Source organism: Mercurialis annua, linkage group LG1-X (assembly GCF_937616625.2).
Source record: "Mercurialis annua linkage group LG1-X, ddMerAnnu1.2, whole genome shotgun sequence".
Taxonomy (NCBI): domain Eukaryota; kingdom Viridiplantae; phylum Streptophyta; class Magnoliopsida; order Malpighiales; family Euphorbiaceae; genus Mercurialis; species Mercurialis annua.
Window position 1 is genome coordinate 6,240,379 of NC_065570.1, and position 72,089 is coordinate 6,312,467.

General features: G+C 30.7%; 5 protein-coding genes across 6 annotated transcripts; all 5 read right to left on the reverse strand.

The window, feature by feature from the left end:
• Positions 1–12,570: 12,570 nt before the first annotated feature.
• On the reverse strand, positions 12,571–14,946 carry LOC126664784 (uncharacterized). Of its 2 annotated transcripts, XM_050357335.2 has the most exons (4): positions 14,533–14,946; positions 14,056–14,384; positions 13,852–13,973; positions 12,571–13,731 (listed from the first exon to the last, which is right to left on the reverse strand). In XM_050357335.2, exons 1-3 carry the CDS (start codon positions 14,869–14,871, stop codon positions 13,970–13,972), a joined length of 672 nt encoding a protein of 223 aa, XP_050213292.1. In that variant the 5' UTR covers positions 14,872–14,946; the 3' UTR covers positions 12,571–13,731; positions 13,852–13,969. The 2 variants fall into 2 exon arrangements, with proteins under 2 accessions (XP_050213292.1, XP_050213291.1); XM_050357334.2 differs by having other exon boundaries at positions 13,852–14,384.
• A 13,478-nt stretch (positions 14,947–28,424) lies between these two features.
• Positions 28,425–29,423, reverse strand: LOC126664636 (RING-H2 finger protein ATL74). The gene has a single exon (XM_050357134.2). The coding sequence runs from the start codon at positions 29,086–29,088 to the stop codon at positions 28,528–28,530; it is 561 nt and encodes a 186-aa protein (XP_050213091.1). The 5' UTR covers positions 29,089–29,423; the 3' UTR covers positions 28,425–28,527.
• Positions 29,424–37,655: 8,232 nt separating this feature from the next.
• Positions 37,656–40,894, reverse strand: LOC126683499 (non-specific lipid-transfer protein 1-like). Its single transcript, XM_056104696.1, has 3 exons — positions 40,840–40,894; positions 39,279–39,531; positions 37,656–38,239 (listed from the first exon to the last, which is right to left on the reverse strand). The coding sequence occupies exons 1-3, from the start codon at positions 40,892–40,894 to the stop codon at positions 38,185–38,187; spliced, it is 363 nt and encodes a 120-aa protein (XP_055960671.1). The 3' UTR covers positions 37,656–38,184.
• An 8,896-nt stretch (positions 40,895–49,790) lies between these two features.
• Positions 49,791–50,641, reverse strand: LOC126665973 (non-specific lipid-transfer protein 1-like). Its single transcript, XM_050358921.2, has 2 exons — positions 50,234–50,641; positions 49,791–50,099 (listed from the first exon to the last, which is right to left on the reverse strand). The coding sequence occupies exons 1-2, from the start codon at positions 50,557–50,559 to the stop codon at positions 50,048–50,050; spliced, it is 378 nt and encodes a 125-aa protein (XP_050214878.1). The 5' UTR covers positions 50,560–50,641; the 3' UTR covers positions 49,791–50,047.
• Positions 50,642–54,376: 3,735 nt separating this feature from the next.
• On the reverse strand, positions 54,377–55,325 carry LOC126665364 (non-specific lipid-transfer protein 1-like). The gene is made up of 2 exons (XM_050358142.2): positions 54,903–55,325; positions 54,377–54,654 (listed from the first exon to the last, which is right to left on the reverse strand). Exons 1-2 carry the CDS (start codon positions 55,235–55,237, stop codon positions 54,645–54,647), a joined length of 345 nt encoding a protein of 114 aa, XP_050214099.1. The 5' UTR covers positions 55,238–55,325; the 3' UTR covers positions 54,377–54,644.
• Positions 55,326–72,089: the final 16,764 nt, after the last annotated feature.

A 72,089-nucleotide genomic window follows, 5' to 3' on the forward strand; every position in this document is an offset into this window, starting at 1 on the left:
TCGGCTCGAATATGACCAAAATCCCCACAAATTTCACTGTTATACTGAAAATTTTGGTACTGCATATAATTTTGATTCCATGCCATTACTCTTTCCAAAATAGGTACACCAAAAACAAATTGAGGAAAAACCAACAAATATCACATTTCCTGCACACCCAAAAACAAGAACACCCCACGTAAAATCCAATAAATACAAAAAAATAAAAATAAAAAACAGAAAATAAAAGCTAACACAATCAAGAATATAATACTCTTAATTTATTAAGTACGCAATTGTCCCCGGCAACGGCGCCAAAAACTTGTTGGCAAATAATCGCAAGTGTACGATATCGCGCAAGTAATATAACTTGGAAGACCAAGTATCGATCCCACAGAGACAATGGACTTAATCACTAATTTCAAATATTCTTTAATCGGCTAGCTAGAAAAATCAATAGGGTTTTGTAATTTAATTAAACTAATATAAACTGAAAACAAATAATAAAATAGGGTTTAAAACAATAAGATTAAAAAGTTCAAGGATTGATAATCCCAAATAAATAAGTAAAATTATGGAATAGGATTTTTTAGTGATTTTATCGCGAATCGAGCTATTCTAAAGCACCGAATCCCGCCCTCTCAAGCCTCAAAGATCCGAATAAAATCACAACCTAATTAACTAACCAATTATTAACTCGCTCTCACGATATTAAAACTGAATTAAATAATCAAATTATAATTATGAAGCAAACTCAACGACTACCTAAATTCCAACCCGCTATCACGGCGTTTTTCTCTAAGTTCTTAATTATCCATGTCTATTTAATTAACAATCTCTCAATTAGTTAACTAAACACAAACTCATGAACTAAGTAGCTAATTTAATCCAAGCAATAAGATTAATAATTAAGACACGAATTAACACTAATCCATCCAATCCAAATAATTAATAATTTATAAGTTCATATCAACCCTCGAACAAGGGTTTTAGTTACACATATTAAAACTGAAACAAAACAAGAAGGATGATGAAGAAGAAAGCATAATTAAACAATAAATACCGGAGTTTTCAATTTCGGAAAGAATCGTCTTGATTAAGCTTGAAATCTTCAACAATCGTCTTGCAGAAACTGATTATAAACTACTTATAAACTGCTGGAAAAAACTAAACTAAAAGCTATTTAATAAAAACTAAATTATAACTACTCTAATCTAAATTATTCTACATTATTCTACATGTTAAATTGAGGCTAATACAAGGTCTTTATATAGTAGGAGGAGTTCCGGAGTCTTCTAATTCGTATTGCAAATCAATTTGTAATAGGAGTTGTAATTGTGAGTTGAGGAAGAATTTCAGTCCAAATCAAATCCTGAAGCATGCGTGTTTTACTCTTGTCTCGTTCGAGAAGCCCTTGGTTCCGTTCGAGACACAGCCAATTTTCACATGGTCTCGAACGGGAAGCCCTTTGTTCCGTTCGAGACACAGCCAATTTTCACATGGTCTCGAACGGGAACGTAGGTTACGTTCGAAAAACTTGTAACCGAGAGCAAAGCTCTCGTTCGGGACACTCTTTCCCGTTCGAGACACAATTTCAGCTGCGAAACTACTAACTTCAAAACTTCATAACTCGATGTAGAAAACTCCAAATGAGTCGGTTCTTGAACCGCTGGAAAGCTTAGGATGTCTACTTTATTTCTTATGAAGAACATAAAGTCATTTGAAGTCATTATCTGCTCCAAAATTGCCAATGAATGCGCCGGGGTCAGATTTTCATGTGTGCAAATGTGCTTTCTTCATTCCCAAGCTTCACGACCTCGATCTAATCCACGATTTATACTCTTTATTGCTCAAAATGCTCCATAATCACTAAATAATCCTTGAAACACTAACACACACCATAAAGCATAAAAATACTAAATAATGTATGCATAATACGATAAAAGTGATTAAATACGCTTAGAAACGACTCGGAATATAGGAGTAATTTTACTCCTATCATAACTCAATCTATATTCTGCTTCTCCATTGACAATGGCAGCAGCTGAATCATCACACGGTTGCACATGGAGTCCTCAAGATTTAAAAGACAATCACAACAACTCTCTTAATTTGTACCAAATTGATGGCACATTCATCCTAACAGCTTTAGTAGTACCATTCATTACAGCTCCACTAACAGAATGAAGCTTTGGAAACCACATATGATGCACTCAATTCCCAAACTATTATTCAAATGGATTCTTTGCGATAACCATTGAGGAATTTTATCAAACATGTAGTGACCAGAACTTCTGGACTTTCTTCAACAAGTGTTCTGAATTTGATTGAAAAGAACCTGAGGTTGAGCCGATAGTAATGAGATGAATAAAACTTAATAAACCTTGAAAATCATGACATCTGCATAGGAGAATGTTGTTCATAATTCTTCTGAACTGGCATAGAAACTCAAATCACCGATATCGATTGAAAGGCACATGAACTGAAATCTGAAATTAAACCTTGAAATCATCGATAAGAAACGATGAAAATAAACTGAAATTATTGATGCAATGATTCAAAGGAGATACTGAAATTTAATCACAGATGAACTGAAACCGAAACTGAAATTGAAACTGAGTCACCGATAGCGATGCTCACAAACAGAAACCGAGTCATCGATAGCGATGCTCGTAAACTGAAATTAAACTCAATCCGGATCGCTGGGGCTGGACATCCAAATCGATACAATGGAGAAGAAACAAATCAATAAATCTGAAATCACGGAACTGCTGGGACTGGACATCCAGTACAGTTAACCGGAGAAGAAACACTCAATCTGAAACGCGGCGGCAACACCGGTGGCAACGCCATCTTCCGGGCTCGGACCCGCTCTGATACCATATCAGAAAACAAACTTAAAGAACGGAAACTAATTGAATTGGATTGTAAAATTACAAATCAAAGAGTAAATGTAAAGCTATTCCTCTATTTATACACACTGCTGAAAAACGATTTCTAGAGAATGTTAAACACACAATGAAGCATGTATGGGTTTGATGAGCTGGCTACGAGCTGTCTCTGAGCTGGATGGCTATGAGCTGTCTCTGAGCTGGATTTCCGGTGGTGGAAGTGTTGGAGCAGCGGTAGCACTGGTGTGATAATCAGCTGATGCAGGCAATAATGCATATCCTCTGTTAGATTTAGTTAAACTAATTAAGAATTTAAATTAGTTTTAAATTGATTATGATTTTTAGTTATTTTCTTTTTAAAATAAAGGATTTATTTGAATTTTTTTATATGAAAATAAATTTTATTTTATCTTTAGATTTGGTTAATTGAATGATTTCATCATTTAAGTAAACAAATTGACAAAAATTAAAAAATTTAGGGTACAATTGAAACAATAAAATGAGAAATAGGGTAAAATTAACCAGTTTTCAACGTCAGGGTAGAATTGAAAAGGGGCTAAAATATCACGATCCAAATTATTGAGCCGAGACTGGCGCTAGAGAATGGGAGTGATAGCTCCGAAACCCGTAACAAGCCTAAAACCACTAATAATTTTTCGCAAATAAAAACATAATATCGTATATAAAATATTTTCAAAAAACTCTTTAAATAATATAATTATAGATATTAAAATATCATATTAGAGTTTACATTCAAAACTAACTATTTGAAATCAATTCACTAATCGTATACTGACACCTACTGACTACTGCAGTTTTAGAAACTCATACTTGTGCAAGTCCGACGATTTCTAGCACAATGGAGATGGCTTGTCTGATCCGACTTCTAATACCTGCAAACATCAGAGTGAGGGGTCAATATTTGAGAAAATACTGAGTGAGTTTGCAAGTTACTTATAGTATTATCAAAATATGGCGTCACACGCTTAATACGTGTATAAATTTATGATACAAGCAATCATTTTTAATTTAAAAGTGTGAGTCCAACTCACTAGATACGGGGACTTCAGGCTACACCGTAGCCGAGTGCTCACTCGTATCGAAATCAAAGTGTGAGTCCAACTCACTGGTGGGTCCAACCCACTGGTGGGCCCAGCCCACTAGATACGGGGACTTCAGACTATACCGTAGCCGAGTGCTCACTCGTATCGAATTCATATCATATCATGCATAAATATATATTAAATTCTAATCACAAAGCCAGGCAGTCTAGACTGACTCACTAATGATCACGCAGCCTATTGACACTTAATAGGTAGTTGGTCTCTTTGGACCGCACACTAGACATTCATCTTCAAATCAACGAATACACAGCATCTATATAATCAAATTCATCAAACCTAACATCTCATATAAACAGTTCATAGAAAAACGATATAAGGATAATAATAATAATACTAATAAGGTATGAAAATAACTTTCATAATAATACACAAAAGTAAATTACCACTCACTGTGACCGCTATTCCTTATATCCGAACGTAAGCTCCAAGAGACTGGCCCGTCAATCTTTGCCGAGCTCCTTGATTCGTCATACTCGTAGCTTGATAGCCCGTCACATCTATCATAGGATTCTATCATTAAAACTTATACTTAAAGAATCTATTCTAACAATTATTCTAACCACCAAACATGAGCAAAAGCGCAAAACATAAGCCGTCGCGCTCTAAGCGTATCTTTCTTGATATCTATTACCAAATCTCATTCTTACGCTTGGTTAATACCATTAGTGGTGTTCAACTAATCAATTAAGCCTTACTTAATATGTTTATTCCAAAATCCTAGCTCAAAACATCAAGTTCCATGTCCATTTCATGCTTTTGGAAGCTATTTTTTGCTCCCGGAGGTCCCCCGGAGGTCACGATCGAAGTAGGGCACGTCGTGCTAGTTTGGCACGTTGTGCCCCTCATTTTTCATGAAGGGCACGTTGTGCCCTTCCTAGTGCACATCGTGCACCCCTAGTGGTGCACGTCGTGCCCACGACGTTTTTGACAAATCTGGACCGTTTTCGAGGCCCCAAATCACTCTAAACTCCTTATATCACATACCCAATCCATCTAGACTCAAAAATCATCAAGAATCCATACGAAAATGATGAAAAACGACATGTTTTCTGCGTTTCGATTCGAACGTAGCGTTTTTCATCGAAACAGCCCGTAACCTTTGATTTTAACACCCAAATCAGCAATATTACCTTGATATGATGTTTAGGATTGATAGAGCTTCTAATTTCGAAGAGATTGCCGCGAAAATCGTCCGAAACGGACGTCGAACGGCGAAACGGCGATCGAACGACGGTAACGATCGATGAATGAAACAAGAAAGAGATGAGAGCTTCTGGAGGATTCTTCCTTCATCCGATTCCTATCATTAACTTTATATATCATGGTTAAAGTCCCATTTTGGTAGTTGTTCTCTTCATTTGTTACAAATTAACCTTTAAACTTTTCTTTTGTTCGATTTAGTCCATAATTAAATCAATTAACTCTTTAATCATAACTATACGTATTATTTATATCCGATAAACAATACAAATCTCAATATTAATATTTTCCCGTCCATAATCTTTTAATTACTATTCTCGAGATTTAATTGACTAGTTTGCACTTTGGTCCTTGAACTTTTCAAAATTTGCAATTTAGCCCAAATGCATCCGCGTCCAAATTTTAAAAGGTCTCCGATTGACCCAAATTTTTTACCACTATTACTATAAAACATTTCGCGGACCTTGGCGAAATAATTTCCCTTTTCGGGACTTAACTGGTTAAATTACCACTTTAGTCCCTGAACTCTAGTTTGAGACTTTTTTTGACATTTTTCCTTTTAATTCCAATTCCAAATTTAGAATTGAAATACGGTATTAAATTCCACATAATTATTTTCCCGAAACCGACCTACTAAAATTTTACTTATCTAAATTTCACGAAAAATCTTTTCGTTATCGCCATTCCAGCGACTCAAAGCTGGACACGTGGCCCAATTAAATGATTTGATCTTTTGGGGTATTACATAAAAGGTCATAGTTTTTTAAGGCATTAGGCGTAAATTAAATAAAAGACATTTTGTGTTTTTTGTTGGATATTAAAAAGATCATCAAATTTTAAATTTTATTTTAAAGTACTAAACTATATAAATTTTGTCTCAAAATGAATACTAACTCTAATAACAAGAAAAACAAAATAATTACTTAGCATCAAATTTTGGTAAGTGACCTCCGGTAAAGTAAAATAATAATTTTAATAAAAATAAAATAAAATAGAAAATATAATAACTATTTTAAATTTTAATAAAAAATCAGTGACTTGCAAAATTTCATACCTTTTTTGCTGGCGTCGAACATAATGTTCTTGATAATCATTATTTAACAAATCAATTTGTTGGAAAAAATTACCACATAGCTCATTTGTTTGTAGACATTCAGTCGGTTAATATTTTTATAAATTAATATTATTTAAAGAACATTAAACTCATTTTTAGTTAAATCAAGATTCCCTAATATTTGTCTTAACAGTTAATTTTTGGAGTTGCTTTTTTTTTTTGATGAATAATTTTTGGAGTTGCTATTTAGGAAATATTCTTAAATAAGTAACACAACTAAATCGTGATCATTTTAAAGTGTTTTCTTTCAGTTTCTTAAACAAAATGTTAATGACTTTTCTTTGTTAAACATGTTTGACTTTGATTATATGGTCAACTGATGATGCAATTAGATGAAATGTGCAATTATGGAATAACTCAATTATTTGTTTAATTGTCTTCTAATTCATAATTTTACTATATGGTATTCATGCCATTCTTGTTATATCCTTATAAATATAGAAAAAAAATTGTGACACAATGACAATGGTCAGCCTAGGAAATGCGTAAATTGGTTGGAACTTGTTTTACACCTCTTGAAGATTATATAAGGTCACTATTATGAACCATGAGCGAGCGGAATCAAGAAAAGATTGTACCCAAGAACGAAGTCAGGAATTAATATTTTTTTAAATATTGTATGCTATAAATTCAAATATTGTTATGTATTTTTTTTGATGAAAATATTGTTATGTATAATTATAAAAAAAGGACAATAATAAAATATAAATAATTTAATATACATACTTTTATTATTAAAAAAAAAATTATTCTAAAACCCTCGCATATATCATAATTCACATTTTAATCTCTCTTGTTTTTTTAATATAAGAGAGACCTATTTTAATTTTTAGCAGAAATTAATTGTCAAAATATGTATTTTTAAACAGACAAACCGTGGCTTGAGAAAGTTGGGGTGGAACCCCAACCTCATGCATCAAGAAGGACTTGGCCACTACGCCAAATCTTAAAGTGAGTCCTTTTGTTTAGAAATCAAACAATATTGTCCTCCATTTTTATTATTATCAATAATTTAGTCCGTTTGGTTCATTTTTGGTGTTAGTCAACTGAGTTAAAAGACTAAATTAAATAAATTCAATTTAAACACTTACATTTTTAACATGTTTAAATAAAAGTTATATTATTATGAAATTTAGTGAATTTATGGATTTATTTTAATTTTTAATATTTATTAATATTCTAATTTTTGAAAAAATTTGTTATATTTTTTTTAGTTTTAAAAACTAAATGAAGCAAAAAAAATATTTTTTTCAAAAATTAAAATAAGAGAAGTAAAATGAGATAAATTCAATTCAATTCAATTTATTATTTTTATTTATATTTACGTCAAAAATAAATTTAAGAGCTAAATTGAAATTTAAAATTTTGGTGTGTAGTGAGTTTTATTACATACGCATTTTTGGCGTGTAATGATTTTTATTTTTAGTTATTAGATAAGATATATACCATTGAATTAATTTTAATATGATATAAATCATCCTTCAGTGAAATGGAGAAAAATTGAGGAATTGAAAATTTGACGGGAGCCACTCCCAAAAGAAAAAAAGCTAACAAAACAATCATCCTAGTTTTTCTAGGAAAAATTAAGAAACGAACAATTGCAATTTGAGTATCAAGGACAACCAACAATAATATCATATTTGAATTTATTTTTCAGAATTTGAAGGTTGTTTGAAAGGCTAAATACTCAGAGTTGTTAACCTTAAAATATGTCAAATTTGTACGTATATGCACCCTTACAAAGCCTTCAAGCCGTTGCATTTCTAGTCTAATTTACAAGCCTTCTAGTCTGTCCAGCCCTCACTGGTAAACTAAGTCTTTGCGCCTTGCAAAGTAGTCTTCTCAGGCAAATCTTCAACGGCTAATGAGAACATGCATGTATATATCCTCATAAGCTAATCAAAAGTCTGTTATAAAATAATCTTAAAGGCGTAAATGAGTTGATAAGACGCTCTTCTAGTTTAAGTGAGGTCGCGGGTTCGAACCATATTATGCAGCTGTATAAAATTTGGAGTCAAAGTTTACATCCTGCAAGGGATCTACACGGCTCTTGAGGATTAGTCTGAATGTGAAAGGTTTAAAAGTGTCGTCTCATAATTAAGATCCGTTCAGAAAATCTCATGAACCTTGTATAAAAAAATAATTCTTTTATAAAATGACCATAATATCAATCGTGTTCATAAAGTTTCAATTCGACCAAGCGAGATCATATGTTCGCCCTGCAAATTATGCTCCTTTGGCATAACAATCTAATTTTTATGAGCAAATTATGCTCCTTTGGCATAACAATCTAATTTTTATGAAATTTGTGCCCTTGAAAGGATTTGTTTGCCCTTGTGAAAATTCTACTACTCTTATTAAAAAATGACTTTTTGCTGGAAGCTTTTTTATGCATTAAGAGTTCTACTGTGGTCTATACAATCATAAAAAGAATTAGAATAATTTTTTGGTTAATTGTTAAAGTTAATATTTTTAAAAATATGAAATGACAAAAATCCAGTACGGCCAATGTTGTTTATTGTTTTCAGTTATATTTTGTTTTATTTTACCTTATTACTGATTGTATTTGTTTTCTTAATCATTTCTGTTTACTTTATCCATTCTAAATATGCACTATGATATTTCTATACTGATAAAATTATTAATTTGTCCTTTTTCAATATAATTTGAATTATCAAATTACTAAGTGTTATCTCTCTCTCTCTAAAAAAGCTCTACTTTCTCTCTAAAAACTCTCTCATTTTGTTCTTGTTTAAAGTGGGAGAAGGTGATTTCCGATCTTAACCGAAAAATCATTTTCTCTACATTCAAATTATTACTATCTCTACGACATTTTTTTTATACTTATATGTTTTTCGATCTATAAATCTTTATAGATCTAGAATTTTATTAAAACTTATTATAGTTTTCGTTGAATGATCTTGATAATAGAAGGTGTTGTGAGATATAAATTTACTTTCTTAGAACTTTTTTGAAGACGAAGATCGAAAAACATGAATTTTCAATAGATCTACCTATTGAAGATGTGATTTGAAAAGTTTAAAGTTTGAAGATTCAAACGGTTTCAAGATCGTAGTCTTAATATTTATATATTTGGGTAACCTTTTGATGGTTGAAAAAGCCCTATTCGATGACTGTATCAAACAGCTCTCATCATTATTCTAGATTAGTTCTTTCAATTTGTTGAGGAACTATTTTATTATGTAATTTTTATTTTATCAGTGGAAGTTTTAGTCTCTGAAAAAAAAAAATATTAATTTGTTCAGTTTTCATTATCTGTTTTACTAATTGTCATTCGAACCAATAATATTAATAAAGATTGAATTATTTTATTTGAATAAATGGATAAAATAAGTAAGGTTGTCTGATAGTCCTATCGAGTATCGACTGTGGTTGGGTTGCTAGGAACATGTCCTAACAGGCTGGAAGGGATTCTTGGAAAATGGAGTGGAGAAGAGGGAATCCATTTCTTTAATTAAAAATCAAACTTCACGTTTGTTAGTATAATTTAAAGTGTCAATAAAATTAAAATATTAAACGAATTTTTAAACAAGAGATAATAAATTATGAATTACGACAAATGTGAAAACTTGAAAGTAATTTGCTTATGCTTTTTATACTATAAAGAGGTAAGATTATTGAAGCAAAAAATACCGTAAACGGCTAACAAGTTTTGACCAATTCAAGGTTTGGTCTAGTCTAGTCGAAGTATTATCAAATTCGATTTCAATTCGACTATAACATTTAAATATTAAATTTCATTGAGTAATATTTTCAGAATTACAGCTTGAATTATACAAGATATATATACACTAGAAAACATCCTTTTAACAACGGAAACCCTGAAATCCGTAGCTACATTACTTTTTCGTCGGTAAAAGATTAAAATCTATCGCTAAATCATTTTTTTCTGTTGGTAATGTACTTTTATCTAATAGCAATGAGATATTCTCTATTCGACGAACCAGATTCTATTTTTTCTGAATTAATCTAAATTTAACCAGAAATAAACGGTAAAATAATTATTTCTATTTATAACTTTAAGCATTTTAAATTTTTTAGATAATTTAATCCGTTAATTTTATAAAATGGAAGAAATGTTTTCATAATGTGTATGAAATGACGTAAATTACTTATATAGATTTATTTAATTGGATCATTTAGAGAAGATATATTTTATAACTTTGATTGTATTATTAAGATATTCGAATTCGATTCATATAAATTTTAATTTATATATTTAGAATATAAGTGTAATATATATAGTAAGGGTCAACTAATAAATTATTTGAAACTCGATTAAACTCATAACATTCTTGAGTTTAGTATTTGAATATTCAAATTTGCCTTGAATTCTAATTTCATTAATTCGAATTCGAGTTTGACTAGATGAAATTAAATTAATTTTATATATATTTAGGTTAAAGTCAAGTAGCTTCTGAGTTATCTCAACTCAATTTCACCCTACTATACTACGGAGAAATGCTTAAGACTAATCAATTCAATTTTACTTGAACTTGATGAATGTTGATTATTATTAAGGACCAAATTAAGCCAATTTATAACAAATATGGATTTTCCCTTCTAGTTCTAGGATAGGGCTTGAGCCTGGAGGAAAATCTCAGAAATATTGACAGACAAGATATCTATTAGGTTTCAGTATAAGAGAGATAGGATAGGATGCAGTATTATGGCCATTAATAGAAGATTTTACTTTTTTTTTTAAATCAAACCAAACCAAAAATATAAAAATATTAATATTTTAAAGTTAATCCACCCAATTAGTTCAATTGATTTTTCAGTTTAATTTACACTAAAATTTAATTAATTTTTTTCTTATTATCAATATCGAACCAAACGACAAATTTTTTTTAATATATTAGATAGAAATTCCAAATTTCTAGGGTTGGTTTTGCTGTTGCACACCCCAAATCATAAGAGATGATTATACAATACAACTGTTGTGCCACATCATTCGTACAATAAATCAATGAGCAGTATTTTTAAAATCGACCGGTTGAGCCAGTTTGATAAGTTTTAAAATAATAAAAAACTAGAGTTAACGATGTATTTTTAGTATTTAACGACGGTTTAATTCTCGTTGTTCGATTCAACTTCCGGTTCACCGGTTCAACCCTCGGTTTTATACCAGTTCAATTCGGTCCAAATCGGTTCCACCGTAAATTTCGGTTTTTTTTATAGTTTTAGACCAGATCACTGAATGCTTCCCGGTCTAACTGGTTCGACCGGCCGGTCCGGTTATATTTTTAAAATACTGCCAATGAGGCGTTAGTCATGTGTTAATATTTAATGATAAAAACATAAGCAATAATTAAAGATTTCTCATCGCAAATGCTCATTGACTTGTTGTAAAAATGACGTGGCGCAACTATTGCTTGGGATAAATACTCAGTCATAAGGTCCCCGATAAAAATAACACACTGCAATTCCAACATGCCAATCTTTCACTGCCATTGGCTAATAGCCAATGAGAAAAAACCGAACCGGTTTAAAAATTAAATCGAACCAAATCAATAATAGTAGGTCGGATTTATTTATTGTAATTTTTTAAAATATTGATTTGGTTAGGTTTTGTACTTTTGAAAAAAGCAAAAACGAACTATATCTTTATAATTTAATATTTTTAAAAACTATATTATTGTCTCGAGAATAACATTATTTTTTATATATTTAAATGACTAATATGTACGATATTTTACAATATGGTTTAGATTTAATTTTTAAATTTAATATCTATTAATGTTTCATTTCATTTGATTTCATTTTTTTATTTTTTAAAGTTAAAATAATAATTATTATTCTTAAATTTTAGTTGAAACGAAAACCAAATCAAACCGCACTAAACTGAACTTCAGTCTTTAATTCGGTTTGGTCTTTTTTCTTTAAAAAGCCAAACAATTTTGATAATTTTACCACCGACACGTATCTAACATATCGATGCATAATCATGTTGGCTATAGCGTATTTTTTTTATGTCATATTTATAACAAGACAATGAGCATTTTCGATAGGAAATCTTTTAATTATCATTTAATTTTTTTAATATTAATTTTTCTACATTGCTAACGTATCAATGGTTTGTTGTACGAATGATATGGCGCAACGGTTGTGTGCAATAATTTGTCTGGCTATAAAATACCAACCATTAATGGCTTAAGTTGGATCAACATCTATAGAAGGAATACAGTATCTACAGTAATAGACTGCATTTTTGTTTAATTTGATGGTGCTATTTGTTCTTCTTCCCATACAGTTTATTTTTTCTAGCTGGACTAGTACAAGGTACTCTATCAAGACAAACACTTACTACAATGTCACAGACTCGCTCATGTGCATACAGTAAGATTGCTGACATGAAATGAGTTGTAGCACGGAACTAGAAATGCTAAAACGAAATTACGGAAACGAAAAATCGAATAAAACCACATTATAGAAAAGGTTGTAAATGTAAAATCTCCGAATTTAAAAGCATTACTAGAAATGAAAATGAAACAACGAAATATAGGAACTAGGGACGGAACTACCCTTAGGCTAGGATAGGCTCCAGCCTTCCGCCTTCAGAACTAGAAGGTTAAGCCCAAGCTGCCCGAAAATCAGAGGTAAATTAGAAGTTGAGTCCGGACTGATCTTTTTTTTTTCGAGCAATGTAGCAACCTACTACTTCTGCAGAAGAAGTAAATGACACACTGAACTCTTTTAACTTGTTATAGACCTTCACAGGAGGGGATGGCCCCTTAAAAATGGGACTGTTTCCTTAGAGTAGGATACTGTTTAAGTAAGTTTCTGCACAGTTCAATCAACTTTTTTAAGATCTAAACTTCAATGATCAATGTATTATTGCAGAGGAATAGGGTACTTCATCTGTTGATCTAAATAAGCTTCTACAGTTCATATCACTAACAGCTAGGCCACTGGTTCTGACATAGCTCCAATCCCATAACACTATAATTCTGAAATGATGTCTTCTGTTTACAAAGGCTGAAACGTTTCTGATGAATAGTGTCTGTTCTTAACTTATAGTATTTGATAATATTTAATGAAAAAGATATTCATAGTCTGTAGACAACAAACACAATTGTTCTTGCCATTTAGACATAAACTCTCAATAATTTAACATCATAAAAATCAAAACACTATGTTAAGTTAGATCAAATAGGACCGTGTGAGCTGTATAATAAAAATCGATCATTCTCTTACACAGGTAGCCGAAAGGGTAGGGCAGCTGAAGCGGCCACCCGGGGCAGGCCCCGCTGCTGCCTCTCCTCCAACGATACTTTCTGATAACGCCCCTTCTTGTCTTTCCCGCTACGCCACTATGCTCTTACATTCACTATAGAGTATAGACTAATAAACTTGCACCTAAATAAATAGAGTGCAGTCCGTTTAGACTCAAATTCGAGACCTGCATAATTTTTTTTAAAATAAGAATACCAATTAGACCGCTTCTTGATCAAATTTCATCATTTAGTTTTGTTTCTAACTTTCTATGATGAAGTAAACACAATGAATTTCCAATTCATACCTATATCTCAACTCCTCTACAACAAATCTCTACCATTCTCTGAAAGATTTAGATTTCGACAAACCAGATTAATTGGTCAAGAACTTAACACCAACGGAATGACAAAACCTTGACAAAATCACCTGAAAAAACTTAATAATCTAAATTAATGCCACCAAACATCTCAAGATCAATCAACCAAGATTATTTTTGTAAAAACAGTACCTGAAAAAACACGTACAGTGACCCAGAAGAGGCAAAATAATTCCATGCCTTCCAAATAAAATGGGAGACATAGTCATCTTCATAAGTCCCGTAAATGTATAATTACATTTGTGTAAATTGAACATAACTGCAAAAACAATCACTAGTGCAGTTGTCAAGAACACCATCAAAGTTTTGGCCTTCATCGTCACGTAATTCTTGAAAAATAAAGCCGTTAGTGACAAGATTGATAGACCATGAATTATCATCCCCTTTTTGTCATTCTCACGTATTGCTTTTGAAAATAACGTTAAGGTTCCGGTGAACAAAGATTCAATGCAAATTGGTCCCTGCAATATAACAAAATCAAAAAGATTAATTGAAATATATATAAATTACCAATGAGCTACAAAGCACTGCACATCAATCTGCTAGGTCGTGAGTTCAATTCCTCCCACAAACAAAAAAAAGTATTATATAAATTAATTAAAAAAATACCTCAGACATTTTTAGTGAATTTGAAGGAGTTTTATTTTCTGGGTTTTTGAGAAAAAGTTTTTTCTTTGCTGAAATTGGCTGTTTTCTTGATGGTATAATCTTAAATTTACGGAAAAATTTGAGGAATTTAGATTTGAGAGAGACATTTTGTTGGCTGCTAGGAATTGAAAGGCCGGAATCTGATTTCAATCGGAAAAGAAAACGGTGGAGCTTGAGAAAGAGTGAGAATTTGAGGGATTTACAAGTGGGATTTGTGTCTTTAGCTTTGAATTTGAAATGGGAATTTTTGAATTTGGCATTGACGTTGATTTTCCATGACTGTTGCTTCGCCGACGGCATTGTAAATTAGCAGAAGCATGAAATCCCACTAACCTACTAGCCGTTGGAAAGAAGCGGGTGGCTTAAATTTATGAATTTCTTTTTTTAAAAAGCAGAACTTTAATACTCTGTTTTTACATAGTTTAATGACAATAATATAATGTTGTTGTCTTCTTTTTCTTTTTCATAATGATGAAATCTCAATTAATAAAAATAATCAACAATAACAATAAAAGGGAAATTAAAATTAAATAAATAAAAATGAAAAGAAAAATAAATTTTAATCTAAAAAAAATTAATTAAAACAATAGTGTTAGTTTAAATTTTAAAAGAAAAACATTAATATAAATAAATGAAAAATGAAGAAAGAAAGAATGAATGAAATAAATAAGAAATCAAAATAAAATGAAAATAAATAAATTATAAGTATAGTAAAAAAGGAAAACTAAATAAGTTACTACTATTAAAAAACAAAAATAATATCCCCAGGCGCATGTTGAATTCATAACCTAATATAAATGAGAATGCAAATTCAAACCGTATTTATTCTGAACGCTTTTTTTTCCGAACAAATAGAAAAGCGATAAAGGAACGTCTAATCAAAATTTTCAGATCAGACATCCATTCGGACGACGAGTAACCCGTTTGACAGAATTTAAAAGAATTAGGTGGACGTACAACAACAAACTTGAAGGGCTGGAATATATTTATCAGATAATTCATAGAAATTCGAAGAATTGGTAATTAAAATTTAAAAAATTGAACTGATTCTAATGTTTTTATGGACCAATTTATGAATGTGGTTGGCCCATTTACTTAAAATCCTAATTTTAATGGGCCTAAAGATATTTTTTACACTTCTAAAAATTTAAAAAGGCAATTCACCACCTTCTTTTATTACATTTAACGTTTGATTTTGAACATACACAAATAAATTATAAAAAAATAATTTAATGATTAATGATTAATATTGTATATATCTAATGTAACATTAACCCATTTTACAAGGCTGAATATATAATTTGATCCATGAATTTGCATCTTTTTACCCATCCAACTCCTAAATTAAACATCTCGTTTATCAAACTTCTGAACTTGTTAAATAAATTGATTTAACCCCTAAATTTGATAAATATGTAAACATTTAACCCCTTTATATATAAATTCTTTTAAAATGTTTCAAGTATCAAGTGGACACGGAGAGGTTCAATATTTAAATATTTATCAACGATAAAAGTAGATCATATAGTGACCTTCAATGTCGGCTAGCCTACATCAAATCAATGAGTTTGATTAGAAATTAAAGGTTAATTAATCAATGAGTGTGCAAAACTAATAGTAATAAATAGGTGAGTGAGTGCATTAATATGGTGGGCTACTCTTGATACTACTTGCAGGCGTGCATATGGTTTCCTTCTTCACAAAAACTTCTAAGTTTCGATTAGTCATGGTCATGTTACTTGTGATATGTTCATAACAAAAATAAATTGCTTATCAATGCCTGAGATGGACGGCTGATGATGGTCCTATCTCATACTAAAATAATAAATATTTGCCCAATAATTAGTTCGATGAATTCATTTCCAATATTCTAACTTCATTCTAGCTAATTTATAAGATCATATTCCTCGATAGCATTAATTTGATATTAAACTCGTAGAGCGATATCGTTTTGATTGTTAAATTTATATGTTTGAATTAATTAGGTCAATTTATAGTAACAGTAAATAAATTTAAAAATTTATCTATCTATCTATAACTATCTTATATGTGGGAAGGGGGGGGGGGGGGGGACAGGCAAAATTACGATAATAGAGTTCATTAAGGGTATAATTATTAATAAGAAACTAATAAAATAACTAGAGTTTAATTTTAATAAAAAAATCCAATAAAAAAAGTTGCCGCATAATGGAATAATAGTTAAATTAGAATTACTGTTTTCTTATCCTAATGAAATCCTAATTGGTTTGGATTGCTTCTTTCCCCACGCACATGTTATTTAGATTATGATTCCGGCAAATTCCTCTTAAATTTCATATGGTATGCTTAAAAGGTAATTATTAATAATTAAAATTAATTACAACATTAATTTCTAATAATAAAAAAATATATATAATTAAATATAAATCTAATCTTCCTCAAAAAAAAAATATAAATCTAATCTAATAAAAAAACACTTTAATAAAAAATTATAAGTAAATAGGACTCTGTTTTTATTATAATAAGAATTATAGTTCCCTTAGTATGATGTTCACTTTAATAAAAAAAAATATAAATAAATAGGACTCTATTTTTATTATAATAAAAATTATAGTTCCTTTAGCATAATTAGATTAATTACTTCCACATATGCATTATACAATTTGCTAAGCTATGAATTGTCCTAATGGCCAGCTAATAAGGTAATTGTATCACTAATAATATAAAACATAAAATAACCGGGTGAAAAAACAACAGAATATAATAATTATAACTAAAATCTTATTATTTTTAAAAACAAATAGGGGATCATAATCAACTATATTTGTGCAGAAGGGATAATATTACATCATTGACTTTCAAAAAAAAAATCTAATATAAATAAAATTATTAGAATAACATAAATAAATGAAGATGAAGCATTGATAAAAAATAATTTGTGTGGTACAACTTCAGTTAATAAAATGAAACTATATTTTAATATATGTAATGAGTCAAATAAATAAGTGTCAAATATTACTCTTTATTGATATTTATAGACAATCTGTCATATAAATATCGCTCAACTTTTATATATATAGTCAAATTAAAAAATAATATTAAAAAGTTTAAATAAATAAATAAAAATTAAATAATTTATTATTATTATTATTATATATAACGGGTCATATAAAAATGTATAATATTACTCTTTATTTTTTAATAGGAGAATGCAATTATATATGAGTTTGCCCAATTTATCTTAAATTTTAATTTTATTATAAAATTAATTTAATGGGTCATATAAATAATTTATAATGTTTTTTAATAATCGAATTAATATATAATATATATAACGGGTCATATAAATGTCGCTCACGTGCGTAGCACGTGGCGAAACGCTAGTACTATATATAAAAGCACGGATGGAGGGGGGGACAGGCACTATTACCTAATAGTCCTTCCTAATTTATTATCAAGTCATCATTTAATTAGAGGTTTTATAGTAATTAGCAATTTTAACTTTTTATAATTAATTAACAGCCAATAATAGCATGCGTAAGTCTATTTTTACAATCCTAATACAATTATAATTGTGTGAAATTAAACATTATGAAATAGGTAACGTATTATAATTTTCAGTCCTAATACGCCACCAATTCCTTAACTTCTTCTTAATGTTGCAATATGGGAAATTTGAAGCTATTAAATAAAACAATCAACATGGTTGCTTCCACGGATTTGCCACGCTTGATTTTACCATTTCTTGCTTTGACAATGATAATGTCAAATGTTATGCAAATTCATTGGAAACTCATTGTTTGCCTTACGGGTCTCTCTATACATATATTTCTTGTGTTATTTATTGCACGCCCATTACATAACATTATTTTCTTATATATTCGTTATAACAAATGATAATTTTTTTTATCTAAATAAATAAATTTGATGGTGTAAACCTCCTGGCGAATTCAAGACTGGAGTATGTCATTAACTAATTAGTTATTTATTTAATCACTAAATATATATTATAATTAAAGTTCTAATTAGAATAAATAGCTAAATTATCTCCAATATAATTTTTGGCGGAACATTGCTAATTTAGTATGAAAAAAATAGCTAAATTGTCTCCAAATTAGTAGGAATATCTATATTTTAGTTTGATTGAATTATAAAATCAAAATATTGCAATTGGTCAATATATAATTATTTAAATTTCTATCCTATTATTCTTAAAGATATTATTAATAAAATTAAGTTAATTATTTAATTATAGTTATAAAACTAAAAGAAGAATAAATTCAGTATGGAAAAAAATGCCGCCGGTCGATGACGATGCGTATCCCACCGCTCACTGCTGCCAACGCCAACACTCAAAGTTTCTATATAAATATTTGCAATCCACATTGATATATTCTCATTATAATTTTAGTGTTCTTTATAATTAGGATTTCTACACTATTCTATCTTTAATCATTTTTTTAGTTTTGCTAATTTAAATATAACTTTAGAATTTTCCCTCTTATTTTTATGTGAATGAATTACTCCATAAAAAAGTCGTTTTATGGTTTTAAAATTAAGCCTAATGTCTTAAAAAAAAACCCGATCTTTTATCCCCTTCTCAATTCTATCCTAATGTTGAAAGTTAGTTAATTTTACTCTATTTTGCATTTTTTTTCATTCTAATTATACCCTGAAGTATAAGTTTGACCTTTATTTATTTGACAAAAGTTCAAAAAAGATCTGGATTTTTTAAGGCATTAAGTATTAAAATTATTATGATTTTAATTAACAACTTACTTAATATATAAATTGTTTTATGGTTTTAGATTATGGTTTTTAATCGACAATTTATTTAATATATAAATTGTTTTATGGTTTTAGATTATGGTTTTTAATCGACAATTTACTTAATATATAAATTGTTTTATGGTTTTAGATTATGGTTTTAAATTGTTAAGTGTAAATTATCTTGTAATTTATGTAAGCTTGAGTAATCAATTGCGATGGTGTGGAGGAATTTCTTTGGAGCATTTAGAAGGTGAGTTGGGATTTGAGTGTGTGATTTATGTTGGTTATTAAAGTTGATTAATTTAAAAATTTAATAACTGAATATATTATATTTATTTTTATAAAAATTCTAACTAATTTAATAATGATTATAAATAAAAAATTTAACATAATTATAATAAATTTAAGAGTTAATTTTCTAAAAAATCACGATTTTTACATGAAATTTCATTTTAATCACGATCTTTAAAAGTTGTCAAATAAAACCATGATCTTTAAAATTTATGTATTAATATGTACATTGACGAATTACATTACGAGTCACGTGCATAGCACGTAATGCGAAACTAGTAATATAAAGAATTTATATATCTAAATGACTATGGCTATTGGATTTATGACAATAATTTATAGGCTTAATTTCTTAAAAAACCCCCACCTTGCACTTTTTTTTCGTTTATACCCTGACCTTGTAAAAACACCATTTGTACCCAATTTTGGGTTTTTATGTTTCATCCCTACCCAAAAGCATTAAATTGTACTCTTTTCATTTAGAAAAGAGTTAAAACATACTTTTTTTCTATTTTTAAAAATACAAATAAATCCTTAAACTTAAAAAATGATCAAATATATCCAAATAATTAATTAATTTTTTTAATTATATAAAATAATAAAAAAATTAAAAAAATTATTATTATTTTTAATTTTTTTGTTAGAAATATTTTTTTAAAAAATTAAAAAAAATTAAAAAAATAAACAAAAAATTCGGAATTATTTTTAAAAAAAATTATTATTATTTTTAATTTTTTGAAGAAGATGGTATTTTTGTACTATTAATAACTTTAATATCTAATTAGTATATAAGTTAAAAATGAAGGATTGTTTTAAACTCTTTTTCAAATGAAAAGAGTACAATTTAATGCTTTTGGGTAGAGATGAAACATAAAAACTCAAAATTGGGTACAAATGGTGTTTTTACAAGGTCAGGGTATAAACGAAAAAAAAATGCAAGGTGGGGGTTTTTTAAGGAATTAAGCCTAATTTATAATATGAAAAAATATCATCAAATTAAAAACAAATCATATAAGCCATACAAATCCGATGACCTAAAGAGTATAACTAAATATGGTGCAGTACTGAACTGAAGTACTCTATTTATTAGTGATTTATTAGCCAAGAAAATATCCATAATATCTTATTTTTGACCAAACTTAGAATGAATGAAGCCAATCAAACCCTGCACCAACCATTTAAGTGCTCATGCATACTTTGGACTATTGTGAATTTCACCCTATATCTGCACAAAACAATCACAAGCTCGTCTGCTAATTCACATGCAAAAATACTCTTTGATTTGACACTAGAAGCTACATGCACTGTTTCTTGAGATATTTATAACTAAAAATAATATCATACATTTATTATTATTACCAACTTGGCAAAAATATTGTAATATAATTTTTAATAATCTGCTTTCTCAATTTTATAAATCATCACAATTATATATTTAGACACTAAATAAATAAAATTGAAAAATTTAACTGATAAAACTTAAATTTTTTTAGTCGCTTTAACTTATTTTTTTTATCTATAATTGAAGAAAATTGTATTTTTTTAAGATTATGTATTAAATTTTATGAAATTTTAAGTATTATTAATTAAATATTTTTATTATTATATACATTTGAAAAAAATTATATCTACGTATAATTATAGTCCGTTTTCCATATTTTTAAATTGATTTACCATCAAATTTTTAAAATTTTCATCTATGATCAGTTTAAACTAGACGTTATAATTCTATATATCTACATGTATAAATTCACAAAAAAGACTTATAATTAGCTACAGAAAAATCAATTCCTAAAAATCTCAATTTAGCAATTATTAGCTATTGAACAAATTTGATCGCAGGCAGTTGCAGTAGGCTTCAACATTATTAGGGGTCGGAAATTTCAATCCGTTGCAAAAGGTTATAAGAAAGAGTTTATGCATCGGTCTTTGCAAGATCCAATTGCTAATTAAATATTTTTTCAATTTCATAAAAATAGACCAAATTTTTATTTAGACGATTCAAAATATAGACTAAATTTTCATTTTAATTTGATTAATTAAATTAAAATATCAACTTTATCATTCATTAATCACATACAATCACTTATCATCAAAATAAATACACCCTCAGTTTTTTTAGTTGTCTATTTAGCCAATATTGCAAATATCAAAATAGTGCTATTTTTGTTTTAACTTATAAAAAGGATATTAATATAGTCCTGTTAAATACCTTTTAAACTTTTTTTTGATGAATGAAGATGTATTAGAAAAGCCACAAGATGTGGCAAACACCTAAAACAAGAGATTACGCACTAATAATGGCTAAATGCACATTAAAGGCTACGTCTCTGAATTAGGAGGAAACAAACAATTGTTCAGAACAATACAATCTGGATTTCTGAATAAATCCATGCTAGAATAAGGGAATCTAGCATCATTACATTTGAAAAAGAAGACCGCCCTAGTAAAGCTCCATTGAACGATTGAGAAAGCATCCGTGTTCTTAGACTGAAAAATTCTTTTGTTGCGAGCTTTCCAAAGTTCCCAAATAACCGATTCCCAAATCAAGCACCAAAGATTGAAGTACCTACCCCCTTGAATCAAGTGTCTCCATTGCACCATAAAATTTTCGAAAGTATTTGGCATAATCCAAAACAAACCAAATTTCGAGAAAACTAAGCTCCAAACCGAATACGCAAAGGTGCAGTGCAAAAGAATGTGATCTTGGTCTTCCGGTGCTCCACAAATTCCACAACTATTACTATCGCAAGAAATAATGTTCCGAGAAGCGAGAAAGGATAAAGACGTTACTCTACCGTGAAGGGCGGTCCAAAGGAAAAACTTCAGACGAGGCGGCGAATGTGACTTCCATATCAGAGAAAACTGTTTCGTAACAGTTGTTTGAACTTGACGAAGCCTAACGAATGAGCTCGGAGTGTAGTTTCTGTTCCCAGATTTCCAGAAAACCTCGTCAGTGCCAATAACAGTGCTGCTGTAAGAGATTCCGTCGATCCAAGTCTGCAGCTGCTGCAATTCTGCCTTTTCCGTCATCCTCAATCGTCTTCTCCAAGCCCAACCCTTACTGCGAACCGTTAGAATTGAATCTTCCTTCTGCCGAGATAGGTTGTATAATCTGCTGAAGGTTATAGCAGCTGGAGTGTCGGATTTCCAGCAATCATTCCAAAGAGAAACTAATCCGCCATCTACCATTTTAAACCCCGTATTGCATGTGAAAGTATCCCAAGCTGATTTATCAAGACAGCAGCATTTTCGAATACCACGCCAAATGAAGGAAAGCTTTCGAATATCGGCATTAATAATTGAATCCCATGAGTTCACTCCCGAGGTGGCAGCTACAGTAACATACCAAATGGAGTTTTGATTGGTAGAGCGCAATTTCCATATCCATTTGAAGAGGAGGCTTTGATTCCTAGTGCGTAAATCACAAATACCCAGTCCTCCAAATTTGTAATCTTTGCAAACAGAATCCCAAGCAATTTTACAAAGAACACGGTTTGAAGTAACTCCTTTCCAAAGAAAAGTTCGCATATAAGAGTTTAGGACAGTTTGGGTTTTCAAAGGCATGTGACATATGGACATTAAGTAGATTGGTATACTACAAAGGACTGATTTGATTAAGATCAGCCTACCAGACGGAGAAAGACAAGCACCCTTCCACATAGCTAAGCGAGCTTTGAATTTCTGAATTATAATGTCCCAAATACCGCTCGTGATGCTCCTATTTGCCAGAGGTAAACCAAGATATCTCGTTGGGAAAGAACCCACCTTACAACCGATAATTTCCGAAGCTGAAATAAGGTCAGGACTGCTTACATTAACACCCATAATCGAACTCTTATGGAAGTTGATTTTTAGACCGGAAATTAGCTCGAAACATCTCAAAATCCTTGTTAAATTTTTCAGCTTTTCGAAATCAAACGGGATAAATAACAGAGTGTCGTCGGCAAACTGAAGTTGGGAGATCGAATCCTTGTTCTCGCAAAAACAAAATCCATCTATTAACCCCAGCACTTTCCCTCTATTAATAATGCAGTTCAGCCCTTCCATAGCTAATAAGAACAAGAACGGAGAGATTGGGTCACCTTGCCGAACTCCGCGATTCAAATCAAAAGGCTTGGTTGGACTCCCGTTCACAAGGATTGAGCAAGAAGCTGATGATAAACAATTATACATCCAATCTAACCACTGACTAGGGAACTTCATCATTCTCATTACCGAAATAATGTATTGCCAATCTATACTATCAAATGCTTTGTGGAAGTCGAGCTTCAGGAGGAGAAGTTTGTCTCTACGTTGAGTCGCTAAGTGCAGAAATTCATTAGCGAGCATTGAGCAGTCAAGAATGCTTCTGCCCTTGATGAAAGCATTTTGATTATCAGAGACAATAGATGGCAGTAATGGAGCAAGTCTAGATGAGAGAACTTTGGATAGGAGTTTGTAAACACCGTTAATCAAACTTATTGGTCTGTAATTGTTCAAATCTGAAGAACCTGCAATTTTTGGGATTAAGACCATAAATGAAGTATTTAAATCTTTTGGCAATTTGCCCAATCTGTAAAAGGATTTAAAAAACTCCAAAAAATCGTTCTTTAAGTAACCCCAAGCTCGTCGGTAGAAGTAGAAATTGAACCCGTCCGGTCCGGGAGCTTTATGAGGACCACATGAAGATATTGCTGAATATATTTCCTCCTCATTGAAATCAGCAATAAGCAGCTGAGCCTGCGATTCCGAAATTGTTTTGAACTGCAGAAGAGATAAGTCATAATGCTGAGTTTGTTTTTTTGCAAAGAGATTACTGAAAAAATCATAGATGTGCTTCCTGATCATGTCTGGAGATGAAATGGTATTCTGATCAACAAGAATTTCAGAGATGAAATTATTACGGTAGTGAATTGATGCTGAGCTGTGGAAAAATTTCGTATTCCTATCACCAAGCTGATACCATTTGAGGCGGGATTTTTGAAGCCAAAGGGATTCTACCATTTTTTCTGCATTCCAAAGTTCAGACCGTAAGCTATGGAGTTCGTTATTATCCTCGTCCGAAAGCTGCTGTATGTCAGCCTTAGAGTCAAGAAGGTTTATCTTGTTGGAAAGAATATCGATCTTTAAATTCTGATTTCCATAAACTTCCTTATTCCAGGTTTTGATGGCTTGACGAAGTTCACGGAGTTTACTGCAGAAGGAGAGAGGTTGAGTAGTTTGAGTAGTAGTGTTCCAAGAAGAAGAAATGAAGCTTTCAAATTCTGCGTGGTCCCACCAAGCGTCGATGGATCTAAAAGGTTTAGGTCCCCAATCAATGTCTGAGGAAGATTGAAAGAGGATATGAGTGTGATCCGAGTGGTTCCTTGGTAAGCATTTCAGCGCTAAAAAAGGCCAGATGACTGAGGAGTTGCTAGAAATTAGAGCTCTATCAATGCGAGACCTTGAGAAGGAGTTATACCAAGTGAAAGCCCGTCCTTGTAGAGGAATATCAATTAATTCTGAATTGTTAATGAAATCGTTGAGGGCTATCATGGAAGGGGTATAGTTAGAACAGTTTAGGCGTTCGCTTGGTTTCGTAATATCATTGAAATCACCGCTGATAATGACAATCCCAGAGAAAAGAGTTAACTGACGAAGATTTTCCCATAACCTGATACGGTCTGCTGCTGTGTTACTCGCATACAAAATAATGTGTCTCGTTGGTAAACCCTCCCAAATAAAGTCGAGACAAATCCACCGAGTTCCTTGTTGAATGGAGACATTAACAATCAAAATCTTATTCCAGATTAAAATGATTCCTCCTGAAGCACCAACAGAAGGAATGTAAGAGTATTCGAAATCCATGTTGGGCCAGAGCTTTCGAATTAAGAAGCTGTCAATCTGCTCTTTTTTGGATTCCAATAAACCCAAAATTGTAACCTTGTTAATGGCTACCAACTTACGGATGTAACATTGCTTTCGAGGATAAGAGATACCTCCCCTGCAGTTCCAAGAGAGTATGTTTAAAGGCATCGACATAGTAAAAAATGAATGTCCTAGAGAGAAATAGTATCAAGCTCTGTTATTATCTCTATCGTTGGCAATGTTTTTCTCAAGTTGATCAATGATAATGCCTTTGTTGCTCTGAGCGAAAAGCCCAAGTTGGTTGCCCACATCCCAAGTTCGAGCTGCTTCTAAAAGTGGGAAATTCTGTTTCTGAATGTGATTTTCGTTGTGGATTCGGTTCATGTTGATAATATTAGAATCTGAAATTTCAGGTTCTAGTCCTTCTAAAGAAGTCGTTGGAGTGTGGAGGCTGCCAGTGTTTGAAATTTCCTTAAAATGCCTGGTTGTAATCTGCTGTGCTATCATCTTTGGAACAAAAGCTGGGGTTGGTGATTGGGTAGCAGATTTTGGAGTAATTTCAGCTTCCTTGTAATGAGGTTTAATGTTTTTCTTCCTTGTGGTTACATTTTGTAGCTGTAATTCGCTAAGCTCATGCTCTAAAAAATCCTCGTTTAGAATGGTTTCCTGAACCACAGTAGCTGATGAGTCAAACATATTGTTTTCAGCTGAATTAATAGGGCTTTGCTGCGATAAGGAGTTCAGGCTGAGCTTATGTTGAAGGTCTGTAAGATGGGTATCCCTTAAAGGGATTTCTTTGCTGTCAATTGGGGTATCCTTTCCTGATGAAAGGATCTTGTTGCTGTTTAGAATGGTATCCCTTCCAGTTGAAGGGATCTTGTTGCTGTCTATATGGGTATTCCTTCTGGGTGAAGGAATTTTCTTGCTGTTTAGAGAAGAGGTGGAGGTAGAAGAAGAAGATAGAGATGGAGAGAGGAGTATCAGAGGAGCAGTAGCAGTCTTTAGAGGGGTGTTCTTGCTGTTTGAGAAATCAGAGTTTTGTTCCTCATTATGCATATCATCCGAATCACTGAGCTCATCCTCCAAGTCTGTAGAGAATGATATTGCTCTATCGGTTTCAGCAGCATGAATCATACAAAGACTGTTGTTGTAGTTAATTTCCAGGTTTTTATTGACACGGGGACCTTTCAATGACACTAAAACCGCACCAACATCTAGACGATCTTTCAAAGCAATTTCCTCATGAACTGTAACCGATTCACCAATTAAATTTCCCACAAACAGGAAAAAATTATCTGACCACAAAGAAAGGGGTACACCAGAAATATTAATCCATGCCAAACGGTTTGAAGATTTTTGATAATCTGCAGGTTTGCAGAATGCTTGAAAGTATCCATCATAATCGCCTGGTCTATTTTTCATGAAGAGAGCAGCTTTCTCAGCTGATGAAAACGTAATCAAGATATCTGAACCGCCAAGGATCGAAATTTTCTCATAATCAACCTTTAAACCTTCTAGATGATCATTGACAGAGATGAGCGACGCGGGTGAATCCAGTGTTACAACAACTGAACAAGAAAGCCAGTCAGAGACGATGGATTTTTCTGAGTAGAAATATGAGGCTTTAGGTTTCGATGGTATCAGGATCGAAGGCTCCTTGTTTTTGCGCAGCACGTCAATATAGCTCCTATTATCACGTATCGCTGGATTAGTAGTAGGTTTGTATTCATTCAGAATAGGTTTCGATTGAATTGTTGGCTTGACTGAAGTTGTTGTAGGTTTTGGTGGCTCCGGAAATTTTGCTCTGAATGCACGCAGTCTGTACTTTCCAATCGAAATAATGTTAATCCTCGATAAAATCCAATCAATATTGATATTCGAATCAATTCTGAGGAACCCGAAGCACCGATTTGCAGAATTCAACCTTCTCGCAATAGAAATTCTGCCGTAGATGTTATACCTTTCAAAAGCGTTCTGTAGGTTAAGATAGTTCCAAGACCGTGGGAAGTTTTCGAAGTAAACAACATGATTCTCCTGGGAACGAAGTTGTGAACTGGGATTGAGGTTGGTGGTGATGGTCGTTTGGGCTAGGTTAGGGTTAGGGTTTTTTGGTGGGGAAGAGGACATCGCGAAATCTCTAGTTATGTCCCAATTAAATACCTTTTAAACTTAAACATAGAGTTATTTACTAGGGATGGATAAATTTAAAAGATAATAGCTAAAATCACATTAAAATCCTAAATAGACAAATAATTAGAGACAAATATATTTTGCTATATGGACAACTAAATAAACACGGAAGGAGTAATTATAATCACTTATATCATATCCTACTAATCATCATTATTTATCACTTAATCGAAAGCAAAAAATAAAAATAAATTTAGTTTTTTAATTTTTTAGTTATTTAAAATATATACTTAAAATATTTAAAATATTTAAATATTTAAATAATTTATATAATCAGAAGTCAATTAAAAATAACAAATTTAATTTTTTTTCTTAATTCTAGTGAAAATCAAATTTATTGTATTTTTATAAGACAGAGGAAGTAACAAATTATATTATTCCAAAAATACATTAAAGTAGTAAAAAAGTACTCCTTTCGTCCCATTTTAGAAATGGCATATTCTATTTTGAAATATCCATTTCTAAAATTTTATTTCCATTTTTAGAAATTTGTTTACATTAATTTTTTTTATCCTTATTTAAATTATCTTGAAAGAATTTATATGAATTATTTAATTGTTGTTAGATAAAAAAAAAGAAGCAATAAATGCTCTTTTAATTTTTATGTAAAATGAAATGACATTTTTAAAATGATATGGTAAAGTACTATTTATATCTAAAATTTAAAATTGAAAGTTTTTGTTAATTTAATATAAAAATACCTAAATTATTTAACCCCCAAAATTTAATTTATTCAAATCTCCAGCCTTTTGCATTTTTGGCCTGTGATTTTTTTTAATCACCATACAGTCAAATTAAACACAAGTAAAATAAATCTACTGAAGCAAAGGGATAAAATTTTAACTTCTACACAGCTCGCGTAAATAAATAAAAGATGCACTAATACATATTATCTCTTTAACTATCTCCTTCAACGACATTACCTTGCCGGCCAGGATTATTCTCCGGCAACCGTGGTCCAGCTCTCTCCTCAGCAGCCGCCGCCGCCATATTTTCAAGCAAAGAAATGCGGCAATTAGGGCAAGAAGAGTGTGACAAAAGCCACGTGTCAATACACCTCACATGAAAACCATGATTACATTTAGGAAGAACACGAACTTTCTCTCCGTCGATAAACTCTCCTAAACAAATTGGACATTCCGTCGCCGGAATATCAGCTCCGGCACCGTAAACCGCGACAGGAATCCGTCTCAAATCACGTTTCTTGAGCCCTTTAGCCGCATTTTCTTGAGCTGATTCTAAAGAAAACCGAGTGCTACAACGAAAAGCACAACGTACGATTGAATTCAACCCTAAAGCACCAATTAAAGCACACAGTAAAGCAGCCAATATTATAACCATGTTGGCGTCAAAATTATTACTAGCATCACTGCTGTTAGAATCTCGAAAATTTCTGGTTCCATTTGACTGCGTTGCTGAATTAACGGTTAGCTCAGTTACAAGAAGACGACGGTGCATGATATTAAAAACAGAGTTTTTTTAGAAGGGTTTTTGAATTTTCTAAGGTTTGGATTTGAAAGTGAAGAATATGTTGATGTTGTAAAGATTCCAACTAGAAAAAGACACGAAAAGAGAATCTTTTGATGTCTCAAAGATAAGGAAGATGAAGAACAAAAAAAGGAACTGTGGTGTGGGAATTAGGGACCGTTTCTCTGAAGGATTCGCATGCAGCTTGTTGATCAAAAATGTCCTCTCTGATCATATATTTATGAACTTATATATTAAGTAATAGAAGATGATATATACTACGATGTCATTATGCTTATTTATATAGGTACTACTAGTATCCAAACCTCACTTCCTTTCGGAATTAACCAGTTTTAAAACTCCCTTCGTCCCAAATTAATTGGCAGTTTAGGAGAAAAATAAATACTAATTTTTTTGATTTTTTTAGATAAAATAAATTAATATATAAAAAAAATACCATACTTGCCTTCATTTAATACAGTGACCATTTTTGTCTTTTAATAACTTTTATTGTCTTTTCAAGATATTTCCTATAATTAATGAAAGTATGTTTTACGATGATTTAATAAGATAAATATCTAGTACCTATAATTTGGGACAAATTTTTTAAAATAGTGTCTATCAATTTGAGACGGAGGAAGTACAAAATAAAACTATCATTCAATTTTAGAATACATTTCACTTTTTTTTTATCATAATATCATTAGTTCTTTTAAAATTAAACCATATTGAATTATTTTCAAATAATATATGATTAATTATATATGTTTATTGTCGACTTAAAGAGCAATATGCCCCCTCAACTTGTAAGCAATGGACAATTAATACATAATTAACTTTATAGGCAAATCAGTACATGAACTTGGTGATTATGGGTAATTTACCCTATTTTGACAATTTACATTTCAATTTGTAAGCTAATTGTCTCCTCAATTGATAATTTGTCCACTAAGTTGTAAGTTAATTTTTTAAAATGGAACAAATTGCCCTTAGTTGCTAAGTTTATGTATTGATGTGCCCACATAGTTAATTTATGTGTCAATTGCTCATTACTTACAAGTTGAGGGGTCAAATTGCTATTTAAGTCGTTTATTGTCAATGCTATTGTAGTATAGTGGTCCACATACATCTTTGTATGAAATCTGATGTTCGAGTCTCATTCCCCCTTTTATTAAAAAACCAAAATTATATATGTCTATTTTCCCACAAATTTTAATGTTATATCAAGGTTCAAACTTAAAATAATCATATGTAAACTGTTGTATTCTAAGGAAATAATTTTGACTAGAAAAAAACATTAGTTAATTGTTTGTATTAAAATAAATTATTCAAACGATCGGCGATTAGATTACTCATTTTTTAATTTATAATATATTTAAATTATAATCTACTCTCGTAAAAAAATATTATAAACTATACATATGTATATTTTAAAATAAAATAATATTAAATTAAAAAGTATTTTATTAATGTGCAAAGTGTGTGTTAGATTAGTAATGAAAATCTGATTCCACAGTTTGTACAATAAGGGCGAGTCCACTAGGATTTGCCTGCCGAAGCGAACTCCTATGACTCGCCAAAAACTAACAAGCTGAAGACAAGATCAATTTATGGATGAACCCTAATAACTCGTACTTATAAGGTCGAGTCCTATAAGAGTTGCCCATTTAGACTCGTGCATATATGGTTTCGCCAAAGAAGAGATGACCGAATCGCACATGATTCATTAAACAGAGATATTATGAGAAGTGTTAGGATCTGATAGGGATGTTATTCCAAGATCTGGAAACCTAATACGATTATAATACCAGTGATTTAGGACATTTTAAAAGATTATGATCATTTAGGAAATACTAAGGAATATATTTTTATTCAGAACTATATTGTTATTTGGAAGCATAATCCTATTTAAAAGTTATATTTCTATTCAAACTCATATCCTTAAATAGGAATTTTTCTCCTATTTGAATTCTATTAGGTATTCCCTCATTACTACTATATAAAGTATCTGAGGTATATGCCTAAACACACATTATTACATTTACTCTAAACTCTCTTAAACTTAATACTGAGTTAAGCTTCAAAGTGCTCATCGGACAACCACCGTCCAATCAACAGTTTAACCTATATTTTGCAGGTTAACTTGTTGATAGGACTCCATAAATTAGCGCCGTCTGTGGAAAAGCTTACAAAAACTTCATTTGAAGGAGCTCTCTACGAACTAAACAAATTATCATTGAAAGATGAATTCTGACTGGACCAACCCCTAAAAACAAACAAACGACAAGAGCAAATAACTTAGACACGATTCTGTAACCAGCAGAAAGAACAATCAATATGACATTGAGTAATTATCACCACAAGAAGAAACGAAGGAAGGAGGAACCTAATATAATAAAATCACCATTACCAGCAATAAATTTTAACACGGAAGACTTTGGACATATTAAAAGTCCACATAATGATGCCTTGGTGGTAGCCATGATCATCAAAAATTGGAACATGGAAACAATCTTGATAGATGAAGGAATCAAAATAAAAATTACCGATGTTGTTTAAAAAGAAACGAAATGTGGTACCTTGAATTGACAAGTTTTAAAAGTCGAGTTATTTTTGAAAATTCGTGTAAAGGTGGTGATTTTATATAAAAATAATAAATAATTGATCAAAATTAAAATACAAATTTAAGAGATAGATCTCATTTTTACATGTTCCATCTAAAAAAATATATCTTGATTTAAGTATCAATTTATATGAATTTTGTTTTTTTTATCTTTTTATCTTTTTCTCAAATTAATGATTATTATTTTATACAAAAATTATAAAACCATTATTAATAGGAACAAAATAAAAAACAATAATAATCGAAAGTTACCTGTCTCTTTTTAAATGGAACAAAAAAATTATCTATAAAGTTTAACTTTTTTACATTTTTTAATTAAAATTGTCATCTGTAAAAATTTGGATTTTCCTTTAAAATTGTTAAGCTTTTGTATATCTCCGGGGTCTCATCATAGTTTACTCTTAATAAATTGGTTGAATAGATTGATAATTCGGTCAAATTTTATTAAGAGAAAGGTATGTCTTTGAAATTAGACTCGGACTCGTCCTATATAAAAAATGACCAGGCAGCTCAGCTCCTATAAAACAAAAATAACAAAGCCAAATAATGCTGTTCAGTCGCTCTGATTGACACATCACTAATAAATATAGGCAAATTGCTACTAGTGAATGATCTTTCAATTTAATTACATGATCCCACTTCTATAAAAGTCGTCTTTCAGATTTTCAGACAGTTGAGGATTAATATTAGGGGTTGTTGATTATATTTATTATGGAAAGTCAACTCAAGGTTATACTAGTATAATGAAATAAATGGTCAATGCGTTTTCTGATTAATATTTGAAAATTAAATAAGTCTATTTTAATTTTTTTGGATTAAATAGATTTAAATCTTGTATTTTGAGAAAATGTCATAAAATTCCCAAAAAATTAAAAAATTAAATTTATATTAATGACTCAGAAAAAAAAATTAATCAGAAATTTTTCTTTTTCTAGACCTGTTCATGGGGTTGTATACCCGCCCAGACCTGTCCAAGCTCGGCGCTTAGGGCTGGATTTGGACAATGATTTTTCATATCAAGTCCGGTCCAAGTCCGTAAAAAATTCATTATTTTATATGCGGGCTCGGATTTTTATTTTTAAAAAATTTATATATAAGCTCGCCCAAATCCGATCCAAACCTGCAAAAATATAGTGTTAGGGTCGGGTTTGGATAGTAAATATAAGGCAAAAGGCTCATTTTAGCCCTTGAGGTCAGAGCGAAAGAATTAATAAGACCCTAAGGTCGGAGGTTGCTCACTTTGCCCCCTGACGTTGTCCAAACTGGCTCAGATCACACCAAAAACTTAACACCGTTTGTTTTTCAGTTAAATGATGACGTGGCATGTATGGAAAAAATTCAAAAACATTCTTAATGTTTAAAATATTTATCAAATTTTATATTTATAACTTTTTTTAACCATTAGCACCTTCTTTTTCATTAAATATCAATAATTAAATAACATTTTAAAATAAAATGTTTATTAAATAATCAAAACTCAATTAAACACGTCGAAATCTAATTAAACAAACCGATCGCCGGAAAATCCATTCAAAAATTAAATAAATAATAATTTATTCCTTACGAATATAAATTTATTTTAATCGGAAGCACGACCACCAATCCGTCGCCAAAAAACGTCTAAATATCAAAAACAATTATTTTTTTAAATTTCGGAAAACCACCACGCAGACCCACCACGGTGTGTCTGCTCAGATGAGCAGACCCACTTATTTGAGTGGGTCGGTTTTTTTAATTAAAAAAAATATAAAATATCATTTTTTTATTTGATTTTTGGTCGGTATATTTTTCGTCAAAAGTTACAAATGTGGTATTCGGTTGGTGGGTGAATTATAATTAGGTTTAAATTGAATTTTGATTGGTTTTATTGAATTTCGAAGCGTTTAATTATGTTTCGAAGCGTTTAATTTTTGATTATTTCAATAAATGGTTTAATTTTAAATATTATTTAATTATGTATATTTAAATGAAAAAGAGGGTGAAAATAGTTTAAAAAAATCATAAATGTAAAATACGTAAATATTTTAAACATTAAGGATGTTTTTGAAATTTTTCTCTAAAAGCCACGTCATCCGTTTGACGGAACAAACTAACGATGGTGCAATCTGAGCTAGTTTGGATAACGTTAGGGGGCAAAGTGAGCAACCTTCGACTTTAGGGTCTTATTAATTCTTTCGATCTCACCTTAGGGGTTAAAGTGAGCCTTTTGCCTAAATATAAAGTCCGAGAGAAGGCTCGGGTCGGCTTGCACTTGTAAAAGAATTAAAAAGCCCGTCGGACGCACCTAAATTCGGCACTTGTCCGGCCCATGAACAAGTATACTTTTTTTAAAACAAGTTTCTATACCTACCCTTTTTATTATTTCCCTTTATATTTTATATTTATGATGTATTTTACCTATTGTGTTTTTATTACACTCAATAATTTTTTTCTCCTATAATATATTTTATGTAAAAAAATTAAAATAACTTTTTATTAAAGTGATTATAAATTTAAATTAACTTATTAATCTTATTAAATTAATTAATTAAAAATTTATATTATTGAGAATCAATATATAAAGTGATATATAAACTATTAAGAAATTAAAAATAAAGGCTTAATTTAGCATGAAATTTTCAATTTTGCGATTATATATCACGTTTGTGTTTTTTTATTCAAAACTATGCCATTTTATATCCAAAACGGTGTCGTTTATGTCCAAAATAGCGTTGTTTTACACCCAAAACGGTGATGGTGTCATTATAGCAAAATTATCAGTATTTGTATGCCAAAATTAAAAGTTCATATTAACTACCCAAAAACACGTGAAAGTTGGTGATTTTTCGTGCATTTAAGCTAAAAATAAATTATCTAAATCTTTTTGTGGTGGTCTTTTTAAAATTAATATAGTAAAAACACATCAACTTAATGTTAACTCAAAGTAAAACTCAAAATAAACTAATAATAAGCTAATTATAGTTTTAAAATTAACTTACTCTAATTAAATTAATTTATTTATTTTATTAAAAATAATTTATAAATTGACAAATAAACTAATAGTAATTTGAATGTAAGCTATCTGAGATTTTGTTAAAATAAACCGAAAGTAAAAATTTGAAGTAGACTTATAGTGAAGTGAATATAAACTTAATGTAAATTTAATGTAAACTCAATGTCATGTAAATTTAAAGTAATCTAAAGTAACATAAATTGAATGTCAATTTAATATAAATTTAATGTTAACTGAATGCCAATTCAAAATATATATTTTGGTAAATTATTATAAAATTAAAATGATTTTTTTATTATTATAGTAAAATTATTATTTTTGTAATTTATAAAATTAATAATAAACTAATAGTAGATTGAAAGTAACTTATTTAAGATTTTTTTTCTAGTGATTTGCGTAAATTCAATATCCACTCAACGTCGCCTCAATGTCAACTCAACTTTGACTCAATGTCAACTCAATGTAAACTTAATGTCAACTCAATATAAACTTAATATAAAATAAATGTCAATATGAAATAAATTTTTTAAGAAATTATTATAATTTAAAAAATTAACTTATTTTTTATTATGTTAGTAAAATTATTTTAAAAAAAAATTAATACCATCAAAAATAAACTAATAGTAGATTGAAAATAAATTATCTAAGATTTTTCGCGGTGATTTATGTAAATTTATTGTCAACTCAACGTCGACTCAATGTCAACTCAACGTCGACTTAATGTCAACTCAATATAAATTTAATGTCTACTCAATGTAAACTGAATGTAAACTAAATGTCAATCTGAAGTAAATCTTTTAGTAAATTATTATTATTTTAACTTATTATTTAATATGTTAGTAAAATAATTTTTTAAAAATTTTATACCATAAAAAATAAACTAAAAGCATATTTAATATAAATTTTCAAAATTTTTCATGGTGGTTTGCGTAAATTTAATGTAAATTCAGTAGCAACCTAATGTCGACTAAATGTAAATGCAATTTAAACCTAATGTCAACTCAATGTAAACTTAATGTAAACTAAATGTCAATCCGAATTAGATTCTTTTTAATTTATTATAATTTTAAAAATTAATTTAATATTAACTCAACATAAATTTAATAACAACTCAATGTAAACTCATCTAAAATGAACTCTTAGTAAACTGATTATAGATTTAAAATTAACTTATTTTAATCATGTGATAAATTAATAAATATATATTTAACCCATGAAATTAATGGCATAATGATGATTAATAATCCCTGATCTTTCCCATTATTGTTTAAACTTCATTTTAATTACAATTTTAGTTTATTTTAATCATAATAGCTTTATTCAATCATTTAGCTTAATTACTTCAATCAAATATCCTTTTGACTGTTCAAATTGAGTATTTTAATTAGGTGTATTTAGTTAGTAACTTCTTATGTGGAAACGATTATAGACTTCATAGTCTATATTACAAGTTGGCATTCGATGCTTGCAGATTTTTACCAACAAAATCTCAAAGCCACTAAACAAGAATTAGAAGAAGAATTGGAAGAAATCATTCAAAAAGCTTCACAACTTCAATTATAGAATTTTAACTAACCCAACTTTAACATGTACAAACCAACCACAACTTGATCTTGTTGGGTTAAATAAAAGAGTTACCCAATCAAACCATATATTAGCTCAAATGTGGAAGAAAATGCTCGGAAAAAGAAGATGAAATGGCGAGTTGAGGGGATTGGGGTTTGAATTTAAGAAATGAAGAAAAGTGACGAAGAACGAGAAGAGGAGCCAACTTATAGCCTTGAGATCTTTTATGTTCCGTTCGAAACATGAATTATTTGAACAAAACATAAAAAATCTTCTTATGTTTCATTGAATACAAACTTGTTTCGAACGAAACAAGAAATCTGGCACGACCCAAAATCGAGGATCTCGACAGCGCTAGAGGATGGGAGCGGTAACAGCAAAATCCGCAGCAAGCCTAGAAAACACTATAAATTTTTCGCGATCTAATCGATCATAAAATGTTTTTAGAAAACTTCTTTAAATGATACAATTATAGTTTCCAAATATCAAACCACTTTCTAAAAACCGATACAAAACGATCTTTAAAAATCAGGATCTTACAAAGTGATATCTCATATCAAGCAATACCCTATTTCTCATATATATACAAACAGTTTAAAAGTGTAGTTTAAAACCTTTCATACATATCAGAGCCAAAGTAAAACATATACAACCGTTTGACAAACTATATATAAATCTTAGGACTTGACTACTGCAATGATACCGATCTATCCCTTTTTTCTATACTCACAGACTTCTGGAACAAGGATAGAACTCTATCACATCCAATACTATACCCCTGAAAGAAATCACAGTTGGGGGGTCAGACAAAACTGAGTGAGTTTGCATTTACTTAAGATATTATAAAGATAATATATACTCCATATGTCTCGTATTAAAAGAGACATATCTCAATTTTTATTGTCTCAAGGTCAAATTATAATTTTTGTGTCAATTTACAAGAAATTCTCTCTTATATCCTTTTTTTCCTTTTTAATAATTAATAGCTAATACTTTTTACACAAACTATAAAACTATTATTAATGGGGGATAAAACAAGAAAAAAAAAATTGTCTTTTTAATTTATGTGCAAAATAGATATGTTCCTTTTCAAATGCAATGGAGGGAATATTTTTTTTTATCTAGAAATAATTATAATTACAAGGTAGAATAATAGAAAAAGACTAATAAAAAAAGAAATAACAATCACCAAAGTAACAAAGAAATGGCCAGTGTGGGGCTAATATAGATGGTTAACGCGCCTCCAAGTACATCAAAAGGTCATGGGTTCGATCCTACTTCTGTAACTAACAAGAGTTGTACTCTATCTTTAGCAAAAAAGAAAAAACAAAGAAATGTAAAAACCAACCATAACACGAGTAATAAAAAAAGCAGAAATCACACAAATGACAACAATATAGAACAAGAAGAAAAAACCTCAACAAGAAAGAAAAAAACTCGCTACGAGGCAACCTTTTTCAACATTAATTATACATTTAATATCTTAAACGTACTAAATCTTTTTGATGTCGCCACTTTTAATTAAACATTTTAAAAATATTAATTTTAACCAATTTTTAATAAGTATATTTTAATTTTAATCAATTATTTATTTGTTTTTTTAAATACCAATTTTTTTATAATATTTTTAATTCTAACTAATTTTTTGTTTCATTTAAAAAAATACTTTCTAAAATTTTGAATATAGTTGATAAAATAATATTAATTGAAACAAATCAAAACCTTTTGATATTTTTTTTAAAGTGATTGACTAAAATAAAAATGCAATTATTAAAAGTTGGCTAAAAATTGTATTTTTGAAAAATTTAATTAAAATTGATCTCATCCAAAAGCATTTAATATTTTTGAGGCATCGAACCATAATTAAAAGATGTAGTAGTATATTATTAGCTGCAACCACTCACTTTTACTCTGCTCGCAGTGCCAATAAGTTGTCGTTATACATTTTCCTTTCACTTACGCTGCAATGCAAGATATAGCATAATATTAAACAACTCAATTACAAATTTTACACATTATTTAAGTTTTAACGTGTTGTATTAGTTTTACTGGTCAGTTTTATAGTAAAAAATAATTTCATATATTCATAATTTTCGCCATTTTGACAAAACTTAAATAATTTTTCTGTTAATTTTTTAAATTGAGATAAAAATATTCAAATTATATATGCTTTAGCATAGATTGTTTACATGAATTTATTTGAGTAGTCCAGTTAAAAAAGAGGATTTCCAAGTATTTAATTGAATTAGAATTTGAATATAACTGTCAAAATTTGTAAAATTGACAGATCAAGTTGCCCATTTTTTTAAATAAATTAATTAAAATAGTCATAAATACAAATATATGAAATTATTTTATCTTTAGGATATTTTTTAAGAATAATTACTAAAACCTCTCATATTGGAATATCGTTAATAATTCTTAAAACATCAAAACTCACTACTAACTTTTTTGTTATCTTATTGTTATAATAAAATTTAATTTAATAAATAATTTTAAACTATTGTATATAATTTTTAGAAATACTTTGATCTAGATCAAATTCTTGCAGATTCTTATCCATGATTTATACTTGTCAATTTCCATCATACCTATATCAATTAACTAGTCGTAATCTCGCGCATTTGTACGCCATAAATATTTATGAAAGGAAAATTTTAATACAAAAGAACGTCAATTTTTTTATAAAATATAAATTATTAAAACAAAATGAAATAAAATAAATAAAATAAAAATTTATTCTAATTAGAATTGTTCTAAAATGCTGTATATAAAAAGTTTAATGTGAAATTTTGCCAATTTTTTTTTTTTTTCTTTGCAAATAAGGATTTAAAATATTTCTCATTGCAATTTTTTATAATGAAATATGAAATAGATACTATGATTCTCAGTATCTTTAAGATATTCATCACATTCGTTTGTGTGATCTGTTTCTTTTACAATGAATAATACAATTGAAATTTTCATTATTAAAAAATATATGATGATAAGTAAATATACCTGTCGCATTTGGTGGCGGGGCTGATTTTGTAAGGAAGGTAAAAACCGCAAGACTCAGGTAGAGACTCAGCCCGGTCTACATTGAACAGAGGAACTAGAGTCATAAGCCTTTTAAAGCATGAGCATGCAGTTTGTTGGTCAGATGTGGTTTTAGAAGCACTGATGATGTTATACAACCATCGGCAGCAATCAAATGAGATGCGCTGGGATCCTTGCAACGCACGGATTAATAACGCGGAATAACCACTCGCAACTTATGGTTCCGGTAACCGTTGGTGCGATCACCAAAGAAAACATGAGAAGGCTAGCCAACTTAGCTCCTGCCATGGTTATGAAGGTTGAGTGGGTGTGGAGAGTTGCAGTGAAGGCTGGGTGTTTATGTAGAAAAATGAGTGGTGTGTGATCGTAAGGATGTTATGAGGGATGGCAAGTTGAGTGTTGGTCTGTTGGACTTGGACCACAAGTGTAAAAAAATAAATAGTTAGAGAATCATTTAAATGTAAAAAAATTGACAAGAATAAAGTGAAATAAAAAATAATAGTTCAGGGATTTTATGATGAGTTTAGCCCTTTATTTAATGCATTTGCCTACCTTTACATATTTTTCACATTTTGAAAAATGGCAAGTTGGCTTGTAAATTGACGCGGTCAATTTATATGCTCTCTCATTCTCTTTAAAAAGAGACAAATGCTTTCTGCTTATAAATTAAGAAATCAATAATTCTTTATGACTTGTTGTCAAATAGCATTTTTTATTACTATAGTAGCCAAATTTGCATTTATTTTTTTTACAAGTTTGACCACCAATTGTACTATTATTGTAATAAAAAAATGCAATTTAGCCACGATTACAAAAATTATAAAATTTGATTTAAATTGCAAGAAGTCGTTAAAGTTTAGTTTTTTTCACCAATTAACCTAATTATTATTGAATTTTTTTTATTTCACCCCTGTTAATGGTGATATTGTAATAGAGTAATTATTAATCTTAGAAAGATAAAAGGAGTTAATTAAGGATTTTTCATATGAAATAGCACAAATATAATTTTATACAATGATATGGCTTCTTATACGAGACATAAGAAAATGAGATATGTCACTTTTTAATGGATTGGAAGGATTTTTAATTAAATGTATTATAATTATATTAATATATTTTATTTATAATTAATATTAAATTAATTAGAGTTTTTGTTAGAAAAAAAAATATAATTGCTCCAATTATCAATTTTTATAGTTAATTGATGTTAATAATTTTTACTTATAATTTACACTATTAGAAAAGCTGATTTCGTCGACGGATTTTACCGACGGTTCAGCGACGAATTTTATAAATTTTGTCGCTAAATTTGGCGGGCAATTGGCGGAGAAGGAAGCGCCAACTTTATTTTGCCAAATTAACGATGAATTTGTAAATCCGTCGCTAACTGTTTAAATTTAGCGGCAGATTTTAGTAATTCGTTGCTAACTTACCGAGGTGCTAAACGCATTGTTTCACTAAGAAATTTGCAGACGGATTACTGAAGGATGCAATCTGTCGGTAAATTCCTAACCTAATAAACGAGCGATCTTCTTCCTTCTCTTCCCCATTTCCGTTTCACTTTTATTTTCCGCCATTTTTTCATCTTTCACTTTTATTTTCCGCCATTTTCCCATCTTTTTGACAAATTAGCTATTGTTTTTTTTAAATAATTGGAGAGGAGGTAGCACTTGTGGGAGATTGAACCCACAATCTAATAGTTTGTTATCCAACATTTATATTAGTTGAGGTACACCTCATTGGTAAACTAACTATTGTTTTTTAATGTTTTTATTTGAATTGATTATTTTGATTTGAAAAGGTAAGTGATAAGTTAGTTTTAAAATTTTTATATTTATTAAAATCTTCTTATTTTCTTTTTTAATTTATGGTATATGAAAAGACATTATTTGTGTAATTATTCTTTTATCGATTCTTTCCTAGTTTTTGATTTTTTGTGTTTAACGTAAATTAATTAAGATTCACTATAGGGGTTGTTTAGTAAGAGTGCCACAATCCCCTCTTTTCCTTTCCGTGATTTTATATGTACTAGTTTCGCATTACGTGTTATGCACGTGACTCGTAACGTAACTCGTCAATGTACATGTTAATAAATTTGTTATAATTAAATCAATTTTTTTATTTATAATTAATATTAAATTAGTTAAGAATTTTTATAAAAATAAATATAATATATTCGGTTATGAAATTTTTTTTCATACTGAATTTATTCTTCTTTTGGTTTTATAATAATCATAATTAAACAATTAACTTAATTTTATTAATAATATCTTTAAAAATGATAAGATAGAAATTTAAATAATAATATATTGACCAAATATAGTATTTTAATTTTGTAGTTAAATCAAACTAAAAAATAGGTATTCCTACTAATTTGGAGATAATTTAGTTATTTTTTACATACTAAAAATTAAATTGGAAATAATTTAGCTACCTATTATAATTATGACTTTAATTACAATAGTGATTAATTAAATAATTAATTAGTTAATGACTATAAAACCTTTATTTAGTAATAGACTGAAAATGATTATTCAGTAAATTTGTCTGTCCCCCCCATCCGTGCTTTTATGTATAGTACAGATGAAAATAATTATTCAGTAAATTTGCATACCCCCCCCATCCGTGCTTTTATATATAGTATAGATATAGATTATAGATAAAAGCAATAAGATTAAGACTTTCAGCTAAATTTCTAAAAATTCAACAGCATAAACGTTTAAAATTTTTGTATTTTATCTTTCATACTTATAAATATATTTATAAATTTGAATTCTATTACATCCTTAGCAAAATATATTTATAAATTTGAATTCTATTACATCCTTAGCAATTTTTTTATTATTGGAGTATTTATTGTAAAGTTAACCTCTCACATATCACTTATTTAAAGTCAGTAAGTGTCCACTCTCACGACTGGAGTGCACTTTGATAGGAGTATTTTTACTCCTATCTTTAGCGTCGTTTCCGCATGCTTTATTAACATTTTATCACGGTTTTATGGTATTTCGTATGCCTTATTATGTGTTTTAGTATTTCAGGTACTTAGCAGCATTGCGGAAGCATTTTGGTGTAAAAGTTGGAAAAGACGACAAAAGCGATGCGGAAGCTCATTTGCAAATCTGAAAAGCTGACCCCTGGGCACTAATTGACCAATTTGGACTAGCTAGAAGCCTCAAATAAACTCGTGATCTTCATGAAAGTTAAAGTATACGTCCTGAGCTTTCCAACGATTCAAGAATCGACTTAATCGGACATTTCTACACCGAGTTACGAAGGTTTGAAGATCGAGATTTGGAGCAGAAAATGGCAGCTCGAATCGGGCTTCTCATTTAACCCAAGGAGCTCTATTCGAGCTTGGGCTTGCTGTAATGGGGAAATCTTAGTTCAAGATGCATCAAGGCTTTATTAATTTGCTATTTTGGGCCCAACACATGTGTAAATGAATGTTTGTCTTTTTCCTTCTTTTGTAAGTACTTTATATGGGGCCTTATCTTTATTTTAGGGATAGAAGATTTTTCTAGACTTTATTCTATTTTGTACTTTTGAATCTTCTCCTAATTTTAGAAATCCCCAAATTTTAGTCCTTATCTTTTTCAATAGAATTTTCAGATTTTTATATTTTCCTCCATTGTTGAATACTTAAAGCTTTTTCTATTGAAGATTTATTCTCATTTTATTATTGAAGTATTATCTTATTGAATGTTATTGGTTTGGGTTTCTACAAAGGTAATTAGATCTATCTCTCAATGATTTATTATTCTATTTGCTTGATGTTTGTTGTTTTAGCCATGGTTGGCTAAACCCCTTTGTTTGGGGGTTGAAATGAAGTTTAGAAATGTATGATTTGGGTTAGGGTTTGGGCTTATTGTTGTTGTTCTAATTGATTTCCCTAATGCTTGTTTTAGTTTAGCTACCTAAAACATGATTCTAGGTTGGTTAACACTTTGAGAGAAGGTTAATTAATTGGATAGATCAATTAGGATCCTAATTAATGACAGCATGAGAGTGGGTTAGAAATTAGGAAACCTTAGAGTGGATTGTTAATCGCCAATTGGTTTGTTAATCGTGTTTAGTGCCACGAGAGTGGATTAGGCTTGGTTAGTTGGCTTGTTTGTGATTTTATAACTCCTTGAGGCTCGAGAGAGCGGGAGTTATGCTTTAGGAACGCTCGGTTCACTTGTTAAAGCCCTAGACCCGAACCATTGATTGCATGACCTAAGCGTAGTTTCGACCTCCAAACCCCTTTATTAATTGAGTTATCCGTAATTGTTGAAGCGCTTTAGTCTTCTACAATTGTTGATTAATTGTTAATTGAAAGTTTTATTTTAGTTAATTGCTATTGTTAAATTGATACTTGAATTCAAATTCCAATTGTCTATTATGCTAAACGAATTGAATCGCAACTAAAGTTCATTCTCATCGATAATCACTCTTGAATTCACTCCTTGTGGGATCGATAACTCGGACTTAGGTCCACTCTATTACAAGTTGGGTTTATTCTCAACAAGTTTTTGGCGCCAATTCGTTTAGCATAATAGACAATTGGGTTTATTCTCAACTTGTAATAGAGTGGACCTAAGTCCGAGTTATCGATCCCACAAGGAGTGAATTCAAGAGTGATTATCGATGAGAATGAACTTTAGTTGCGATTCAATTCGTTTAGCATAATAGACAATTGGAATTTGAATTCAAGTATCAATTTAACAATAGCAATTAACTAAAATAAAACTTTCAATTAACAATTAATCAACAATTCTAGAAGACTAAAGCGCTTAAACAATTACGGATAACTCAATTAATAAAGGGGTTTGGAGGTCGAAACTACGCTTAGGTCATGCAATCAATGGTTCGGGTCTAGGGCTTCAACAAGTGAACCGAGCGTTCCTAAAGCATAACTCCCGCTCTCTCAAGCCTCAAGGAGTTATAAAATCACAAACAAGCCAACTAACCAAGCCTAATCCACTCTCGTGGCACTAAACACGATTAACAAACCAATTGGCGATTAACAATTCACTCTAAGGTTTCCTAATTTCTAACCCACTCTCATGCTGTCATTAATTAGGATCCTAATTGATCTATCCAATTAATTAACCTTCTCTCAAAGTGTTAACCAACCTAGAATCATGTTTTAGGTAGCTAAACTAAAACAAGCATTAGGGAAATCAATTAGAACAACAACAATAAGCCCAAACCCTAACCCAAATCATACATTTCTAAACTTCATTTCAACCCCCAAACAAATGGGTTTAGCCAACCATGGCTAAAACAACAAACATCAAGCAAATAGAATAATAAATCATTGAGAGATAGATCTAATTACCTTTGTAGAAACCCAAGCCAGTAACATTCAATAAGATAATACTTCAATAATAAAATGAGAATAAATCTTCAATAGAAAAAGCTTTAAGTATTCAACAATGGAGGAAAATATGAAAATCTGGAAATTCTATTGAAGAAGGTAAGGACTAAAACTTGGGGATTTCTAAAATTAGGAGAAGATTCAAAAGTACAAAATAGAATAAAGACTAGCAAAATCTTCTATCCCTAAAATAAAGATAAGGCCCCATATATAGTACTTACAAAAAAAGGAAAAAGACAAACATTCATTTACACATGTGTTGGGCCCAAAATAGCAAATTAATAAAGCCTTGATGCATCTTGAACTAAGATTTCCCCATTCCAGCAAGCCCAAGCTCGAATAGAGCTCCTTGGGTTAAATGAGAAGCCCGATTCGAGCTGCCATTTTCTGCTCCAAATCTCGATCTTCAAACCTTCGTAACTCGGTGTAGAAATGTCCGATTAAGTCGATTCTTGAACCGTTGGAAAGCTCAGGACGTCTACTTTAACTTTCATGAAGATCACGAGTTCGTTTGAGGCTTTTAGCTAGTCCAAATTGGTCAATTAGTGCCCAGGGGTCAGCTTTTCAGATTTGCAAATGAGCTTCCGCACCGCTTTTGTCGTCTTTTCCAACTTTTGCACCAAAATGCTTCCGCAATGCTGCTAAGTACCTGAAATACTAAAACACGTAATAAGGCATACGAAATACCATAAAACCGTGATAAAATGTTAATAAAGCATGCGGAAACGACGCTAAAGATAGGAGTAAAAATACTCCTATCAAACCTCCTCACACTAAAACTTTGCTTGTCCCCAAGCAAGAAATGAACTTAGGCAAATCAAACGGAAACTAACCATGGCGATCTTGAACAAGCATCAACAAATGAACTCCTATTCAACAATGGCTCAAATGATCTCGCCTAAAGTCAACAACCGCTAATGATGCACACAAGAGATGAATGCACTTTTAATGACAAAATGAGATGACAATTATACTACACTTGCATTGGCTTAAGGTTTTTGTTGAACAATTCAAGACATTAGGGTCATCTAAGGGACATGCATTACTTGGTCAAGTGATAAGAGGGCAATCAAGTCATAGCAAACATACGCATCAATTTAAAAGCATATTAATTCTCACAAGATTCACTCTAACACACAAGTGTTTGGGGTGCACACAATTAAGCTCAAGAAAAATTGCTAATTCACCATAGGCTTGCTTTTAGTCCGATTCTCCCCTACTTAGTTCGGTAATCAATTGCTATCATATGGTCTTTGAATGGGTTGTAACTTGGCTAGGGGTTAGGGGGTAGGTAGAGAAGGATAATTTGGCTACAAAAATTTGACTTGATAACTAGATATTTATTCACATTTATTTGTCTAACTTGGAATTTTCTTGCACATTTGAACTTCAATTTGATTTTCATGCCTTTTATTCAACTTTTTTCTTTTTACTCTTTTTTTTTATTATTATTTTTTTTTCTTTTTTTTTCTTGATCTTTCTTTATTCTTTTTTTCTTTTGCTTTTCTTTCTTTTCTTTAGGCACATAATTACTTCTTTGCTCATGCCTTTCCTATTCTTCAAGTTAGACAAACTTCTTAATAGCTAAAAGTCATTCAAGTCAATTTTTGGGGTATTTTCAAAGGGTAATTTGTTGAAGGGATGGTGTGTTAACATGTGTTGCAATTTGAAAGAAATGGCTTAAGGCTCAAAGGGGTGACCTAGTGGTAAGGGTAGGCTTTTTAAGTGATTTTAAACAAAATGGTGATCCTAATGCCATAATCATTTAGCAATTGACACTCAACTATATAGTCTTAAATGGACACTAAGCAAGTTCTAGGAATATAGCTACACAACACACAAGAATTATAATCAAGGCTCAACATTTTAGAAAAGAATGTGGTGTTATGCACTAATTTAATTTCTATGTTCTCATGCCAATCATGCCCAATTTTATTCACAAATGACCCAAAATTTTTAAAAATTTGCACATCATGCATCCATATCCCAAAACAACTATCATGCTCACAATTGTTTTCACCAAAGAACATTTTCACCCAATTTCCATCAAAATTTTGTCACATAAAAGCATTTTCATCAATCAATCATCCTTGGAAGTTGCTCAAATTAGACAAAAACACATTCATGCCATTAAAGATCGGGAGATGTCATAAGTTGATAAATTTCCAAATTCCGCCACAATCACAAACATACAAAACATTCAATATCATGCTTAGAGCAAAGCTTTAGTGGAGGTGACTCAATAACTAGACTACTAACACAAACTAAAACAACAAAGTAAAATAAAACACACTAAAGCATAAAACAAGATAAATTTCAACTAACGACATACAATTGACTAACCCTCCTCACACTATTTCGAACTTAGTCCCTAAGTAAGAAATATAAAACAAAATTTTATGAGTTGAGTTAGAGAAATGCAAATCTTGTTTTAGTCGAATTCCGGTGGTTCGGGCGATGGAGTTGGAGATGGATAGGCCGGCCCTCCTTGGGCATTGAAATAGTCACGTAATTTCTCTTCGTGACGCCTTTGTCGATCATGAAGCCTCTTTTGGCGATATTCCATACGTGCCCACATCTTGCGTTGATCTTCCATGAATCGGATTTGGGTGGCTTCAAAAGCATTCCTTGCCGCTTCTCCTTCGGCGCTTGTTCCGGCCGTATGTTTGTCTTTCCTTCGCATCGGGTCTACTTCTTGTCTTGGCGAGGCGCACAATCTAGGCGGAATTGGCTCTCCGGGATGTGTATCCACCCAATTATCATACCTATATTTGCCCGCAACCCTTCCTTTGCGCACATATGCTCCAATATTCAAGTGATCCTCATTGATCATGCGTGGAGGTAGGATCTCGTACATGTCTTCATTGAAGTCCGGGTCTTGTCTTGCTAAGAACAATACCAACCATCCATACCCCACCTTCTTTTGAGTCCTAGGATGGTCTTGTAATAACTTCATCAAAAGATACCCCAAATGTATTTGCATTGCCTCCTCCGTTGGGTGTGACAAAGCTCTTAAAAGAAACAAATCCGTCCTCGTCACCTTATTATATTCATGGCGTCCATAGAAGGTGTGGCCGTACCACTTAAGCACGATGATCGTGGAAATATCCCTTACTTCTTTCAACTTGGCATAGTGTGAGTTATAAGACGGCTTGCCCGATGCTTCATTCCATACTAAATGCTCATCCAATTCGTCATCCGGAAACTCTCGCACTCCTAGATCCCTCAATTGCAAGTCTTCAATCAAATTCGTCACCGAGTACTCCCGCTCTTTGCCATCCAACCGAAATGTAATCGCATATTCGTTGTTTGGCGATTTAGCGATAGTGGTGAAGAATTCATAAGTGAGCGCCTCGCAATGCTCGTGTGACACCCTTGTCAAAGTGTCAAGTGCCAATTGGTGAAGATTTTCTTCCAACATCTCAATGACACCCAACTCTTGCATAGCCTCCCAACAAATTGCATAAGGAACGGAAAGACCACGTTTCTTAAGCTTCTAATAGCACTCACCCTCACTAACCGAGCGGATTTCAAAGGGTGCCTTGTATTTCCGTGAGAGAGGCCCGAAGGTGGTTGTCTTCTTTGAAGAACGGATAGGTTGTGGTGGTAGCTACTCTTGAAATTCTTGCTCACTAGGAGGTATGGATTTTTTCTTGGAGGCTCGGCTTGCTCTTGTATTTCGAGACATTGAAGAATAGGGAAAAGGGTATGTGAAAGTGTGTTTAGTTTTGAATTTGGCTCTAGTATGGTGGAGATAGAGCTTGGAGAATATTTGCTAAAGGAAAGAGTATGAAGGTCTTGGCTATGGAGTTTTTGATAAATGTGGAAAAGAATGTGGAGAAGAAGAAGTGTTGGAGTTCTATTAATGGCTAAATTTCAAATAGATGAGAGGAAGGGTGGAGATCTTGCCATGGCATTAATCTTGTTGAAGTGTGTTTCTCTTTGAAAGGCCAAGATGCCTCCACCTCATCAATCCAAGAGCTTGAAACCACAACCAAAAGATAATTTTTTTTTAAAAAAAAAATTTTCCCCCCCTTTTTTTACATGGGTTCGATTCGAGACACCCTAGCCAAATGGGTGTCTCGAATCGAACCAGCTAAATCTGGGTAACCAGATTTTCTGTCTCGAACCGAGACATAGCTGTCTCGGTTCGAGACAGCAAATCTGGTCCATTTTCTGCTACAAATCTCGATCTTCAAACCTTCGTAACTCGGTGTAGAAATGTCCGATTAAGTCGATTCTTGAACCGTTGGAAAGCTCAGGACGTCTACGTTAACTTTCATGAAGATCACGAGTTCATTTGAGGCTTCTAGCTAGTTCAAATTGGTCAATTAGTGCACAGGGGTCAGCTTTTCAGATTTGCAAATGAGCTTCCGCATCGCTTTTGTCGTCTTTTCCAACTTTTGCACCAAAATGCTTCCGCAATGCTCCTAAGTACCTGAAATACTAAAACACGTAATAAGGCATACGAAATACCATAAAACCGTGATAAAATGTTAATAAAGCATGCGGAAACGACGCTAAAAATAGGAGTAAAAATACTCCTATCACACTTCATGGCACACCCACATTCAATCATCTATTGTTTTATTTTTTATTAAAATGAATGTCATAACTTGACTAAATTATTTTAATATCTAAAATCCAACTGATTTGAAAATTAAATTTTTATAATATCAAACTGACTGATTTCGATTGAAAAATTTGAAATTTTGTGATTTAGATTTAAAATTTATTTGGTAAATTTATTAAAATACTTTTTATTTTATTTTTGGTCAATTTTTCTAATTTTTTTTAATAGATAATAGTTATATTAATTTTTATCAGTTCAAATATTGTACAGACAGATAAAATTAATATTATCAAAATTTTAATTTTTGTTTGAATTGGATTATATGTCAACTTTCGATCGAACTAGTTACATCGGAAAATTTTCAAACAATATTTATAATAAACTAGAAATAGTAATGCTTAGATTTTAAAAATTCATCTAAATTTTAATTTTGAATGTGTAAAAATTAGTCTGAATTTTAACTCAAATCCAAATCCAATAAATTGTATGTTCCAAACAAAAAAACTAACTCATGTCCAGATTCAAATCCATCATAATCTAAAAGCAACTAAACACAAATTGTTTCTATTCCCTTTGTAGCAGGATGATATGAATCCAACAATAAAAAGCAGAAACGACAATCACCAAAGCAACAAAAAAAACATTAAAAACGACAATCAAGTAACAAAAAGCGAAATCGACATCAAAAGCAGCAGCAACAAGAGGAAGAAGAGTCGTTATTGGTTTATTGAACGAATAACGTGGCGCAACATAGGAGATCTTTTCAGCATTCATTAAAAGATGAAGAACTCCCTTTTACTCTTCTCGCAGCGCCAATAAACTGTTAAACATTTTCTCTTCACTGAGGCTGCAATGCAACACAGCACACCAATATAACATTAAATAACACCATTTAACCATTATTAAGTATAAATTATATTTTAAAGAATTTTCATCAACATGTTATTATTAAGAAAAACAGAGATAGATAAGTAAACGTACATGTCGCAACTGGCGGAGGGGCTGATTTTGTAAGGGAGGTTAACTCCGCATAATCGAGGGAGCGACTCAGCCAGGTTGAAGTCGATTCCACGAAATGAAACGATAAAGCCTTTTAAGCAGTTGCATGCAGCTTTGTGATTACAGTTGCTGATGGATCTCATTGCTAAGCAACAGTCGAATGAGGGGTAGGGGAATCCTTGTCTCGTTATGTAGCTAAAGCAACTACCAAAAGAATTGATTATCTGATTGCACGTTTGGGCTTCGGTAACCATTGGGGCGATGACCATGCAAAACATAAAAACGCAAACCAACTTAGCATTTGCCATGGTTATGATAAAGGTTGAGTGATTGTGAAGAATTGCAGATTTGGTGTTTAAGTAGAAGATCTGATGCTATGAGCCAAAGAGGATAAGGGATGGCAAGTTGGGTGTTGGACCCCTCTTTATTTAAAGCTTTCGCCTACCGTTTACTGTTGGAAAATGTTAAACGTGGGTGCTAAAATGGCATGCTTATAATTGCAGATTTGTATTCTCTACTGTGAGTAGATAAAAATCGTATATTTATATGCTCACAAGCCAAAATAGTTAAAATGGTGAATGAAAATTGATTTTAAAAGTCACACCTTAAAAAATGAATTTGAAAAGATAATTATTTACTCTCACATTGGTTGGAAAATTTCACTTAACGCCGTTGATAATAATTTATTCAGAATAATTGTCTTAGTTACAACTTACAAACTAGTGTGCTTAAGGGCTCACAAAACAATCAATCAAATTCAAGAGTATGTACTCTTAATTTGTCCATGCAAATGCAGAGACAAAACTAGTCCCGTGCAAATCTTATTTTGCGTTTTTAATTTTCTTATAATAAAAAAATACATCCAAAAGTTTAAAATTGTTTTCCTCTCTAAAATTGTATTCTTAGTGATAGAGTTCAAACAATAATTCTGTTGATTCGTTGAAAACAACGCTTGCTGTAGTTGTGTTTTTTATTATCCTGAGAAATAGTTGTAATTCACATACGGTGAGTGAAAATCTGAAAGAAAGCGTGTAATACAAGTGACTCGATTCGATTTAGTTATATTTTCTATTTTAAATTGAATTCGCTGTTTTTATTTATTGTTTATATATTAATAAATAATTATTTCTAGATGCGTATTATTTTGCCTAATTTTCACAATATTTATTTATCCCTCTTTTTACAATTTAAATTTAAATTGTTATTTCAATTTATTATTGCTGGGCATTAAACGTTGCAGTAGGTCACTAAATTTCGTTGGGCATTGAACGTTTTATTTTAAGACCATATGAACCTCATGAGGAGGGAGAATCCTGATGATATGAATTGCTTATACACTTTTTTTTTTTTTCACAATTAAAATCCATTAAAAAAAGATCAAAGTACAATCAAAAAAGTCATATGACAAACTTTAACAATATGATCTTTCCACTCTATTTTTATCAAAGATTTAATAAACAAAAAAGGAATCAAGCAAAATTAATCGAAAATGAGAAGACTCAAGCCGTGGATCTCGCTAAGGTTGCCAACTTCGGCCACAAACGATGAACAAAGTCCCGTTGTGTGCGAGGGTCTTGATTATGAAACACTTCCGATTACACCTTCAAACCGCTAGATCCGTTGAAGTTTAGTATTTCCGATCATCTTGTCAATGAAATTCTACGAAGTTAGATAGATAACCTTTCAAGATCTTAGATCTACAAGAAATTGACTTTAAAGCCCGAACAATCGCTATATATTCTTGATAGATCTAAGAAGACAACCATAAAAAAAACACAAAAACATAAAATTTCAATCAAAGAACGATAAGATCCATCTCGAAAAAACTACCTAGCGAAGAACTTTTATTGAAATAAAAAGTAGATCTAGAAATTATTTAGTATTTATGGGCGGAGAGGAGGTGAGTTTCGATCGAAACCGAATAATCACCTCCTCCCACCCTCTAAAGGATGAAGATGAGAAGAAGGTTTTTTCAGAGAAAAGGAAGAGCAAGAGTTTTAGAGAGAGAGTGTCTGCATCTACACTTTTTCATAATATGATCTTTGAAAATTTGAAGGACGTAAAAGGTCGTTGTCGAGGGAGCATAATTCATCTAATAAAAGAAAAAAGAAAAATAATTAGGGTAGTAACTGCACATCAATGAGAAGCTACCACATGAGAGACGATCGTTAGAATCTTTTTAATCTCCAACTTTACAGACGCATATTTTTCTTAAAAATAAAAGAAAAGGGCCAATGTTATATTAAATTTTTATGCATAATTTTGAAAAACATGTATTGTGACCAAATTGGTATGCACAATTGAAGTCTTTAATAATAAATTTTATCCAATAAACAACAACATAGAAGAACACATATAGAACGCAAGAGATTTACGTTTTTGACAATTAAATTTACATCTTCGAGCGAAAAAGATTGAGTCATCCACTAATCATCAGAAGAAGTCATTTCTCGCGTTCTCATGACTTTCTTGATATAGGGAAGATGCCAGAAAACACCAATCACACATACATTACCTCGATCTCGAAAATCAAGTCTATGAAGGACTTGAGACTAGGCTTATGTAATGTGATTTATAAGCTAATGGCAAAGGTTATTGCGAATCGATTTAAACTCGTCTTGTCCGCCGTTATTGGTGATTCTCAGAGCGCCTTTGTTCTAGACAAAGTATTACGATAATGCTCTAGTGGCTTTCGTGATGTTTTATCCGATGCATCACAGATTTTCACAGTAGAGTGGTTTTGTAGCCATGAAATTAGACATGAGTAAAGTGTATGACCGTGTCGAATGGAGTTTTTTTATTTTTTGAGAAAATTATGATTCCCATGGATTTCCCTAGATATTTTATTGATCTTATTATAACTTGTATTTCATCAATCTCTCTCTTTTCTAGTAAACGGATTTCCGACAGGCTTCCTTAGACCAGATTGGGGTTTGAGACAGAGAATCTACTCTTGGCTTATTTATATTTAATCTAGACAAAAGAGTTTTATCCTATACTCAAAGACACTAAGCAGAAAATTTATATTTCAGGCAGCAAGCTAGTAGAGTAGGACTAGTAGTTACTCACCTTTGCTTTGCCAATAACAGTGTGTTATTTTCTAAAACCAAGTACCAACCTAACTGATTGTCTTCCATTAAACATAGTATTACTCTCTATGAGAAAGCCTCAGGCCAGCAGGTAAACGATGACAAATCAGATATTATGTTCAGCCCCGGAATTATAACTTATAGGGCATCGTCCTGATGAAATTCAGTCCATTCTGGGTTTTAGAGAAGTGGAGGTTTTCGAAAAATACTTGGGTATGCCAACTTGTATAGGCATGTCTTAGAAGCAATTTTTTTGTTTTCTAGAAGACATGCTAGAAAAGAGAGTAATGATCCGAAGGAAAAAATTCATTCGAAAGTCGGAAAAGAGGTCCTCATTAAAGCAATTGCTCAATCAATTCCAACATACATCATGAGCTGTTTTGCCCTTCCATTGATCTTTTATTTAGAGCTTGAGCGTATGATTGCCCGCTTTTGGTGGAATGGTGGAGACGACCCGAGTAAAATCTTTTAGATCAGCTAGTTCAAGATTCGTAAATTAAACAGAGAGGGTGGACTCGAATTCTGGAATCTTTACGCTTTTAACATGTCGCTTCTCGCTGAACAAGGTTGAAGATTGATGCAAATCCCAAATTCTCTAATTTCTAGAGTTCTCTGAGCCAAGTATTATCTTGTAGAAGATTTTTGACAGGCGAGATTAAGGAGAAACGCAAGTTATGTTTGGCAAAGTTTGATTAAGGGTAAAACTATTTTGTACTGGAACCTAATTTGTAGAGTTGGCAAAATTTGATGAAGGGTAAAACTATTTTAAACTAATAAAATTAAAATGTAAACTTAGTTTATATTTTAGAACATCAGAAATAAAAATTAAACCTGTTTTTATGAAACGAAGGGAATATAACATAGATATAAATATACAAGTATTTATTATCTATTATTTATTATTAATTTTATAAATATTCTTTCATATTTCATTTGAAAAGCCTCATTTGAATATTCCAAATTTGAACATAAGTGGAGTGAGATTTATTTTACTCTATTGGTAGTCATAAATGCAGTAATTGGAGAGTAGGAGAAGTAGCAATAAACTACTAGTAATAATCATAATAAAGATAGATCCATAACATCTGAGGTACAAAGGGGATGCAACGACATCAAAGTTAAAAACGACAATAACCAAAACAAGAAAAAAAACAGTAGAAACGACACTAATAGACTCGCTACAGTGGAGACTTCTTCAACATGAAAATATGAAGTAGTCCCTTTTTATTCTTCTCATAACGCTAATTAAGTAACCACTCCGTCTTTTTCTTACGCCGCTGCTGCTGCTGATATATATTTCCCCTTCACTTAACACTGCAAATACAATTCAACAAAAATATTCAATCAACACGGATACGGAAAAACGAACACCAAAACATAAAAACAGTGAAACGCTGTCATTTTAAGACTTTTTATGTAAAACTGAAGTTTTGCATCCAAAACGCCAAGTTTCGAATATGTTTTTAAAATGGAAAACGGTGATCGAATGAAGTGTTTTATGTTTCAGCTTTTCTGTTTACAAACTGACAGAAATCTAAGAAGAAAAGAAGATGAAAATTTACCTAGCGCAGTTGGTGGACATGCTGATCTTGTAGGGAATGTTAACACCGCATTTTCCAGGGAGACCGCCGGCCAAATTCTGGTTGATCCCGGGAATGCCACCGGCGGCTTTTTTCAAGCAGTTGCATGCAGCTTGACGGTCAGGTGTGGTTTTAGCAGCGCTGTTGATGGATCTAACCCCATTGCAGCATGCTGGTGGGACAGGTCCCCCTGACCTAAGGTAGTTCACACATGGAGCCAACGAGCTGCTAATCTGACCGCAAGTTATGGCTTCCGTAACCATTGGGGCGATCACCATGCAAACCACAAAAAGGCTAACAATCTTAACACCGGCCATGGCTCAAAAGCTGAAAGAAATCAAAGAAAGGGTTTAGTTTTTTGTTATTTTGGTAGTGAGAAATGAGGTTGAGTGGTTGAGAAGAGCTGCAGAACTGGTGTTTATATAGAAGAATTTAATGGAGTGATAAGTGTGTGAACATAGTGGCGCTATGAGCCAAAGAGGGTGATGGATGGCAGTATTGGTAGGTGGGTGTTGGACCCTCTTTATTTAATGCATTTGCCTGCATTTCTATGCTAAACCTTCTACTAATTTCGATTTTTGAGATCGGACATTAATTTATCACCGAAATATTTAGTTGTTTTATGATATTAATTCACTTCCGATAAGTTGTTTCCATCAACTACAAAAATGTAGTTTCCAGAAGACCTTTTCTATTTTTTTAGTAAAGTTTTGTTGGCAAATCGACTTCTTCTTCGATACTTAATTTAATAGCTTTAGAGGCTAATTGATAATTATAAAAGCGGTAGCCAAACGAAAGGGGGATAATTTTGGAGATTTCCGGTCTGAATTGTTGCCCTAGCAAAGCCTTGATTTACTATCATATAATCTATAATTAATAAAGTGTGCCTTATTTTGGATGAAACAAATCTATTAATTCTTTGATTCTCGTTAGTAAGGAAAATTTTGGACAAAGAAATAGATTCTAAAATCTAAGCTTGCCCCTAGAACATTTGAAAGGAATGTCAAATTCGTTGCAACGGAACTTTCTCAACTTGCCAATTCAACTTATCTTTTTATAGTTTTGTGTTCAAATTTGATTTATATGTGGGTTCAATCAATATTAAAATTTCTTTAAATTTTTAAATTTTAATCCATGTTTATTTTTTTATTAGGATAATTATTAGAATTATCAACTCTCCCTAACTTTCAAAAAAAATCATTTGATCAAAATTCACTATTATGATCTCTTCATTTGAATAAAAGAGTCTCAATGTTAAAAACAAAACTAATGTAAAGCTTTATGTTATAGCATAGATGCTTTTTTAATGTCATTTCATCAGATTTTTTTCTATCTCTTATATATGTAATTGCTATTGTTCTTGAGCTTATACAAGAATTATCATTTTGCTTAAAAAATACATACTCATAGTTGCCAATTTAGCCCATGAATCGATCAAATACTTAACAATTAGGTATGGAGCCAAGAGGGAAGTAGCACTGTCCCAACTCCCAGGCATGGAGCATCATATTTAAGAGGATGGGTCACATGCATTAAACTAATAATGAAATTCTGGGAACGTAACTGAGTTTTGAATTAACATTTTATTAGGCTAAGACAAATGTAAGAGATCATTTTTGTAGTAATAAAATTAAATTAGAGTAATGGTAAGTGATTAATAACTTAAATAATTTTTCTAATAGTTTTAAATATACTTTAGATATAAATCTATTTCAAATGTAATGTACAATTTAATACAATAGTTTTTTTATGAACATGTACTAATAATTAATTACTCATTTATTATACAAACTTGACAAAATCCGAACCGATTTATTTCTGGCAAAATAAATTTATCTATCCACAATTTTAACACTTTTGCCCAATATACCACAATTTTTAAATTTTGTTAGTTTTTTTTTTCAAATATACTCATAACTCATTTTAAGCTGATGTGGCACAAAATTTTATATGCCACGTAGGATAAATTTGTACATTTAGACAAAAAACATTGTACCATATCAACTCAAAATGAGTTATGAATATACTTGGTAAAGATTGAAAAGACGATGATCTAAACTAGCACGATTTAAGATCGTGTTATATTTGGCAAAAATACTAAAAATTAATTATGGGAAGATAAGTTTGTTTTGTCTTTAATTTTTAATTTTTCATCTAGTTTTTTTAACAGTCTGATTCAAGATTATTTATGAATGAACTTAAATTTTAAAGAGGTTTTTAGTTTCAGTTAGTAAATTAATATGTAGTCTCAATTGCGCATAAAAAGAGTTAAAAATATTACACGATACTAAAAATATTACCACCATAAATAGTGAATCATATATACAAATTTCCATCACAAAATTACTGTTTTTTAGTAATGCTAATTAACTGAGCATTTCCTATTTATATAATATTTTTATTTTAAATTATTTATCTTTTTAAATTAATATCTTTTGTTAAGAGAAAAATAAGACAAGATGTGTTTAATGTAACTTAAAAATATTAATTCATCAAAAAAAACTTAAAAATATTAATTTTTTTAAATAAAATGTATAAAATAATTAATTATAACAAAAGAAAAGCAGTAATTTTTTTATTAATAATCATTCCCAAAAACGATCAAATAATCTCATATACTTTGAACTTTTTTAATTTGCACCAGCTATATGTCCTATGGACTACTATATAGTAGCGGCAGCGAAGTCAACCCGTATATAAAGGCGAGAAGCTTTGCTCATCTAGCATGTGTAGTATGAATTTTGGTGAGAGGCAAAGGCCGTGAGAGCGGTAATTAATCGAGACAAACTCTGAATACTAATATGGTTTAACCTGCAACTAAACTTTATCTTAATGAACACGGGATAATAAGATCTATGACATATGAAATGCAAAGGGTTAATGCATTTTTTGAGCCCTCAACTTATACCAGTTAACTTATATATCCTCTTATCTTTCAATTTAATCTATTTGACATTCTAACTCGTAAATTTTATCTACTTAACATGTAAAATTATCAATTTTATAATTTTTGACTCCTCGTCCACTTGGATCAAGTGTTTGGTTACAAATTAAAAACAACGCGTGAACATATGTCTTTAGCTGACATGTCATATAATTAAGGCATATTTTGACCCGTGAACTTGTATTCGAAAACTCACACGATCCCTTATTAGAAGTAATGTGGTTATATCTCTTCTTTGATGATTATGAGAGATATCTTCTATCTCAAGCAACAGGAGCTGCTGGTATTGGATGCAGCAGATTGAAGCTTCTTCTGTTATTGATTAGCTGGCATGAGCTGTCAACATGAGGAAAGCATGTTCACTGAGTTCACTAGCTGAGTTCATTAGCTGGCAGCATGAGGAGTGTGTTGCTGATAACAGAATAGCAGTTATAGCTTTAGAGGTTGATAGTTAGTTCTTTATTTTTGCAGAATACATTCACTATAAATATAAAGTGAATGCTTGTAACCTCATTCATTCAAATTAATAAAGATTTGTTTCGTTTCTCATCATGGTATCAGAGCAGTTATTTTTGCTCTGTTTTCTCTTGAAATTTTCTCATTCTTTCTTAGTAGCCAAACACTATTTTGTCTGTTAATCAGATGTTATTTTCCTTCGAAAGCTTCAGTTACAAGATCTCTGTATCTTCTCTTTCAATTGTTGCTGTTTAAGTTTGTTGATTGATTCAAGAAGATAATCATGGCTCATAGACATGAAGAAACACTCTCCAGTCCTTATTTCTTGCATCCAGGTGAGAATCCTTCACTGGTGTTAGTTTCTGTTTTGTTGAATGGTGGAAATTACCATAAATGGTGTAGATCAATGAGAATGTCCTTGTTATCAAAGAATAAGTTCAAATTTGTTGATGGATCTATTCAGATTCCATCTTCTGATGATGATTCATATGAAATGTGGGAGAGATGTAATACAATGGTGATGTCTTGGTTATACCGTGCTGTTACACCTACTATAGCAGAGAGTATTTCTTGTTTGGATACTGCTTTAGAGATCTGGAATGATCTGAGAGATAGATTCTCTCAAGGTGACAGTTACAGGATTGGAGATTTGCAGGAAGAAATTTTTTCTTTTCAACAGAATTCACTTTCAGTTACTGAGTATTATACTCATTTGAAAACTTTGTGGGATGAGTTGATGAGCCTTAGGTCATTGCCTTCATGTTCTTGTATTCCAAGATGTTCTTGTGGTGTGATGAATGCTGTGAAAGCCAATTGGTCAAATGATCAGGTTATAAGATTCTTAAAGGGACTTAATGAAACTTTTGCTCATGTGAGATCTCAAATATTGATGAATGAACCTTTGCCTCCAATCAATAAGGTGTTTTCTTTGATCATTCAACATGAAAGGCAGATAATGACTACAAAACAATCTACTGAGGTTAATACCTTTGCTGCAAGAGGTAATTTTGGAAATCAGTATGAAACTGGTTCCAATTCTTTTGATAATGATCAATTTGGTAGCTATGAGTCAAATGTGAACTATGTAAGAGGGAGAGGAACACCTTTCTACAGGGGTGGTTTCAGAAGGCCTAATACTGGTAACTTTGGGAATTATCAGTTCAATAAGCTGAAATAATGCTCTTACTGTGGAAATAGTGGACACACTGTTGATTCATGTTACAAAAAACATGGATATCCTCCAGGATTTCCATCAAAATATAAGGGAGAAAGTTCTCAGCCTCATCAGGCCAACTATGCAGAAGGAAACATGCAGGATCCTGTTGAAGAGACAATGAATACTGGATATAATGGTTGCAGAAACTATAGTATGCATGGAATTCCAATGAGCAATGATAATGTGAATGTAGGGAATGCAGCACCTACATGCACAATTTTCCCTTATATGAATGCAGGAAACACAGGCAACACAGCAGCTGCAGGCACAATTTTTCCTTTCACTCCAGATCAGTACCAGAAACTCATGGCATTGATTCAACCTCAGAATACAGGAAATCATACAATGGACAGCAACTTGAACTCTCATGTTAATTCCTTGGTGTCTAACTTCAAACCTCAGTTGGATAATCAAGGTATTATTTGCTCTTGCCAACACTCTTCAAAAACTTACAAAAACATATGGATACTAGACACTGGTGCCACAGACCACATCCTCTGCAATTTCAATTACTTCACTGAATCAAGACCAGTGAGTAATGTGAATGTGAGATTACCAAATGGAGAACTCATTCATGTAACACATATGGGATCTGTACAGCTATCTCCTGATTTGGTTTTGAGCAATGTGTTATATGTACCTGCCTTTAATTTTAATCTTATCTCAGCTAGCAAACTGACAGATGACAGGCACACTTGTTTGATAGTTTATCATGACTCCTGTTTCATCCAGGAGCTTCCTTCCTGGAGGAGGATTGGGCTAGCTAAAAAGAATGAGGGATTGTATCAGTTGGTACAAGAGAAAACTGCAGAAACACAAAAAAATCCAATTCTAGTGAATAATGTGATAACTCACAGTGCTGCTGCTAATCTCTGGCATTACAGACTTGGTCATCTGTCTTCTAAGGCATTGAAGTCTATGCAAAGACTTGAACCTTCCATCACAGACTCAGTCAAAGGAGCATGTGATGTTTGCCATTATGCAAAGCAGAGGAAATTACCATTTCCTGTAAGTATTTCAGTCTCTAATTCTGTTTTTGAATTGATACATGTTGACATTTGGGGACCAGTTTCTGTAGCCTCTATTAATGGTTTCAAATATTTTTTGACAATAGTTGACAATCATTCTAGATATACTTGGTTATTTCTGATGAAACACAAGTCAGAAACTAGAACTCATCTGAGAAACTTTGTCAATTATGCAAAAACACAGTTTGATAAACAAATAAAAACTATAAGATCAGACAATGGTCTTGAATTCATGGATAGTGAGTTTTATCAGAAAACTGGAATTATACATCAAACCAGTTGTGTTTATACTCCAGAACAAAATGGTATAGTTGAGAGGAAGCATCAACATATACTAAATGTGGCAAGAGCTCTTAGATTTCAATCTTCTTTGGATTTAAAGTTCTGGAGTCATTGTGTACAGCATGCTACTTATCTTATCAACAGGACACCCTCACCTGTTTTAAAGAACAAAACTCCATATGAATTGTTATATGATAAGATGCCTCTGCTGACTCATTTAAAGGTCTTTGGTAGTTTGTGTTATGCTAGCACAAATGGAGTTCACAGATTAAAATTTGATCAAAGATCTTTAAAATGTATCTTTCTGGGATTTCCAAGTTCTACAAAGGGATTTATTCTTTATTGCTTAACAACACAGCAACTGCTGATATCCAGGCATGTCATTTTTTATGAGCATATCTTCCCTTATGGTTCTGTCTCAAACAATATCAACTCAAGTTCTTTCACAGAACTAGACACTGATCTTTATCTCCCACAGCCAACATCTTTTACACCACAAACACCTTCTACACCACAAACACCTTCTTCTCCTCCTGTTTCTTCTCCTTGGAGAACAGTTCCCATTCCCATACCTCTTGAACCAACAGAACCTTTGTTTCAAAATGATGAATTTCCTGAACTCAGAAAATCCACCAGATTGAAACACATCCCTTCTCATCTCAAAGACTATTCCTATTCTCTTCCAACCTCCTTTTCAAAACTTCCAACTAGCCCCCACATTATTTCAAATGTCCTGACTTATAACCAAGTCTCATCTGCTCATAAAAGATTTGCTTTAAGTGTTTCATCTATTGTGGAACCTAAATCTTACAATGAAGCCATTAAACAAGAATGTTGGAGAGAAGCTATGCAGGCAGAATTGCAGGCTTTAGACAGAAATCAGACTTGGTCTCTCACAACATTACCTCATGGAAAGAAACCTATTGGCTGTAAATGGGTTTACAAGGTAAAATTTAAGTCTGATGGAAGTGTGGAGAGATGCAAGGCCAGACTTGTGGCTAAGGGGTATACTCAGCAAGAAGGACTAGATTATCTAGATACCTTCTCTCCAGTGGTGAAAATGACTACTGTAAGAACAATGCTAGCTTTGGCTGCTGTGAACAACTGGCATTTACATCAGTTGGATATAAATAATGCATTTTTGCATGGAGACTTAGAAGAGGAAGTTTATATGACCATACCACCTGGATTCACTGCTTCAGATTCTCATCAAGTCTATAAGCTGCAGAAATCATTGTATGGGTTGAAGCAAGCTAGTAGACAGTGGAATGCCAAGTTGTCTGCAGCTCTCATTGCTCAAGGGTACAAAGTTTCTACTGCTGATCCCTCTCTATTCATTAAAGGCTCAGGTTCTACTTTCACAGCACTATTAGTCTATGTTGATGATTTAATTATCACTGGCACATGTTTGAATGAAATACAAGGTATAAAAGATTATTTGAATACAACTTTTAGTATTAAAGATCTTGGTCAGCTCAAGTATTTCCTTGGCTTGGAAGTAGCAAGATCTCATAAAGGGATATCTTTGTGCCAAAGAAAGTATGCTCTGGACTTACTTTCAGATATGGGGTTTCTTCAAGCAAAACCTGTACCAACACCAATGGTGGCAACAAAGAAGCTGCATAAGGGAGATGGACCTTTATTAACAGATAATACAAGTTACAGACAATTAATTGGCAAGTTGTTGTATCTATGTGTTACTAGGCCTGACTTATCATATGCTGTACAACAACTATCACAGTTTCTAGACTGTCCTACTACAGTTCATCTTGCTGCTGCTCACAGAGTATTAAGGTACTTGAAATCATCTCCAGGCAAAGGCTTATTTTTCTCTTCTGCATCAGACTTCAGTTTGAAGGCTTTCTCTGACTCTGATTGGGCCTCATGCCTTGATACAAGAAGATCCATATCAGGATATTGTGTATTTCTTGGCTCTTCTCTTATATCTTGGAGATCAAAAAAACAGACAACTGTTTCCAGGAGCAGTTCTGAAGCAGAATATAGAGCATTAGCAGTTTTAACTTGTGAGTTACAGTGGATCTCATACTTGCTCTCTGATTTTTCTTCTGCTCTTCAAGGTCCGGCTCAAGTTTTTTGTGACAATCAATCTGCCATTCAGTTGGCACACAACCCTGTGTATCATGAGAGATCAAAACATATAGACATTGATTGTCATCTCATTAGAGAAAAACTTGCACAAAGGTTAATCCACCTGCTACCAGTTCATACCACAAATCAGCTTGCAGATTGCTTGACTAAAGCACTGCCTCCTGCTTCTTTTTCTTACTCCACATCCAAGCTGGGCATCTTAGACATATATGCTCCAGCTTGAGGGGGGGGGGGGTAATGTTATATCTCTTCTTTGATGATTATGAGAGATATCTTCTATCTCAAGCAACAGGAGCTGCTGGTATTGGATGCAGCAGATTGAAGCTTCTTCTGTTATTGATTAGCTGGCATGAGCTGTCAACATGAGGAAAGCATGTTCACTGAGTTCACTAGCTGAGTTCATTAGCTGGCAGCATGAGGAGTGTGTTGCTGATAACAGAATAGCAGTTATAGCTTTAGAGGTTGATAGTTAGTTCTTTATTTTTGCAGAATACATTCACTATAAATATAAAGTGAATGCTTGTAACCTCATTCATTCAAATTAATAAAGATTTGTTTCGTTTCTCATCAAGAAGTATTATTGATTAATAGGTAGGAGTATTTGATTATATATAGGTGAAAATATAATAACTCACATGCATATAAAATATACTTAAATTTAACTATTAGTTCATAACAATTAATAGGTGATTAAATTTTTACATTATAAATTCATTATATATTTTTTTCTTTTTGGCACTGTGGATTATCTTTAACATTCATGAATCTGTACATTTATAGTTTTTTACCATCTATCCCATCTATCTTTCAGTTTAAGGCCTTTGGCCTTTCATTTTGGATGATTTGTCAAGTTAGGTGGTAGTATTACTAATATTTTCCGCCATATCAGCACATTTATGCTTTACTCTTTTTTTCAGAAGATAAATAAAAAAAATTAACTAATTGGACCGTCAAATAGGTTAAATTAAAACTAAATGCAAATATCAATTTCTTGTCATACGTGCAAAACGAACGAGTGATCCATATGGATCAAAATAGCTCACATCTGTGGGAAGGCAGTGAAGGCAGGTATTCATAATTTCATAGTACTATTTTTTGGTATAGTCACAGATAGATTACATTAATGTTAAGGGCCATCCTGCAGTTTCTAGTCATTCAAAAAGATGAGGTATTGAATTTATTAAAATATTAAACTTTTCGGGCTGTCTTATTTTAATTAAAAAATTATTTTATTTTAATTTATATTTTAAATAATTAAATTTTAAGCAACACAAATTCTCTATAGTTTTATATTAAATTGAGTTGACATGCAAAAAGATCTTAAAATAAGTAATAGATTTTTTTTATATAAAAAAATCTTAATAATAAATATTAAATCATGGCAACTAAACTTTTTTTGATATAAAAATATTTCATACTTCATGATGTGGCAATATATGGTTGTCACATAAATTAAATTTAATCTTGAATTAATTTTTTTGTTATTTGCAATTTAAACTTTTTGCAATGATACTCACTCTAGCTTAATATAATTGTCCAATTTTGTTAAAAAATATTTGTTCATTTTTAATGAATCGCAATTTAAAATTAAATTTTTTATATTATTTTTATATAAAATTTATTTATTTATTTATTACCAATTATACTGCGTAAAAATGATATGTGGCGAATATTAAAAATTATTAATTAAAATAAAATAAAAAAACATTACAAGTACTTGTGAAAAATTAAAACCAAAGAGACAAGATGACTGACATCTGTGCCATCCATGCTTAATGCAATAATAAATTGCTGATGTAGATAAACATATCACCAATGCTCTACCATTTTAAGACACGTATCATGGTACTGTACACGTCTGCGTCGGTGCGATATTGGGTATTAATTGGGGTACTATATTATCATTCTCTTCTCTTCTAGTATCTTTATTTGGAACATTTCATTAATTAAATTGTTATAATAGTGCTACAATATAGTAATAGATTAATTTTTAGGTATGGTGGTGATAGTTTTTAAGAACGGTCTATCGTTAAATTAATGATTGTGCCAAGTTTAATTCAAATACAAGAAAATAATTTGGAGAACTTTGATTTATGGAAATTGTTGGTGAAAAAATAGAGTAATTTCATATTGGTTTCATCAAGGTTTCATGTAGTTTTGGAAACCTTTATGTTTTAACTGCATCAATAGTTTTATCTGCGCATATAACCGGTTGGTAGATCCGCTTGACCTTCAAATTTTAACCGAAAGTGAACTAAACTTGCAGCATTTTCTGCCTTGTGGGCTGGATTGAAAGTCTGTCGTTAGCGAGACTTTTGGCCTATTTCGAATCAGACTTGGCTTTTAGGTATTTTAGTATGCCGGGAATGATGAAATTATATTATTATTGGATAAAAACATGCGCAAATATATAATTACGTCTAAACTAGAATTTTAATATATAAACACTGTTAACTCTAAATTTTACATAATCGTTGATTGGATATAAATGAAAATTCGTTGCGACTGCTCCGAAAATGTTAATATTGACGAAGCTCGTTAAATTATTGTGTTTTTATATGTGATTGATTTCTTATCTTTTCTATTTTGTTTATTATTCTTGTTCAAAGTATATTTTATAAAATTCTTTAATTTCTTATAAATTATTATTGTTTCAATCTTTCCGATGTACACGTAGATTTCACAATAGAAATAAAAAAATGGTGTATAAATCATCTCTAATAGTATACTATATTCAAATCTATTATAGTGCATTTGTTTGTTTTTTTCTTTATTATAAATATAGAGTGACTCTATTATAGTGTATACCTTAAAATAGAATACTATTGGAGATGAAAAATAGAATAACTCTATTTTACTTTTAGTTTTTTACATGAATTTTATTATTAAATATTTATTAATTTTGTTACAATATGTAGGTCAAATAAAGGTTAATGTCCCCATATAGCACAATCTTTTGCGTTTGTTTCGATGCAAGCACAAATTAAAAAGTGTCTCATCTATTAGCACAACTTTTTTAAATTTTTCATTCAATAGTTTGGTATGAATTTTATGCTTTATTTTTTTTATTAAAATAACGTTAAGTGTTATATGGTGACATTAACCCTTCAAATAAATATTGTTCAATTTAATTATAAATTTGGATATATAACAATGGAAAAAATAGATTTGTATTAATTAATTCGACTTATAAATATAGTATATTTTAATATCTTTTATTATGTAAGAAACATTTTTTTATTTTTTTAATAAATATATTTATTTTACATATCTAAAATTATAGCTATATTTTGTAAGTATTGAATAATTTATGGATATAAGTGTAAAATATTTATACTACTATAATTTATGGATAAGACTATGCGAGAATTTGGTATAATTATATTGGAGATGAAATATTGTAATAGTAGAATTTTAGTGTAAAATTTGCACTAGTTTACCTCGAACTATTGAATATGTAATTATATAATTTTCTTAATTTATACTAGTATTTAAATATTGATATGGAAACTGATAATAAAATACAATCTCAGAATTAAAAAAAGTAAAACATAATAAATATTCGGCAAAAAAGAAAAGCGACTGTTGCTCACCCACCTATTTGTACTGGTTTAATTACTTTCCCTGTCATAAATTAATGCATTGCATCATTTTCTAGTGCATTTGATTCGCTAAATTCATTCCATAAAAATAAATGTTTTAACTAATCGTATCCTAATAGCATTGAAAATTACAAGACCTTTAACATCCAATTGGTTAAGTATAGGGGTGGGTATAGACCGGTTAACCCGTCCATAAAAGTAATTTTTAAACCGGTTTATAGTGGTACGGTTTTTAAAATTAAAAATCTAAACCTAAAATTTTAAATGGCTAATCATAAAATCGGTTAACCATTTAAAATAGTTTGATTTTGCGGTTTTTAACCATGTAAACATTAAAAAAATTAGATACAAAAAAGTATAAAAATTATAGATAAAATTTTAAATGTAGTCTAATAATTAAACTTAAAGTTCCATTCTATTTAGTTATTAAAATATAACTCTTATATATTCCTACTTCAATTAGGTAAATATTTTATTACGAAAAATAAAATTCTTTTAAAATATTACTCCCTCAATCCCAAATTGATAGGCAGTATTTGTGTTTTCTTTGTTCTAAATTATAGGCAGTCCAATATTAATTAGGTTTAGAAATGACATATCTGCCCTTCAATTAATATAGCGGCAGATTTTATATAATTACAGGTCCCCGTAAGTTATATTCTTTGTAATTAATTTTGCACCAAAAAACATAACTGATTATACGTATAAAGTGCATTGAAAAGAGAATACACCAATTACCTTTTGTTTTACTGGATGAGCAATTAATAAAGGTAGATTGTAAATGGTTTTATTTTTGGTCTAACGTAGTTTTCAAAAAGAAGTTATGATTATTTTAAATATATAACACAAAATAGCAATCATTAATTAGGGGTATATATGGTATTATTTTATAAATTAAGACAATTTACATAGATAAAATAAATTTCTTAATACCCGTATTTGTCTTAAACTTTCTATCAATTTGGAATGGAGGGAGTATCTTTTTCTATCTTTACGGGATGGAGGAGTATATTTTATACTTTGTGTTATTATTGTCTAATCTTAAATGTAATACTCTTTCTGTCCTAATAGAGCTGTCCATTTTGTTTTTATCACACAGTTTAAAAATAACATTCATTGTTTACGTATTTTGTAAAATTCTTTTTACTTTTTTTATCATATTTTATTTTAATATAGAATTTTGTAATAATTATCAAGAAATAAAGAGAGTAATTTATTATTGTATTTACAAATAACATATAAAAAAGTTTATTTAAAAAAAGTTCTAAATATGATTTAAGCCGATAGGAACTGAATGGAACAGATACGGTCAGGTCTAGATGAAACTAATAGGATCACATATTATCCACAAACTTCGAGTCATCACCAATATTGATTGCTATTAGTTGGCAAGTAAGTTTATTTAAGGTATTATTAATAGGGACACTTTAGGATTGAAAATCCACATTTTCTCGAATTATTTTCCTATTCTTGATAATGATGTTCATTCATTTAAACAAATTAAAGAACTAAAGAAAATAGGTTTCTCTTCCCAAAGTCATTGTTTCTGATGAAGTATTGAACTTCAAGCAGCTCAACTGTAATCGTCAATTTTGCAATGTCAACGAATGTTACTCCCTCCGGTCCATAATATTTGTCGCATTTAAAAATTTCTTTTGGTCCATAGTATTTACTCCCTCCGTTCCTTTTTAGTTGTCCATTTAGACAAATGAATTTGTCTACATTTAATTGTCCATTTAAAATTTCAAGATAACATTAGCTATTATCTTCCAAATTTAACCCTCCCTAATAAATGACTCTATAACTCAATTTATAAAGTATTTATTATATAGTAGGGTTATATTAGTATTTACTTCTATTATTTAAGACAAAAATCCCACTATCTTAATATGTGCAATTTTGGCTAAATGGACAACTAAAAAAGAACGGAGGTAGTATCACATTAGAGTTTTAAGAAAGTATTAATTGCTATTTTTTCAAAATCATCCCTAGTAATAAATACTTTGTAAGGTTAAAATAACTAGTTAAACATAAAACAAGTGGTAATTAATATGGACAATTTAGTAAAACTATACACAAATCAAGACATATTTATTATTTTCTTAATTTATGTGAAATGGCCAAATGCGACAAATATTATGGACCGGAGGGAGTAATAGTAATACTTTCTAAGTTTCTTAATAATAAACGTTAAATTATTTGAATTTATTTGATATTTTCATTTACTAATATAGTATAACTATTTTTCTCTTTTTCTTTTATTTATGTCTCTAGTGATCAAATGAATTTCTCTATAGTAATTTATTTATTTTAAAATTTAAAGTAATTTTAACCATTATTTTTCAAATTTCTACTTCTTATAAATAACTCTATAATAGTAATGAGACAAAGTAATGGTTAATTAATAATTTAATTATTAGCGTTGTATTAGTCTTTATATGTACAATTTTTACTCTATGGACAAGTAAAATAAACAAGAAGAATATTTTTTTTTCTAATTTACTCTTTTTATGCATATATTACTTTTATAAATGGAAAAGGGATAAAAAAAATCCCCATAGTTTCCCTAAAAATACAAATCAATCCTTAAACAAATTTTTATCATGTATAAGAAGAGATAAATGACTTCTGCATACAAATTAAAAAATCATCAATTAATATAGTTTTATTTATTTTACTCCTATTAATAATGGTCTTGTAATTTTTATATAGAGTAATAGTCATTAGTATTAGAAAAAAAAAAGAGGGAATAAAAAATTCATATAAATTGGTAAGAAAAAACTATATGAATTTTTAGATGAGACATGTGAAAATTAGAAATGTTTTTTTGAAACGACACAAAAGGAGTATGAAATTAATAAATTATTATAAGAGTTATAATAAATTTGTATAGCATCCTGCATATGCATTAGTTATATCTTTTAATTTATATGTGCTACAAACTTAAAGATAAGGAAATGTTAAGTGTTGGTTAAGTTTCTGCTGTTTGTTTTGTTTAGTTTTGTTTCTTCATGAAAAAAGAAAAAAAAAAGAAACTTAAAGCGTCAATTGATAGAATGAAGGGAGTACCATATGGTACGAGACACATTTGCAAAAACCAAATTTATTAATCACACTCGATTAAAAGGCTTAAACATTATTGACATTTAAATATTTGCTTGCATTCATTGATATTTACAGCTAAATTTTTAATTTTTCTATACTGATATATTATAATCTTTATATTTATTAGTATAATTGTATTTCTATTTCAATTTCAATTTAAACTAGAATTAACAAACATGACAAGAAACGTGAATACCTAACTGGATTATATTATAGACATTAGACGTATCGAATGCTTTATTTATTTTCTTATTTATTTTTATTTTTTTGAGAGTATTTTTTTATTTATTCTAATGAAAATAGTTTTCTTTGAGAGAAACTTAACATTTATATATTGAAAGTCGCTGATTATTAATTTTCTAGCGTACATAATTTATTCTAAAGCTTGATGTGTTTGATGTACTTCAGCTAGCAGATGTGTATCTTTTTCTGGAGGTTAATTTTATATTTAAACTGAATTTGTATATAATTGCAACAAATTTTAAAAGTGGAAAATAATTGTGAAAATTAACATATTGACGAACAAAAATATTTAAGTTTAAATGATACATAAATTAAATAACATATAACTTGCTTGGATTATTTTAGGTTATTCAGTTATATTTGGATTTTCAAGCTCACTATTGATTTTTTTTACGATAGAAAAGTTGAAAAAAAAATTAAATATGCCTTTTGAAAACAGGTTAATTCCTTAAAAAAACCCCACCTTATACCCTAATCTTGTAAAAATACCATTTGTACCCAATTTTGGATTTTTATTTTTTATCCCTACCCAAAAGCATTAAATTGTTTTGGGTAAGGAATTAACCTGTTTTTAAGAAATTAAGCCTTGAAAATATTATCAAGTTTTTTTTGGGTTAATGTCAAAACAAATCACGAACTTTACACGTTTTTTCATTTTAATCACGAAGTTTAAATTTTCTTATTTTCATACACGAACTATCACTTTTTCCCAAATTCATACACGGTGCTGAGGTGTCACTCATTCATTAGTGTAAAATGACCTTCACCTCAGCGAATTACACCAATGGAGCTGTGACACCTCAGCACCGTGTATGAATTTGAAAAAAAGTGTTAGTTCGTGCATGAAAATAAGAAAATTTGAAGTGCATGATTAAAATGAGAAAACATGTAAAGTTCGTGAATTTTTACGACATTATACCTTTTTTTTATAATTGGAGAGGGACAACGTTTGTAGAAAGAGTCGAATCCACGATTTAACAGTTTGCTGTCTAACAAGAAATCAAAACCACGATTTAATAGTTTGCTGTCTAACGCTTATATCATTTAAGTTATACTGGTTCATTACTTATCGATTTTGTTGGATTCTATTTATCAGTTTGATTTTTGCAAATCCTTTACTAGACAGCAGACACACACACATGTGACGGTGCAGATTTTTGTTAGATAGAAGGAGTGAGGTGCCGTGTTAGAATTCTATTGGCGGTCACTTTCAGAATTTCAAAAGCTCCATACTACAATAAAGTCCCGCCTCCCATTAATTACGCGGCATAATGCCACATATGATAGCTACGTCACACGTGTATCTTTGCTCATACGGTCAGCAAATCTAGTATTATTCTAATAGTTTTTTTTACATGTTATTCTAATATTCTCCAGAACATTTACTTTTTATCATAATATTATAATTTGATTATTTCGTTGCAAATCTAATCATTTTTTCTAATTAATTTAATTATTTCGATTTTTATTTGAATTTATAAAGTGTCTCTGTAATTAGTAACACTCTTTTTTCACAATTTTAAAATTAACTTATAATATTAAAAAATTAAAAACAATGTTAAAATTTGATTTTACATAGTCTTAACTTTTTCGGTGGTTGAAGAAAAAAATAATAATTCTAAAGTTAAAAATGATCAAAAAAGCTAAATAAAACTAATAGGTAAGATTGAAAAAATAAAATTAATTGAAAAAAATTACACCAAAAAAAGAATTTCATATAAACTGTTTTTTATATTATAATATTTTCATTTCTCTTTTTTGATAATCATAATGATATTCTATTAATAGATAATTAAAAGTATAACTTGATCCAAATTTAAATTAAGCAACACATTTAAGAAGTATATAAAGATGAGAACATCGGTAAAATAATAAAAAATTATATCTAAATTCTTCAAATACGTTGACGGAGCTCTTTCGATGTGCAACTCAGCGATCCATACGCTCCACTCGGTGGTTATTTTAAACCACAAATCGATTTCTTGATCTTTGATCGAGTCCGATTGACAGTTTAGAAACAAAAATCCTATTGATAATACTTTAGATCTACACTCAAAAATGATTTCTATAAAGGAAATAATAACATCCATAAAGGGCAAGATCAACTCCATAATAAGAGACAAAAATTCCATAAAGAAATAAAATAAGAGCAAAATAACACTAAAAACTGAAATTATTAAAGAG

Excerpts from the sequence above, each read along its gene's own strand:
- LOC126664784 (XM_050357334.2), bottom strand. The coding sequence starts at position 14,871 with ATGCCGTCGGCGAAGCAACAGTCATGGAAAATCAACGTCAATGCCAAA. Across the intron at positions 14,385-14,532 it reads ATTCACTAAAAATGTCTGAG|GGACCAATTTGCATTGAATC; the intron begins GTATTTTTTTAA and ends GTTATATTGCAG.
- LOC126664636 (XM_050357134.2), bottom strand. The coding sequence starts at position 29,088 with ATGCACCGTCGTCTTCTTGTAACTGAGCTAACCGTTAATTCAGCAACG.
- LOC126683499 (XM_056104696.1), bottom strand. The coding sequence starts at position 40,894 with ATGGCGGAAAATAAAAGTGAAACGGAAATGGGGAAGAGAAGGAAGAAG. Across the intron at positions 39,532-40,839 it reads GAGAAGGAAGAAGATCGCTC|TTGCGAGTGGTTATTCCGCG; the intron begins GTTTATTAGGTT and ends CGGAACCATAAG. Across the intron at positions 38,240-39,278 it reads CCCGCCACCAAATGCGACAG|CGTAAGTGAAAGGAAAATGT; the intron begins GTATATTTACTT and ends CTTGCATTGCAG.
- LOC126665973 (XM_050358921.2), bottom strand. The coding sequence starts at position 50,559 with ATGGCAAATGCTAAGTTGGTTTGCGTTTTTATGTTTTGCATGGTCATC. Across the intron at positions 50,100-50,233 it reads CCCTCCGCCAGTTGCGACAT|CCTCAGTGAAGAGAAAATGT; the intron begins GTACGTTTACTT and ends GTTGCATTGCAG.
- LOC126665364 (XM_050358142.2), bottom strand. The coding sequence starts at position 55,237 with ATGGCCGGTGTTAAGATTGTTAGCCTTTTTGTGGTTTGCATGGTGATC.